This window comes from Scardinius erythrophthalmus (genome assembly GCF_964197995.2).
Source record: "Scardinius erythrophthalmus genome assembly, chromosome: 6".
In the NCBI taxonomy this organism is placed as follows: Eukaryota; Metazoa; Chordata; class Actinopteri; order Cypriniformes; family Leuciscidae; genus Scardinius; species Scardinius erythrophthalmus.
Window position 1 is genome coordinate 10,204,931 of NC_138226.1, and position 72,089 is coordinate 10,277,019.

A 72,089-nucleotide genomic window follows, 5' to 3' on the forward strand; every position below is an offset into this window, starting at 1 on the left:
GATTTTTTTTTTGTTATGCTGGTTAAAAGCCTCTTCACATCCTGATAGCAATCACAAGGTTAACTGGTCTAATTGTATATATATATATATATATATATATATATATATATATATATATATGTATATATATATATATGTAGTTATTCTACGGGGCTGTTGAATGCTTGACTCTGATTGGTTGACGAACATTCTATGGTGTGCAATTATTTTCAGGGAAACGCACGGCTAAAGTTCCAGGCAGGTTGTGACCGCAGTACAGTTCCATATCACTTCGCCAAATGATTTCATCTATTTCAAAGTTCTTCAAAGTTCAAAGCCCACAGAACTAAAACCCACAACGACAAGCAGTCACCATTAACACAGTGAAGACAGGAAAGGTGAAGATGTCTTTCCTAACATTCTGTACAGCTCTCACTAATTGACCCTGCCTAGTGTCTGTGATTTCATCATGCGGCCAATGCTAGCCCATAATGCACTGCCTCTAGCCTTGAATTGGTGGCTGGAGATAAGAGAGTGGCAGCTGCAAGAATCTTCTGTACTGTTATGGCATAGACGCCATGTCTGGGGTCACACAGGCTAATTGGTTTATGCACAATGGGAACAGATCATTAACCATGTCATCCTCGAGAGAACACTGCTCTCTCAGCTCCCATTAATGGGAATTTTCTCTACTATGAAGACAGCTTTAAGTAGACAGAGGGGCTTTTTAAGCTAATACCCATATTTTTTTGTTATCTATGAAGGGTCCGTAACACCTGAATATGATTCCCTGCATTCCAAGAATGCTCAATGTCATTTTGAAAGCAATTTTGCTATTTAGTGCATTTTAATTATGTACTTGGCAATGAGTAGTCCTCTCATGTCAGTGTTTTGAAGGTTATTGTGAACTGCTTCTTCAGTACTTCTACAAATATCTATCTATCTATCTATCTATCTATCTATCTATCTATCTATCTATCTATCTATCTATCTATCTATCTATCTATCTATCTATCTATCTATCTATCTATCTATCTATCTATCTATCTATCTATCTATCTATCTGTCTGTCTGTCTGTCTGTCTGTCTGTCTGTCTGTCTATCTAACATTCTTTCAATCTGTTGGTATCTAATATCTATTTTTCATTTTCTATCTATGTCTGTCTATCTGTCTATTAAGCTGTCTGTTGGTATTCAATATCTATTTTTCATCTTCTATCTATATCTCTCTATCTGTCAATCAGACTGCCTACCTTTGAAAACCATTTTTAAACTTTCAGGCTTGGCTTTTTCACACCATTAAAGGTTGACAAACTTCCCTTTTCTGGTTTATTATAAGCACGTCTCTACGTATTTCACCATTTAATTAATGGTTTTGAAATTAAACTGCAGTAAATTAAAGAACCGTAAATGATCATTTGGTTAAATCAGTTCAGTCAGAGGTCAAACCAGATGCGGATAATTGAACGTAGGGCAGACTATTATATTAGTCTTCTTTTCCTCATCATCATTCTAAGCAAGCAGGTTATCAGTGCTGGAGCTTTTCATTTAGGGAGTATGGGGCAAGATAAATTCCACATAATTTCAATCTAATGATGTTGCGTCTAATTCCGAAGTATCCACCATAGGAATTTATGAGTGTGAGGCTTCGTTAGATCCGGAGGGTTAAAGTTTGTGCGATTATCCATAGAACAGGATGTAATCTTGTCAACTCGCCTAGTGAGTGTGTTGCTGATCCTGAGTTGATAATGACTAGCTGGCTATTTTTTCTTAAAAGTAGAGAATAGACTGTAGTCGTAGACATGATTTTTTTTTTTTTTTTTCTTATCTTAGCTCTAAATCTGTCACCACAGATTGAGCATTTCATTAGTTTCATTCACACAATCCTTGCCTGCAGCATCTCTACAAAGGGCAGAAGATTTTCAGACAAAACACCCAAGGCATTTTGTCAATGTTTTGGCACCTGTATCAGCTCAATTACTTAGCAGCCTCATCCGTGCATGGGATTGGAATGTGTTCCATGGCAGATTCCCATTTTGCTCCTCATCACGGTGTAATTAGAGGGAGATGGTGGAGATTGAATTTGCAAGGCGCTCTGCGTGGCACCGTCTACAGATCCCTCGCTGAGGGGAACAGTATCTGGTAATTGAGAGGTGAACTGGGAAAGAAGTGGAGGTTGATGGAACAGCTGTATAAGACTGTTCAGAATCACTTAATGTGGAGGGCTGACAGCGTTGAGGAAGGCAGGGACTGGAAACAGCAGCATGCTACAACAGCATTCATCAATTAGAGGTGCTTTTGCTCCTGTGGCTTCTTCCTGTGGATGTGTCCCCTTTTAATATTTCCCCTTTGAACATTGACACTGGCAAAGATCTCAACTAGCTCATAACAGCTCAGTAGCTAAATAGCTTTGAACAGCAAAACCCCAGTCAGTCACGTTCAGAACACTGGCAATGTGAGTAAAATATGATGAACGGAATTATCGATAGAAGGTTTTTCCAATTACTGCATCTTTAAATTTATGTGTACAAGGAGGAGGTGACATAATAACATTTGGTCATTAATTGATTGGTTAGTTTATGACTATGAATCTTCAAATACTGTAGCATACATATCTTATTACATTCTTATACTGCAAATGAACATTGTGAGCAAATTGAATTAAAATGAGTTTTTTTTTTTTTTTTTTTCATAATAGCTTTGAGTCCAACATTTCAAATTGACTGTAAATTAAGATTATATGCACATTTAAAAAGAGCAGTCTTTCTCTATTTTAGAATAGTGTGAAAGTGTGAAAAGTTTCAAACCGCAAATCTTCCCCAGGGTTTTTTAATGGGCAATCAAGCAGTTCTAGTATACCAGGTTACAAGAGAGATTATTCATTATTTACTCTTTATGACCAATAATTATACGTTATTTTCTTCCTGACAAATAGCAATTTCTTAGCAATTTCTACCTAAAAAATAAAAAACGTTGTTGGGAACAAATTAAAATAAGTATATGATGTATTTTTACAATACATCTTGATTTTTAGCTGTTTCAGATTAAGATTATAACCCCCCCCCCCCCCCCCCCCAAAAAAAAAAAAACCCAGCAATAAAGCTTTAATCTTGTTGGCCCCTTGGTGCAAAGGCTCCCCTAGTTGGGAACCTGTTTTTGCTAATATGCACATTAAAAGGGCAGTCTTTATCTTTAAAAGCACATGCCTCTCACTGGCAATAGCAAGAAGTTCTGCCATCTAGTGTATGAAATTATAGGATAAATTTGACCTTAATAAAACTGGCTAATTTAGTGCCATAATAGTGGTCCCTATAGGCTCCAGGCTTCCAATGCCTGTGAACATGTTCTGGGATAATGATCATCAGAAGGATCACAACAGGTGCAGCCGGAGATTTGGAGTTCTAAATGGATTACTGTCAATATTTTTAGTGAGCTGACATTTAATTAAAGAAAAGCCAGGGATTCCTTGTTCATTTCAGTTATGCACTTTGCGTTCACAAGACAGGTAGTTCTCTGTGCAGTACAACACCGGCTGACATTTTCAACATGAATATGGAAGAGCAAACATTCTGTATCTCTTGCTGTCTTTCCCTCTCTCTCCCTCCGCATCTGTAATGGTTTTATCAGTGTAATACCATCACACACTATCCTGGTGTTTTAAACGGATTCCTCGCTCCTGTACATTTTGTTTGGTCGAATAAGTTGACATAATTGCCAACTTACTTACATTCAGTAACTTTGCAAGTACATGTTAGCCATCAAATTACAGTGTTACAGATATTAAGCAGACCGTCTTCTAATACTCCACTGACTTGTAGTTGCAAAGTTACTTCTAGTCAGTAGAATGTCTAAAGTGGACTATCGAAACGTGTTACCCTCATTACAATGATTAATGTCAAAGTATTACTGAATGACCATTTGATTGCATCACTACCATGGTACAAAGGGTGTGATTGTATTGATTATTTATATTGAAGGCTGTGATTTTTTTTGGTAACACTTTATTTTACAGTGTCATTGTTACACATGTTGCATGTAGTTACTACAGTAATAACTATAAATTATACATAATAACATACAACTAACCCTAAACCAAACCCTAATCCTAACCTAACCCTATAGTAAGTACATGTATTTACTTAAAGGAACACTCCACCGTTTTTTGAAATAGGGCTTATTCACCTCCTTTCCTACATTTAGATAGGTGGGCAAATGCATTTTTCTCTCAGTGCATGCATTGTTTTAGTTTGACAGGGTCGGCGCTAGCTTAGCTTAGCATAATGAATGGAATCCTTTGTTGCCAGCTAGCATGTCCTGAGTAAAAGTAATATAAAAAAAAACCCCACCTAATTACTTCTTGTTGCCTGCGTATTCACAACGAGTACAAATAGCGATGCAGATTAACACTAGGCGATTTCCTAGGCAGATATTGACTTATATATTAAGGACTATATTAGGGGGAAGCACAGGCGAAGCACTGCTACTTGGGCGTGATATCTCTGCGCCCAAGTAGCAGTGCTTCGCCTGTGCTTCCCCCTAATATAGTCCCAAGTCAATATCTGCCTAGGAAATCATGTTAATCTGCATCGCTATTTGTACCTGTTGTGAATACGCAGGCCACAAGAAGTAATTAGGTATTTTTTGTTTTGTTTTTTATATTACTTTTACTCAGGACATGCTAGCTGGCAACAAAGGATTCCATTCATTATGCTAAGCTAAGCTAGCGCCGACCCTGTCAAACTAAAACAATGCATGCACTGAGACAAAAATGCATTTGCCCACCTATCTAAATGTAGGAAAGAAGGTGAATAAGCCCTATTTCAAAAAACGGTGGAGTGTTCCTTTAATATTACTCAGTACTTAAATGTATAATTACAGCGTAACAACGACACCCTAAAATAAAGGGTTACACTTTAAGGTGTCACTGTTACAGTGTAATTATATATTTAAGTACTGAGTAATATTAATTAACTACATGTAGTTAGTTGCATGTAATTATGCATACATTACTGTTATTACTATGGTAAGTATATGTAACATATGTAACAAGGACACTGTAAAATAAAGTGTTACCAAATAAAGTGTAACCGATTTTTTTTTTTTTTTTTTTTTTTTTTTTTTACATGGTACCGTGGTAAAACCTTGTTATTCTTTGAAATACTTGAAAGTACCATATAATGATCATGACACATTCTTCTGATATAATGGTAGTACAGAATATAGTGTGTATGTGAGAGATCCTGCAGTAGATCTGAGTCACTTCTGTTGATGGTGTTTTGGTGTGTTCAGATCAGTGAGATGATGTTTTGAGACCTGGTGGATGTATAATTGGAACAGTAGAATTCTCAGTGGTGACTGATTGCCTGTTTTTGCTGTTCCTCAGCGCGGTCGTCCCCACTTGGGCTCATGCTTGGTTTCCTCTGACTTCCTGGAAAAACGTAAAGGTCAGAATAGCTGAAGTCTTGAGTGATTATGTGAGTGAAAAGCTTTGTGTTTTATTTATGGGCACTTTGGTTGATATTTATTAAAACTAACAGCTTTGAATTTTTTATAATAAGGTCACATTTAAATGGTCTTTCCACTGTTTAAACTGTCTTCCATGCCTTGTTATTATTATTACTATTTTGTTTAACAGTATTATCTAAATGTTATTTGGACCTGTAGTTAAAGAAACACACATTCAATCTATAATGTTTGTCTTGATTAGTCTGTTTAAGTTGAAGGAAGGCCCCTATTCTATAACCCACTGAACCTCTTAAGTTCCTTTTACGTGACATTTCAACCAGTTGTGGTTGTTTACCATTACTGCCATTTCCATTTAACCTCAAGCTAAAGCATCTTGAAGAGACGACAGAATTTCAGCTATGATACTTTAAGGACACTTTTAAACATCTGACTTTCCAGGTGGATTAATCTATTGATTAAAAGGAAAGTGTAAGGATTGGGATCTGAACTGGAATAAGGTTCTACTCAGCTTTTGCTAAATAGTTTTACATTTAAAAGGATTTGCTTGAGCAAGTTGAAAGTAAATAGGAAGGCATTCTTGTCTTTGAAATTTTCAAAAGGTCTGCAACTGAACAATTTTGGCCACGGTGTTTGAAAGGAAAATTATCTCTGAGTAGTTCTTGTTTTTTTCATGATTCACATTTTCAGAATTTAATTTCAATTTGCACACTCTAAAGGGATATTGTAGCCAAACATTAAAATTCTGTCATCCTTTACTCACCTTCATGTGCTTCCAAACCTGTATAATTGTATTTATTTCATGGATCAACAAATGAGAAGTTTCACAGAATGTCTGAGCTGCCCTTTCCATACAATGAAAGTGAATGGAGACCACAGCTGTCATGCTCCAAAAGGGCACAAATGCAGCATACATTTTTTCATAAAAGTAGTCTGTTCAACTGCTGCACAATGTCCAAAGTCCCCTGATTCCATTATGATGCTTTTGTGCATTGAATTAGGTATTTTTTAGAAAATTTAGCTTGACAGCCATGGTCGCCGTTCACTTTCATTGTATGTAGAAGAGCAGCTGCTTTTGTTAAACTGAAGAAAAAGTGACATGATGGTGAGGAAATTTGACAAAAAATGGGCTAGAACTATTAGTTCAGGATTGAGTATGATCCACATTTTTAATCATTTGTAATTTCTTGACCTCTTTAAATGCCAGATACAGACAGTGGGAGATAGAAAAACATGCCAAACGATCTAAAAACTGACAAGAAAGGTTAGAGGTCAACGGGTGCTTCTGTTGTTGACAATACTACAACAACTTAGTTTTTGCAAGAGTAGAAGGTCACAGGCATTTACACACAGATATTTTATTCATCCTAATAAGCACGAAAATGCCTCAGCCCTTTACATCATAAGCATTAATGCTGCTAATGAAGCAACAAAGCCAAACCGTAATTGTCGAAGAAACCTTGCACATTGTATCTACACGGTCACTAAGAACATGTTAAGACATGTTCCTGGATCAACATATTTTAACAAGATTTCTGTCCTAAAATTTAGTCCCCACCCGTAAACATAACCCCATAACTTATCCCTAAAATCAAATGATAGGTGAATAACACTGATGTAGAAGCACCTATCCCTGGTTGTAAGCCTAAACTTGTCATAAACTGTTAATTTGTCCCTCAAATCTGATTGTTGCTTGGAATGTTGTTCCAAGATTAACAAAGATGTTGATCCAAAAACATGTTGCTCCTGGTGCAATCACATTCACTGTATGCACACACTGAGACGGCACAAAACTGAAGTTGCGATAGTCTTTTCTTTCCTATTGTGACAAACTGTTGATTTTGATGCCATGGTGACTTTAAAGCGGTAATGCAACATTTGGATGCACAAATTTGAAATATTGTGTTAGAGTGGAAAGCAAGGTCGTTTCAATTTGATGGAATATTATTTTCTAAAAGAATTATATTTTATTATGTAAATATGTTTTTTTTAATAGTATACACCTGAAATTATTCTTACTTTTGTATATCTATATGTATGTATGTATGTATGTATGTATGTATCTATCTATCTATCTATCTATCTATCTATCTATCTATCTATCTATCTATCTATCTAGATAGATAGATAGATAGATAGATAGATAGATAGATAGATAGATAGATAGATAGATAGATAGATAGATAGATAGATAGATAGATAGATACATAGATAGATAGATAGATAGATAGATACATAGATACATAGATACATAGATAGATAGATAGATAGATAGATAGATAGATCTATCTATCTATTTTAATACTAAATGTATTTTCTATATACAGTGGGGTTCAAAAGTCTATTTTCAAAAGTACAATACATGAAAAATCAGCATTAATTTCACAATTTATTAGTATTTTTACATCTCCCTTTTGCTGTTATGACAGGTTAATTGCCAGGTGTGTGTATTGTTCAAATTAATGCAGAATCTAAAATCATATTTTTCTGTCATGTTTTTTTTCTTTAAGTCCCTGTTAAAATCTTTCTTTCGCAGGGTTTACACATATATATGCCCGTGTGTGCGTGTGTGTGTGTACATATACATTCATACATACATACATTCTTTATTTATACACACACTCACTGTCATGGTTTTAAGTTTAAGTATATATATATATATATATATATATATATATATAGAAGAACTTTTCAATACATATATATATATGTATATATATGTGTGTGTCTGTGTGTATGTATATGTATGTGTGTGTGTATGTATATATATATAGTGAATTGTCTTTGTGCATTCATTACTGACGCAGCAGTGATTTTGTAGATGTACACATGCCAGTAAGTTATTTTTGTTTTCCAAAACCAGTTACTGTAGTTGTGTTATGACTTCAGTAATTTGCCTAATTGCCTTTTTTCCAAGGATGAGTCAAGAGTCTATTTATGAGTGGAAGTGGTTTGTCAAGATAAGTGTACAGTGAAGTGAGTATTTGATAGTCATATCTCACCTGGCTGATGGCTAATGACACCCACACAGTACTGGAAGTTTACAGGTGCTAACACACTACAAACCCTAGGAGAGTTTCTTCACGGCCCACTTTACATTCCCATGTATGGGTTTAACACATGTTCTCGAACAGGAGGGGGTGAGATAGTAGAGCTGCAATGGGGGCTGAGAATGAACATTGTGGTCTGGGGTGTTCAAGGTGAGAACACGGGAGCAGCGTCACTTTCAAGAATGTGAATTTGTCATAGATCTTGAAAGATTGGCTATAGCAGTGCTATAGTCTACTAAATTTATCTTGAGAACTGATATTGATATGGCAATGCCTGTCTGTTCTGTTGTTTTGACCTCAGAAGAACTTTCATCAAGTGTTCGAAATGCGCTTCAAAGCCAGTATAGCCTTGCAGGGTTCACAGAGGTACCGCATGCAGCACTTACTCACACGGTGTTGTCGTACTTACAGATGTCAACACTTTGGATGAGTTGTTAATGTAAGTCTCACAGTAGTTTCACTGAAAATTGAAAGTAACACATTTTAGAGTTCATAACAGTGATCATTAGCGAAAATGATGCTATAACCCATAGGAATGCTTCATTGCTCAGAGGTTGCTCTTTGGTAGCTCAGGGCACTCTGTTATGTTTCATCTAAGTGTCAACTTGATGTTTCTAAAATAATTCAAGACATTTTTGACATATGATACAGTATGTATTATGAAATGAATGTTGGTAGCAGCTAAGATTTGCCTTGATTTGGAATGAGAAATGAGTTTATGTTGACATCTTGCAGACTTTGGCTTCTTGGCAAATCTGAGCACAGCTCGAGACGTTATTGAGATCTCTTCTGAAACTGTCTTTTTGATGGCATAAAAATCTACTTTTGCTCTTCATTTAATCTCATTGACAAGAAACAGTTGATATATATAGAGCTCTCGTATTATTTAAGGTAAAACATTTCTGTCAGGTTTTAAAACATTTGCTATATCTTGTCATTGATTTCATGATCCATTTTCAACGTTGAAGGCATTTGGATCACTTTGTAAATTTTCATCACATGCAGTCATTTGAATCCAAATAATGATTTGGAATGAGAAATGATTGAGTTCATATTAAAATCTTGCAGATTTTAAAACGTTCGTCATTGATTTAATGACCCATTTTTAATATTTAAGGTAATTTAAGGTAATATTTAATTTTAGACCACTTTTTAAATGCTCATCACAGTAATTTCAATCTGAGTAACATAATGTAGCTTTTGTTATTAACTTTCCAAATTTGTGTATATCTGCAAACAAGCAACAGTTAAGAACTTCTGAGAATTTCAATACGTGAAACATTTATGTCAATTCACAATTAAAAACCAATGAAGCATTTTGCTTCTCGCTTATACTGATAGTGTAACCGTTATCCTCTCTACCATGAATGGATAGAACAGCATCTTGATCTGTGGCTAACTGAAAGGAGGATCGTGACTCAGTACTGGACTAGCACTGTCAAAACCAAGCGATGAGCCAAACTGATGAGTTTATTGAGGCCGATTGCTTTTAACACAAAGAAACCCACCTCTATGAACACAATAGGATTTCTGTGAATAGTCTTACAATGAATGCACCAGCTTTCAGGGATTCCTGTAAACCTTTAGCACTCATTAGTGGCCAAATTGAACGTTGGAAAGTCCATCTGTAGTGTAATATGTAAGTGTGTGTGTGTGTGTGTGTGTGTGTGTGTGTGTGTGTGTGTGTGTGTGTGTGTGTGTGTGTGTGTGTGTGTGTGTGTGTGTGTGTGTGTGTGTTTTCCACGACTAAGACAGTAAAAAAATGATGTGTTTGAAGTCTAAAGGCATGATGGAGTCAGTTCGCAGAATAGACTGTGACCACTATGATTCATTATGTTTCACATTACTGAAATTAGCTGTAATATGTGCAATTTCAGTCCTTTCCACATTTTCCTCTGCCCATGGGAGACAAAGATTCACATATAAAAAAGAAATAAAAAAAAAGAAACCTTTACCAGGTTTCCATTCATTTTACCTTCAATACAAATTTGTGATTTGCGATTCAGTCAATGAACAAAGGGGGCGGGTGACAAAGACAAAGACAAAAAAAAAAAAAAAAAAAAAAACTTTTTATCTCATCAACACCAGTTTCCTGCATGAAGCTGTGTGTCACAGCTGGACCTGCATTTCATTACTGACTGTAATATCACAAAAAATATGAGTGTCAAGTCTTTCCTTTGGGGTGTGAGACCTTTAGCCTCAATAAATGTACTGACATGGCGCAGAAAGCTTATAATGCTGTTAGTAGGATTAAAATATCATAGCCTCTGCTCTGTACCACCATAGCTGTACGGCACATTTAAGTAACTTAACATGCTCTCTTGAACTCACTTTAGGAGATTTTACAGAGAAAGGGAGCACTCATCTGGAAGAAATTGCCAGTATACAAAAAAGGAAGAGTGTTGACCTTGAGAAAAGCTGCCCGTGTTTTAAAGATTGTGCCAGTTTACTGAGCACATGTATTTCCCAATAACCCTGAAGGGTGATAATGATGTCATGATTTCAATCACCTTTCGATGCTTTTAATGTTTTAATCATTACCACACACTTAAAGAAATGGTTCAGCCAATAAATGAAAGTGGCCCGTGTGACTTGTGTGCTGAATTCCAAGTCTTCTGAAGCCATATGGTTGAAGGTTAAGTAATTATTCACTAACAGTCATAACTAGTCCCTCAAGTGAGCTGTTAACCACTGTGACTGATTCAATGAGTCAGTGAGATGAACTTTCTCAGAGAACCAGATCTGTTTAGTGAACAAGAATCAGACATTGCTGATTGTTTGCAGTCAGTTTCTCATACAACATTTTGAAGGAATTGTTTTGTAGATGGACCATCTTTTACCATTTTTGTCACAAGTGCATTTAAAGATCTGTACTCTATACAAAGTTATTATTTTTAAATGTTTGTATTGATTGTATTGTCTGTTGAATGTTGAATCCTTATCTGCCATGTAAAAGCCTGTGAAGCTGATACATTTAAATAGAACCAGCACACAAATCTATCATATGGCTTCACAAATTTTAGACTATAGTCAAATGGTAGAAGTAATATCTGATACCTTGCTTCTTTTTAGCGCAATTTTCCACCGGACAAAATTGCGATTGTTAACTCATGATTTCTGTTCTGTCTGTGCGCACCAAACTTGTACTTCTATCTACTCCTCAACCAGACCACCTAGAGACTTCGGGTTTTCGGCATTATGTTAAGGAAGGTCTAATCTCGGGAACGCACAAAAAAAAATCCAGGAAAAGATTTACTATCTCTTACGCCGCCTTCACACTGGCAGTTGAAATCAGCTCCGTAATACGCAATACGCCCCCAGCGGACGTCGTACACAACGGTGAAAAGCGTCGGAAGCACTGATCTATATAGAATGACATTTTATATATATATATATATATATATATATATATATATATATATATATATATATATATATATGTGTGTGTGTGTGTGTCATTATATAGATCAGTGGTCGGAAGCCTCGGAAGCGAGTATATTTAAGTATTGAATTATTTAATTGTATTAACTGCCCTAATAACGTTAAAACATCATGAAAATAAAAAAATGACATGACAACTAATCGTTATAAAATCATTATTTATTTTATTAAAAGTTAAGAATCCAGGTTTGTTTATCAGTACCATAGCAACGCTAACTTCCCTTGGGATTTTCGGATAGAAACCGTCCGTAGCCTTTCGCAAGAGTTAAATTTTTTGAACGCATCCGGATGGCCAACGGACACGATTTTTTTTCGCACCGCACTCGTTTGCACCTCGTTCGGACCAAGCGGGAAGGAAGTCGACCGGAAGTTGAAGCCGGCCGCGTGTCACCATCTTGTAGCAGAACTTCACCTGCTGTTAGCATCCCATTGACTCCCATTCATTTTGGCTTCACTTTGACAGCGAATAACTTTACATCTGAGGCGTTTGAAGACTCCATTTGTCCATTATTTATTTCTAAAGAAACACGACAATGTATAAAATGCTCCATTACCTTGTAGCTTGTGTTATGGCCCCGTAGAAGCAGTTTTTGTAAAAGTAGGCTAACGATTGCGTCATAACCATGCGACTCTCTGTCGCACAGTAGAGAGATTACCGTATGGACAGGAGGAGAAGCTCGCGGGCAATCGGGGGGACGTGGAGGCAAAATGACAAAATAATTAATCAGAATACCTAGCAAAAGTTGCTCCTGCTCGAAGCTCATGGACACCTCCTACTCACACTCTCCGTCGCTGCAAGATTCGGAAGCGAATGATTCAGATTTCTCTTGGCACAGTTACTAGAAGACAGATGGGTTGCTCACGTCACATCTACGTCGTCAAGCTCGGTTTGAGTCTGCGCGTCAGGAAAGGAAGTGCTAAGAAATCGCTAAAAATGGGCTTCACTTGTCTCAATTGAGATCCAATGAGATGGCTCTGTCCACTTCTTATACTGTCTATGGTTCGGACCCATTCACATGCGGTCTGCGAATCTCCATAGGAAATTAATGACTTCCGGTCGTTTCGCTGCCGTATCGGAGCTGATTTCAACTGCCAGTGTGAAGGCGGCGTTAGTGTTGTGATCCCATGACGTCAGAAAATTGCGCTAAAACACTCACTGAGTTTTTATTACTTGTTTGACATTTCAGTACCCATTCATTGTGATTAAATGCTTCAGAATTTTTTAATTTGTATTTCATGAAGAAAGTCATACGCCTATGGGTTTTTAATTACATGAGAGTAAATAATAGCCTTTCTAAGAATGGTAAGGAACGGTTCCAGTTGTTTCCACTTGAGACTACGATTACAAACCGTTCTCGGCCCGGAATTCTCGGCACAGTTGGCGAACCGTGCTGGTAGAATGCGTGTAGTAACGTTGCAACTCAGGATTGGTCATCATTTGTATGTTGCCTGGCTAGTACCAGTTTCTCTGTAGCTGGCTAAGTGAGCTATTTCAGTAACGTAAACCCTTATAATTAAATTAATAATTAAATTAAAGCAGGGCTATGCAGTTTCGGGAATTTCTTCGCTGTATTCTCGCTTTTTGCTCACAGGTTTCTCTATAGAGCTCCCCCTACAGCTTCGGAATAGATATTTGACAACACTGTTGAAAAACTCGTTGGTGACTCTCAGATACCAGAGGCTATAGATCAACGACATCAAAGCAGATGGGACATTCTTTAAAACGTCTTCTTCATTCGGGTTCGAACAGCGTGAGGGAGCGCAATAATGACAGAATTTTAGCAGATTTTTTTTTCCGTAAAGCAATTCGTTACATCGCGAGACCTGATATCACGTGATACATCCTGACGCTGAGGCCGGCGGCACGCCGGCCCAAAGTTGCAAGGGTGGTTTTTCGGCTCACAGGCGCTTGGGGGGTGCGAGACAACCACCATTCAACCCGAAAAAAGTCATATAACTATTCCAATGACTCCGAAGCTGTTCGGTTAAGGTAAAAAAGTTACTTAGTTCACCTTTAAAAGAAATATCCGATCATCTCAAATCACCTGTAAATGTTTGTGTTACCAAGGCAAAGACTGACACATTTGTATTACATTCCAAATAGCTCCATTATCATCCCTGCAGTGAAAAATAAAACCATATCCATGCCGGCTGGCCCTGATCGGTACGGAATGGAGCGGTTAAGCGAAGAGAATGGTTTGAACCGACGTTGGAAAAGCGGCAAATTTTTGTGTGAACTATTCCTGTAAAATATCGTCACTATTGGGAAACAACTAGTCACATCATATGCAAACCTAAATGCAATCTTAGTATATATTTTGTCTGTTGATCATTGTTTATTGCCATTAAATGAGTGGTCTAATTTCGTGTCATCCATCCTGATGTTGTTTAGTGAGCAGGAAATGATCTTGGTGTAGGTCTCAGGGGCTTTGCTCTAAATGTGGTGTTGATAAAGTCAGCAGGCGATGGTAATCATTTTTGTGGTCCCAATGACTCAGTGCAGTGCCTGTGGGTCAACTCATGATTTCTACGTATGATCTAATAGAAGTGTAGGTAACCCACTTTAGGCTCATGCTGTGGCAAATGGTTGACTTCATTTTCTCAATAGAATAGTGAAAAGAATGGTTTATAATTTTGACACCTTTTATGCAATCAACTCTTGTAATAGTAGACCCACGCTCAGAACGGCTCACACCATTTTGGGCTCATTTACAGTGGGAAGAAGTAGTGATGCTGCTAATGCTGTTTTCAAAATAGTATAGCTTTTCCCTTAAAAAGCTGCTTTATCCAATGAGTAGTGATGGAATGTTGCAAAAAAAAACAAAAAAAAAAAAAACGCTGCTACAACATAGTTTTTGGTCGTATTGTGTTTCATGCACGTCTTTACAGAAGAGTGAACTGATTTTATAAGCAAACAAGCTCTCTTAAATGGTCTTTTCTTGCTTGTGTAGTGTTGGATTACAGACTTTGTTTGACAAATTCATGTAAATGAACCAATTAAAAATGATTCGCTGCACATAAGTCTTTGCCCAGCATTTTTTGTTTTGTATATATATATATATATATATATATATATATATATATATATATATATATATATATATATATATAGCTGAAATCTCTACAGCCATCAAATCTTCAGTGTCATATGATCCATCAGAAATCTGTTGAAATGTTGAAAACTATGCAGCTTAATATTTTTTCTAAAAACATTTTTTTTAGGATTCTTTGTTGAATAGAACATTTTAAAAGAACAGCATTTATTTGAAATAGAAATCTTTTGTAAAAATGTGAATTTCTTTGCTGTCTCTTTTGATCAATTTAGAGCATCCTTGCTGAATAAAAGTATTAAAAAAAATTTTTTTTAATACTGCCCCCAAACTCATACTTCTTCCCGACACTGCTCATTTTAATGGCTTGCACAGAGCACTGCTCAAAAAAAAAAAAAAAACGGTATACTTACATTAATAACCCTGTCATTACCCTGGTCCTCCTGACCATTACAATCAATGAAGTTACATTTGCATAAGTTAAAAGTCAAAAATATTGGCAGCTGCATGTATTTGATATTTTGTAACATCCTGTAAATATGTTTTCGCTTCCTTTTGCACACATTGTGTTCAGCCTGTTATCTGTGTCTGCAAGTTGTTGACTGTAGAATCCATCCAGATTGTTGTGTCACTTACATGCCTTCTGGCATAATGCCAGCCATGATATGAGATATGATTTGGGGGGTTTCAAACCAACTTTCTTCTTCTTCCCACACTTAAATAGGCCAGGGTGGGGGGAGGGGGAGGGGGAAGGAGGTTCGCTTCGGTTGAAATCGCGTGCGCATTCTTTTCTGTGTTTTGTTTTATTATATGATTTTCAGATACATTCAGCTTTTCCAATCACAGGCATATGAATCTTGGGATGGAGGAGGCTGCTGGGAAATACAGATCAATAAGGCAGCTATGAGAATGTGCATGTCAGGACACATGGCAGTCATGAGCAAATATCACTGTGAATTACAGTGCAATCCCTATTGCTCCCTAAATTAAATAAAAATATATATTTTTTGTGCTTTTTGATACCTGGATTTTGCTTTAAATTGTGAAACGATGATGGGAAAAGTGTTTACTTCATCAGCATGTGTTGGATCTATAGTTCTCTGCCTCGGGCAAAATGACAGATAAGATTAATCTAACATAAAATTGAGCAAGGTTTGTGCTATATTTAAAAAATTGAGAGTTATGTTTAATATTAATGTTAATGTTTTTTGTTTTTTTTATCATATCTATGGTTCAGTTGTGTTTTAAGAGGAGAAAGAGGGTCAATTAATTAAGTTATTTATCTGATGAAATCTTTAAGATGTGAGGAGATTGAGTTTGGAAAACAGGCTTATTGCTAAACATGATGTGTGAATATTGAATTTTGTTCAGCTGGAAGATCTGGAAGACCAATAGTGCCATCTAGTAGCTACCAAAAGCTACATATCCTTGTCCTAATGGAAGTGACAGTGGATATAAAGAGTCTACACACCCCTGTTAAAACAGTTAGGTTATTTTAAGTTTTTATTTTTATTTATTTTTTTCTCTGAAATGTGTCACTTTAGTTTTCAGTGGCATTGCATAGGTTGTAATTTTACATAAAAAAGCAAATGTGGTTATATTATTTATCTTTGTTTAATTGTTTTACATCACAAAAAAGCTGTTTGGTTAATATGTGAATTTTAGATATATAGACATATTTTAGACACAGTGTAAATGTATAGCTGCCTCAAATTCTCAAGATTTTCAATGCTTTAGCTATTTTTCCTACAGTCACGTTCTATTTTGTGAAGCTAAGCAATCTTTTGCTGCACATCAGAACTATATTCTTTAGTTTTATTCATTGTGATGGATGACTAAGGGAATTTGTGTTTCCTCATATTTACTCCTGTGAGAAGTCATAGCTAGACAATTTCATGTTCCTAGTCACCCTGGTGTGCTAAAAAAAATAAAAAATATTAATGGGAGTATAGATATTTTACTCATAAAAAAATTCTAGGGGTGCCAATAATTGTGGCAAACGTGTTCGTTTTTTGAATAAAACATCAAAAGGATAAACAATTCAGATTTATTTTTACAGCCATCTTTGATCATATTTACCAGGGGTGCCAATAGTTCTGACCACAAGTAAGACGCCTCTCAATTCAATGTATTGTGGGACTAACTGGAGTTCTCAATGAGTTGGCAAAAACCGGCATCATATTGGATCATATACTCAGGGATACTGGCTCATTTCGAGAAGGAATGACTGTCAGGCACGTCTGAATGTGAGTTTAGATAACTTGCATGTAGATCAGTGCTGACTCAAGCCACGAACTGAATTAGATGTTTCAGTCCGATTTGGTGAATTGTTTCAACCAGTTCACTAAAAATAACCAGTTGTTAAAAATGATTTGTTCGCAAACTAGAGAAATCAAGTACAAAAATATGCTGGAGAAAAGAATGCTTCCAACCACAAGAACATTATTGCTGCATCTGAAATCGAATACTTCCCTATATAGCATGCAAAAACACTACGCCAAAAGAGTAGTATGTCCGAATACATAGTATTTAGAAAACAGTAGGCGAAAAGTCCTACTACTTCCGAGATACTGAATTGCGCATTCGATGGACACTTTACTATCCCATGAGGCCACGGGAGAGGATTTATGACTGGAAGTGAAGCGTTACAAGTGACGCTGGTGGGTCAAGAGACAGTAAGAACATGGCTTTCATACTACACACATTCATTCTATGTAGAGTGTACATTTTTAACAATCGCAAATTAAATTCAAGTTTAAATGTACTACCTACTCATGATTTAGGATGCAGAATATGACTCTTTAAGTACAATTTATGTTCCAACAGGGCAATGACCTTATACAGCAAAAACCACACTGGAAAGGCTTAAAACCAAAAAGCTTAATGTTCTGCAGTCACTCAGTCAAAAGCCTTGTACACAATTCAACTAAACATCTGTGGTAATTGTTTTTGAAATGGCTTCTTAGGAATAGGGACTCACCCAAAGTAATAGAACTCGCCAATGGTACTATGAGAGGGTCTATGGATGTATTTGACTCAAGATATTTAATTTAAAATCAGTTCGAAAAATGTCTGGATTTTATAACCTCTAACAACCTTGAACCTGCTTGAATGAGAAGCATTAATGGCAGTTGCTGACTAAAGTCATTCCACAGATGCTAAATCTGAGAGCTTTGACTGAGCCACTCCAGGACAGACATATATTGTATATTGTTGGTCACTGTCCCATTGGATGATGACTCATCCTCTAAATCCCAGTGACTTGAGGATTTCAGCAGGATTTTAGTTGTCTTTCAGTATTTTTCTGTGCTCTCATTCATTCTTTCTTCCATCTTTATGACTTTTCCAGGCCCCTTCTGAAGAGAAACACTCCTAAAGAATAATGATCAGCAGCACAACTGTTTTTAACATTGATAACAAATAAGAAATGTTTTTCAGAACCAAAACGGCATATAAGAATGATTTCTGAAGGATCATGTATCATCAAACTGAAGACTGGAGTAATGACTGCTGAAAATTCATCTTTGCCTTCACAGGAATAAGCTGCATTTTGTCTTTTTGAACAAATAAACACTGCCTTAGTGAACATAAGAGACTTCTTTCAAAAAATAAAATAAATAAATCTTACCGACCCTAAACTTTTGAATGGTAATGTATGTATTACTCAATGTATAACATAAGAAATAGTGTAGGCATTTTGTTTACATGTTGTCACTTGGCAGTGAAATCCTATGTGAAACATATGCTTAAGATGCCTCATTTAGTCAAAAGCAGGAAATGGCTTTCTCCTGTGAAAGACCTTGGGTTGTTTCCAGTGATGGGTATGAAGATGTTTCCTGTTTTAAAGTGCATCAGTCGCTGTGAGAGAAGCCAATGTGCAAAAGCCCTGCACACATGCTCTCAAACATTTTCACATCTCTGGCCATCCATCCTCAGTGCAGGGCTGTGCAGAATTACAAACTTATATGTGATCTCAGTGTGGGTGTCTGAAACTTGAGCCTATCTGAGGTTGCTTTGGTTCTCTTTCTGTGTGTAGAGAGCATAAGTCTGGTGACACACGTATCTGTGGTGAATTAATACATGTTGATTATGTGTGTGTGCTTGCTAAATTTTGGACATTTTCAATAATATAAAACATCTATTTTTTAATTGTAGAAATACAAACAAAAAATATTTAAGGGGTAATGTAGTGTATATGTGTGCTTGTGTATACATAGATGTGCGTGAGTCCATGAGACTCACGCCTCATTGACAAAAAACTAATTTTGGACCTTTTTTAATTATATAAAACATCTATTTTTTTATTATAGAAATACAAACATAAAATCTTTAAGGGGTAGTGTATGTGTTCAGTATTTGTGCTTGTGTATACATAGATGTGCGTGAGTCCATCAGAACAAGAAACTGGGGCAAAAGAGTAGCTATCAAATATAAAGATCAGAAATATTGTGCAAAACATTAGAAAGAGTGTGCTGACTGTTGTTGTATGTGTTCGTGCATGTCAGTATGTCTTCTTTTTTTATGTGTGTGCACTTTGGGGTACAAAGGGGTGAAACTGGGGGAGGTTAATGCAAAAAAAAAAAAAAAAAAAAGAGAGCAAAAAGATAAACATTTTCTTTTAGATTATGAGGAAAATGAGGCCTGTGGTTTAGGCTGTTTTTCTAATCAGTGGTTTTGTAAGCTTGAATATGTGTTGCATGTTATACGTGAGTGCACCAGCTATGCCAGATGAAGATGAAACAAATTCCTTCGTTTCGGTTTAGAGGTAATGAGACTCGCTTCTCTTCTCGACTGAAACCAAGACACGTTTTTGCAACCATGATTGTCAAAACTCAGTCATATGATCCACACTTTGCCAGATTTTCATATTTTACAGACTTAGTTCCGGTGTATAGTATCCTCCTCAATTTTTTCAAATAGAGAATAATTAAATGCTTTTAGAATCATAAGGAGTCATACCCAAATAATCATTCTGAGTATAAAAAAACAGTAGACATTTATATGGAAATCGCTCACCATAACTCTGCTGTAGAGCACCATTGAACAGAGGAATCATACATTGGTGAGATTATTTTGAATCATGTTGAATTTATAGGAGACGATTGTTCTGGTGAAATAGCTCATCCCATATATTTATGCTCTATATTTTCTTTATAAAATACTTATCATGTCTTCTTACCCTGATTGACAGAGACATTATTGATAACAAGTTATATTTTTATAACTTGAGTTTAATTGAGTAAAATAAAGGGTACCCAAGAGTAACAGTACTGAAAGAAGTGAGATGAACTACAAAGCGTAAAATCTTCCCACAAAGATGGCAATATCTGAAACCATTGTCCTTGTGGGGGCATTTTTTGGTCCCCATGAGGAAACAGCTTATGAATCATACTAAGTGATGTTTTTTTGAAAATGTAAAAATGCAGAATGTATTCTGTGATGGGTATAGGTTTAGGGGATATAATATACAATTTCTACAGTATAAAAGACATTATATGGAAAGTCCTCATAAAACATGAAAGTGTGTGTGTGAGTGTGTGAAAACACTAATATGCAACAGCATTTTCCTAAATGCCTGCTGTTGCTATTTGCAAAAAAAAAAAAAAAAAAAATGAATCCATTGGAGTGAAAGAACAAAATATAAATGTGGTCATTTGATCTACATTTATGTGGAAAATTACAATCCGTGAAATGATGACATATATTTTCAGACATTGCACTTAATGATTCTCAGTTTTCAGTGAATAAATCAAAAACAATTTCCGGTACCTGCATGGTGAATTATTGAAAGCATTTGAGCACCCAGACCCTACCATTAAAAAAAAAATTTATTCATAACAAACTTTTCAGAAAAATCAATATAGATCTTCATACAATTTGGGACCAAAAACATGCACATTTTCTTTATGGAAGCCTTTTAGCCCAATTCTACCCAAATGAATGTAAAAACATGCAATGTTTCTTAACATCTCACAAATACAGAATATGATGAAAAGGTGGAAATTCAGACCATGTAATTATAGGACATTATTTGAGGTTCTGCAGAACATTTACAACACTTTAGTTCAGATGAACCTTTTTACCCATGATTAAAAAAGCACAGGATGTACAATGAACTTCATGCTTCAGTAAGCAGATGCGCTTTCTATTGTCAAAAGTGTATGTACCCTTGCTACTGACTGAGTGTATTTCATGTCATCCATCAAATCTGTTTGAATCTTGTTTTCATATTGCAAGCTTAATTTATTCATTTATTTGACTTAGATTCTTTTTATGTTTTATTAGGTGACATTTGTTTTCTGGCTTCAGTGTCCATTGGCTAACTTTACAAGGCAAAGTTAACTTGTTTCTGACAACAATTTTGATGGAGTTGTTCATGTGTAACTAAACAATTTGTCAAAATCTCTCCATCATGACCATGGTGAGCCTATGAATCAAATCCGTTAAATTTAATTTAAGTCATCTACTGAGACATTTTGAGTCCAGTTATAGCCTAATCTGTTTGCTGAAATGAAATTATGCTGACACTCACCTGAGAATCCTTGTTTAGGACTTAAATCTACATCTGGGAGACTGTCCTTTTACTGGCACTACATTTATTAAGATCATGTAAGGACTGTGGAAACCATCACATAATGAATGAGGTAATTCATGGATGGTTGAAACCTTAAAAAGGGGAGGAAAGTAGACAGTAATGTAAAAAATAAATAAAAGAAATACATAAAAGAAAGATAGGGGAAAGGGTGGCAGAGGGGGGGCGTCTAACGGTTTCCCCTCTACTTCAAACAGTGCTCTTTAAACCATGGAAAGTTAACCAGCAGCCTCTGAACAAAAGCAACTGATTTTTATCTGAGGAGACTTCTACAAATCAGAGAGTTGATGGCAGAGTAAACAAACAATGCGGCCTCACACAACACAGTTGAACATGCAAACGGTGACCTTATTAAATTGTTCAAAGAAAATCAACTTTTGTTTATTTTCCACAAGTTTGTTTATTTCTTTGTTTTTATTGTATCACTTTTATATAAAAAAAAGATAAATGAAATAAATGATAAATAAATGATTCATTGATCAAATGATTGATTAAACGTGTTTTGTAATGGATCAGGTCACTAACTACAATTTGTTCATGTAATCTGGAATCCGTGATGGACTACTACCCAACACTGTGTGTGTGTGTGTGTGTGTGTGTGTGTGTGTGTCTGTGTGTATATATATATTGTCACAGTGGTGTTTGGTTTAGTTTGTTTTCATTTGGACTTGTCTGTCCGTCATCACATGTCACGTGTCATCTTTACTGTCGTTATAAGTTCAGCCGTATCACCTGTGTCATCGTCATCTGTATCACCTGTGTTTTGTTAATTGTCATTTGTGTTTGTATTTAAGTTCCGTCTGTTCAGTCAGTCTTTGTCTGATCTCAGTTGTAGTTAGTGTGTTGCTGTCCTGTATTTTGATCATTAAACCTTCGTATTGAAAAGAAACCTCCTTCTGTCTTCCTGCAACCACCTGTGACATATAATATAGACCATTAATAAAATATTAAATATTACTTACAAATTAAAGTCCATTACTGATTCCAAGTTACATGACACAAATTGTAGTTAGTAACGTGATCCACTGCATGTTTTTTTAGTAATATAATCTGACTACTTTTAGAATACTAAGAGAAAGAAAATATGTTCTATTCTTTGTTATCAACAACATGAAGTGCATTAAACAGTACAAGGCTTCCCAAACTGGGGTTTGTGAAGGAATGTAGTTATTTTTTTTTTAAATGTATTTAAACAATATCCTATGACAAAGAAGAATTAGGGAGTATCAATAAATTATAAATATGTTTTGCCATTGTGTAAATAATTTGTAATCATGTAATCAATAAAAAAAGTAACTGTTGTCTGAAAATGAGTTTTAAAACTTAAAATAAACTAATTACAAGTACTTACTGTAAGTTTTGGATTTTGACTATGCAATCCAGATTAAACGGATTTCTTAAACTATTCTAAACCTTTATTAAAGTTATTTTTTTAGATTTATCCAGGTGTTGAACAGGCAGGTTTCAGTTCACATTGTCAATCTAATTGTCAAGGAAAGAGTGCTTAGTGAAATTGAAAAGCTGTTATCCTGGGTTTTTTTTTTTTGTTATGTAACCCTCTTAAAGCACCTCACTTACAGTAATACTTCAATATCCGGATTGTCAATTTACTGTAAAAAAGAAACAATGAAAAAATGCAAATGCACAACCTTTCATGACTAACATGACCTGCTTCAGTTCCTCATTCATCTCAGTGTAACATCTCAGTAACACTTATTCTTATTCAAAACCTTGACAGCTTATTCAGTCTCCAAGGATGATAAAGAAATGGCAAGATCATTAATGGCTGGTTTCTCTGATTGTAATAGTTATTAGCAGGTTTTTTTATTTATTAACATTGTTTTGAATTAACATTGTATTGTATCTGATATGTATAGTAGGGCCTACTGTAATAATATTAATTAACAGGTTGCGATTTCCTCATCATTTGCAAAAAGGACTTTTGTTTCACTGACATCACCACCAGCTCTCCACAGTTCTGACAGGATTCCAACTAGGTCAGTGGTGTATTTCTCTCGTCGACCAGTAGAGGGGGTCCAAGAGAAATATGACTGATGCCCAACCTGAATATTTTTCTTTCTTTTCTTTTTTTTAATACATAAAATCATTTATCCTATTATAATTGATTAATTCGCTCTTTCTTCCTCCACATTATAAATGTGATTGAAAATATAAATATATATTTAAAACGAAAATTGTAGCCTTTAGCCTAAGATAGGCTATACCATTCATAAGGATGTGTAAGGACCACAGCCCAACAGTGGTCATTACTAGAATTATAATTAATTGATATTCGTAACAAAGGCTTATAATAGTAATAATTATATTAATCAGTTAAAATATAGGGTGTGAATGTATTATAACACGCCACAGGGTTTAGAATAGCAGCTTTAATTCAAGTTTCTCCTCCCTGTGTTCTTATAGATACCTAAATATAGCCTGCTGGAGATCACGCCGAACGCATTTTAAATGCAGTGATAACGAGTCTAATCGATTACCGAGCGCCACTGATAGATCCGTTTCTCTGAGTCAGACGGTTGCTGAAGATGGAGGAAGCAGGGGAAGGGAATCACTATTGCTGCGTGTGTATCGCACTGCAGTGGATACATAGTATTTAGACGCTGTCTGTAACTCCATATCAGATGAGATGGAAGTGTGTCACTTCGTGCATCGCTAAAGGTAAGCTAAAATGTCCGTTTCGAATGTTAAGGTTTTCCTTTCTTTGTTTATCGGCTTAATGCATCTGTATGTTCTGTGTTTTGACAGGTTCAGGAAGCGTCTGGATCAGGGTGCGAATTATGGGGGAGTTTGACCCCACCTACCCCTAAAACAGGTCAAAGAAAAAGGTGTGGGTCTCAAAGTTTAGTTATGTTAATGTACTTGCTTTTCGTCAGCGTTTTCGAACAACGTTTCAGTAACTAATAAAGTTATATTACAAGTTAGTCCGAGTGTGCTTAACGGATCGCTCGCGAACATAATTCGAGGTAACCATAGCAACAGGTGTCTGTTTGCTCGCATAAAACTATACTCTGATTGTTTATCACTTCTTATAGAATTCGTACAATGGCCTTGGTCACTTTTTGTGATTGTGAAATTATTAGCCCCTAACAGGGTGCGAATTGGTAAAGGAATTTAAAAGGAATCAACTTTTTTTTCTTTTTCAAAAAATGTCTGCAGGGCGCAATCGGGTGAGATTGTTTTGGCGCCCCTAGCGCGCGCATAACTAATGATAAACTTTATATTTTAAAGACGTTTTAAACACAACTAACGTTTGATATTTTTCTGATAAATTACGCCAGTAGGCCTACGAATGTTTTGTTAGCAATACAGCTCCTCAGGCAAAAGCAATTCGCAAGCGTTATTTAGCGCACTCTTGTAATCTAACTAACGTTAGTTAACAAAACGTTTGAAAATGTATTTTAAACGTATAGCCTAACTTACTTGTATGAAAACAATAATATACTTTTAAGACCCCCTCCCCCAGCCTTGTCATGTTGCACCCCCATAACCCGCACTCTTATCAATATTTATGACTCGTGTTTGTAAATGTTCGTATTTATTGCGCATCATGACGCGTCTGCAAAGAGCCTGCATTTAAATGCATGTGAATTAGCCTACTGTCAGCGTATGTGTCACATGAATACTGAGCTGCACATGAAGCATATAGAAAACACGCACACACTCATCCCACAACCTTTGATGGACTGTCAGACAGGTGGAATTATTGGGCTCTAAGCCTGTTGTAGGCAGTTCCCATCATTTCCTTATTTATGGCTTAATTCCCTTGGAACCGGTGGATCCAGTTGAGTATTCGCCTCAGCCTGACACCGATTGACCCAGGTGTTGAACAGGCACAGGTTTCACTTCACTATGTCAAAGCAGTTTCAGATCAGAGGAAGAAATCTAATAGTCGGGGGGAAAGCGCTTAGACGCGTGTGAAATGGAAAAGCTGACGGGCTTGTTCGGCGCGAAGGAAGTCACCAAACGATAGAAACCCAAGAAGCAGCTTGCTTCCTAATTTTTTTTTCTTCTTCTTTTTTTTTTTTTTTTCATTTGGGGCAAGATCGTCCCCTGTTTGTGACCAATATGAACTCCACTTGAACATGACAGTCATCAGAGGACTTCATCATCACAGTAGACTCTGAAAAGCCTCGATCTGTCATTGGAAATAATTTCACGCGTTTCTTTTTCTTTTTTTTACGCAAGGATTTCTTTGGACACTTACTTGCGTTTTCACAGGGGGGAGACCAAACAAAAAGGTAAAAGTTTCATGCAATCATCTTTAATGGTTATCATTTCGTAGAGAGTCTTGTAGTTCAATTAAAGTCCGGAAAGACTTCTTTCTATATTATAATGTTGGTAGGCTATTTATATATACTTTTTTGCCATTATGTATTCATTCTGCTACATACCTCAAGTGGCATAGCCCAAATACAGTATAATATCATTATATGGTAACGCTCATTTTTGTCCGGATCTAATAACTTGAGTATATATATATATATATATATATATATATATATATATATATATATATATATATATATATATATATGTATGTATGTATGTATGTGTGTGTGTGTGTGTGTATATATATATGTATGTATATATATATATAATTGTGGGGCTTAAAGTAAAAAAAAAAAAAGAAGACATTGTAACTGTCCGAAGATTGTAAATATGTATAGAAATCATTAAGGTTTACGTTCTTGAAAACGTTGGTGCAATTAGTTTGATACAAACTATAGTATCTAAAAAAAAAAAAAAAAAAATATTTAAAAAAATAAATCAATTTTGATATATTATTAATAAAAATGTGTAATATTATTAATGTTTTAAAAAACAATTAAGTCAGGTTGCCATAAGCATGCAGGAAGCCATTTTGTTTTCATGCCTTAAAACAGAGACCCCTGTAGACCCTCATTACTGTCATGAATGTATTCTGACTTTTTTATTAAAATATTTTTGTTCAGGTCAAATAGTTACCCTAAGAAATCTTTTTTGATATTCATAAATCAAAAATAATTTACAAATAATTTGTAAATGTTAACTTGAAAATGTGTTTAAAAACCCCCAATGATGATGAGGATGATGATATGGTGTAGGTCCTTGAAAACTATTTTAGTACTTTTTACGTGAGGGTTACACCACATACACCACATTTTTGTTTTCCTGTTTAAATGTTACCCCCCCTCAGGGCCGGTTCTAGACATTTGGAGGCCCTAGGCAAAATTCATGTTGGAGGCCCCCCACCCCCAATAAAAAACACTTGAAACAAATATGATTCCTAACTTTTTTATTTATACAACATTTCATTTTAAATTTAGTATATTTTTACTTACACAGTACATAAGTTTGGACAAATTACTATTTTTAATGTTTTTGAAAGAAGTCTCTTATGCTCATCAAGCCTGGATTTTATTTGATCAAAAATACAGAAAAATAATATAGTGAAATATTATTACAATTTAAAATAATGGTTTTCTATTTTACTATACTTTAAAATATATTTCTGTGATGCAAAGCTGAATTTAGTGTCACGTGATCCTTCAGAAAACTTTATAATATTCTGATTTATTATCAAATGTTAGAAATGGTGCTTAATATTTATTTTATAACATGTGATACTTTTTTTCAGGATTTTTTGATTATTAAAAAGTTGTTTTAAAAAAGTCTTCACTATCACTTTTATATATTTAACACATCCTCGCTGAATATTCCTGTTTTTTTTTTTTCTGTATTTTTGATCAAATAAATGCAGGCTTGTAGAGCATAATAAGAAACTTCTTTCAAAAACAATAAAAATAGTAATGGGTCCAGACTTTTTACTGGTAGCCTACTACATCAAACTTTATCTAAAGTAATCTCTTTTTTGTTTAATGAAGATGTTATTGTTCTTGTTGTTATTTTGCTGGTGTATTCAGTTTATTCACAGTTCCAGAATACCACTTCAGTAGATGAACATAAACGTGCTTTTATAATTGTTTTCATAGCTGCGTTATGGGCAGATATTGCATTGCTACCTTAAATATGCTATACACAAATCAAGTGGAAGAGAAAGATACGATCGCTACTGAGCAGGGAAAAAAATCTAAACTAATATTCGTATAGGCTATGATGTCAGGGTATTATCTAATCATCAGCAGAATATAGAAGATAGACCCATAGATATGAGATCCTTTATTTGAAACATTTAAAAATGTTGCAGTGTGTTGGTTTTTTAACTTTGAATACAAACGTCTTATCTTTTACTTTTGTAGCTTTTTTACTAGTCAGCTCCCAACGCGATGTTATTCATTGTACGCGCAAATTCAAAGCGTCGCGTCTGGGCACGTTAATGACGCTCGCACTCTTTTAAACTCGTAGACTAACAAAGCGGTGAATGATTTTTCCAGAAATGACGCTGATCTACAGTAGCCCACACGTTTATATTTAAAATACATTGCAATCACTCCAAAATCGATGACCTGCATTACGAGCTGTGCTTCTTTGCGTGCCTATGTAGACTTTTGTACAGTCATGGGCTGGCGTTAATGTGACGTAATGTAACAGTCTATGGTTAAGATAAACATCGTCACTATTTTTAGTTAATTAATAAATTTTGAAATAAATTGTAGATAGGACATTTGTACATTTATTTATTTATTTTTTATTTTTTATTTTTTTGTCCCTCTGTCTGGGCCCCATCCCGCCAATCGGGCCCTAGGCACGTGCCTAGTTTGCCTTTGCGTTAATCCGGCTCTGCCCCCCCTCCAAACATGAACCCAATGACTACATTTCTAAGAACATGTTACATGTGTTTTGCATTCAATTTTTAACAGTTGTCTTTTTTTTTTTTTCGGACATCCTTATTCATCGTTGACCGCTATAATGCATGTAACATCTATTGTAAAGGGTTTTAATTAGATGAAAGTAGTATACTGATATTCAAGAATTGATCGGGGACGGTAGTGTTTTGTTGTTGTGCTGGATGGTTAAGGTTGTGCACACGCGTGCCGTGATCGGTGTGTATGTTAGGGCCCCTAGAGAAGCGCAACGCCATACACCATACATAGGGCCAACTTCACTCCTATTGCTTTGCATGCCATTTCATCACGCTATCATTGTTTAGTGCTTTTAATTTGAGGTATCATTTCTTGTACTAATTTGGTTGTATTTCCATATCAAGGAGCTGTAATTTGTGTCTTGTTTATTTCAGAAACTTTGATCAGGGTCAGAGTATCCAGGTGCACTCTTGTGTAATGTCAGAGTATTCCTCATAATCTATGGGATTTCAGGAAAGATGGTTCATGATATTGTGTAGTTACTGATTTGATGAGGGCTTAAAAGTTGACTTTATGATTTATTATTGTTTAATGTACTGTATGTGTGCACATTATAGTTAATTAATGTTTTAAGGACCGTGCATTGCACGAAGAGCAGAAGAGTAGAGAGATCAAATCAAAAAATTTCATACTCTATTAATAAAACAGTTATTTTCTTTCTAGTGCATTTAGCATCTGCGATTTATTAAAGCATAAGAGTGTGTATTTATTAAGCTGCTTAATTGGTTTACGTGATACTTAATGGGTTTAGAAATACTCATAAATCGTAAAACTAGTAATTAAACATTTTAAAGTTGAAAAAGAAAACATATCACATTTCTCTTTCCAAACCTGACCCAGTGCTTGTACATGCCCTAATATCTGTCATACGTGAGGTTCTATAAGGATAATTTGGGACCAAGTCAAGAGAATATATTTTCACACATGTACATGGAGCCATTTTTGTACTTTCCGTCCGGGAAAACATAAACAGCATACAGTAGCTTATTTGTGGTATTTCATAAACGTCAGAGAATAGCTAATTTTATCTGTCATCACAAGTGAAAATTACGTTCCTCCCAGTCCGTTCTAGAATATTAAACAAGTAAAAGCATATTGATGCTGTGCTCGTTTTTCTGTGTAAAATTTTGTGATGATTTCATCTGATTGCACTAACATAAGCCTTAGATTTATTGTTTTAGTTTAAATGAATTAGCCTAAACCTGTATAGCTTATAGAATCAGTTAGCCTATATCGTGGCTAAACGTGTTTCTATCCATCAATGAGGCCAGCTTTATATGATCTGATGGACGATATGCTGTTCATCAGAAAAGCATCTTTGATTTTTACAGCTCACTTGCTCTGTCCAAACATTTAATTTTAGACTTGTTTTAGAAGGACCTGAAACTCAGTGAAAACATGTCAATTTTCACACTTTGCATGTACCTTTTTTTTGCCTAGCCAGGAAGTCGTCACTTTATATGTTACTTCCCTAATACTTCACAAGACAATTTAGATGCTTAAATAAAACATGTTTTATTTTTAAGATTATACATGGCAGTGTTATAGACAGTTGCATTCAGTTCAGAAGAGCTAAAAACTGTGATAGAAAAGTTCAACATTGAGAAATCGTACATTAGTGTCTTTTTTTCACAGCAGCTCATTTATGTGCCAGATGTACTGATTTTTAATTGAAATATTTATTACAAATGAACTATCGACATTGAATGTCTAGTGGTGTTGCATAATTTGGAGGAAAAACAGAACATTATTATATAATTCCATGGTTAACAATTTTTTACAGACTAAAAAAATACTGCAAATATTTAAAGAAACCTGTGCCAGTAATGTTTCATTATAGAATAATGCAAAATCCAACATCTAATTTATAACTCCTCTTCATTTCACAGCTCTGCCCCCTGAATATGGACATGGAGGCGTCGAATGGCTATATTGCGAGTAAGTAAAGTATTTGCATACATCTCAATGGCCACTTTAAAAAAAATAAAAAAATATGAGCATCCTTTATTTAGCACATAAAAGCATGTTAAATATGTCTGCCAGGTTCATTCAAAAATGTTTTTAACCTTTATAGTGAATTATTGAATGCATTTAAAGTAGGCAACTGTATAATTCTGTTCTACTAGACGAAAGCTAATTGGAGACAATGAAATATTAATATGAAAATAATAGCACATTAATAGTTCTACTGTAATCAATCAGAACACATACAGGCCTAAAATAGCCAAGCGGTTCCGTCAACACAATGTTTTTATCATGTCACCTGCTTCTCTGTTTCTCTCATGCTGCGTGTGTATGTGGCACACACTTCATTAGGTTTAGACCTAAGCCCATTGATAAGTGTTTTTTCCCCTGACGTCTTAAAATGAGCAACACATATTTGGAACAAGGGTTTATCAAGGAATGCTTTCTTTAAATAAAATTGGAAGACCTGGGGAAAAAATGCTTATCTATTACTTTTCATCTTTTTTTTTTGCATTGTAAAAATATTTTGCTGCTTTTTTATTTTATTTTTATTTTTTACTTGTGTTGATTTATGTTAGATATGCTATCTAATTCCGTGAGCACAGTGGGAGTTTGTCTGCAGCTGTTAAGCCAGTTCTGCTTTATGAATATGTGCAGTAGTCAAGCACACTAGCTGCCCCCAAGAACCAGTTGAAAAGCATCGACTCTTGGCTCCCCTCGAGATTTGTTATCTGGACGGGGCTTCAGTACCAGGTGCACAGTGGTACCTTCAAGCCCGTTAACTCCCCCGGCAGATTCCCTCAGATAGAACATGCTGATAAAACGTCCCTCATCTAAAAATTCTTGCAGGTGTCTTGGAAAATGAAAAGTTTACAGTTTAACTTGGTTCCATAGACTCTTGAAGGCATTTTTCCTTTCTTAAAGGGCTCGTTACATTTTAAAAGCATGAATGAATGTTGAACAACACCTGGTTTTTGAATAGCTTTATCACGTTTCAGAAAACGTAACTCTTTATAGTTCAAGAGAATGAAGTTGTTAATGACTTGAAGCTGTGATGTGTCTAGATGTGTCTTCACAGCAATATTTTGCGTTTTTCACATCATTTACACATCTTTTTTTTCTTTTCTGGTTTAAAACCACTTGCTGATAGTTTCCCTCAAAACTAGGAATAGTCAAACAGCTTGCTTTCCTAAAAAGACAGTCTTAAGTTTGTCCATCTCAGATCACAGGCTAAACCTTTTTTACAGTAAACTGCTATTGATATGCTAATAAGACCTCGTCCCCTTCAGTGTGTCCTTTTAAAGAGCAGTTCAGCGTTGGCAGGTGGCAAGGAGCGTGAGTGGGAATGTGTTTTGTGTTTGATGTGGAAGGATGGTTTGGAGGTGTGTGGACGGACAGGATAAACCTGATCCACGCTCGAACTTTAGCGTCTACGACATGCCACAACCAATCACTCTCTTTCCTGGGAGAACCGATCCTGTTAAAAACTTTTCTTTTTCTTGTCTAGTATCGCCACTCTGGCACAGAACCTGCCTTCAGGCTCCACCCCCACTGATGTAATATAGCCGACGGCAGCCATGCTGTCCAAATCACTTCAACGTTCTATAAGTCATGGAGTTTAGTGAAAATAATTGCGCACAAACACAGTCCTTTATTGTAACCACAGTGATTTCAAAGTCAACATGAAATCCAGATTGGCCAATGTATCATTTATCAAATGGTTCATGTTTTTTCAGAAAAAAAACAACAAAAAAAAACTTTTTTCAGTATTTAACATCCACTTTTTATGATTCAATCAATACCTCATGAATAAAAATAATTTTTTCCTTCACCGAATATCCCATTTTTCTCTGAAAACATATTACAGAAGTCATAGGTGTTGCTATTTACGTTGATTTTAACCCGTGGGCCACTATTAAAAACACCCCCAATTAGTTTCCTCATCGATCCACTAAAAAAGTGTATGGAACAGTCCATTCTGTAGGTTGCTGTTTGATTTGTATACACAGTCTCAGCGAATGAGTGAATTGGGATCTGATTCTGACTCAGCACTGTCATAGGCCAGACCTGTAGTCACTCCAGTAGTCTCCAAAGGGCCTACGGATTTTCAGCATGCATCACTGCATGGGGGCAGATGGTAGCCTTATTAATATGAACCGTATGCTGTAGGCCGTCATTACAATAGAGCTCTAGGGCCATCAACAATCATATGTGTGGGAATGTCAATGTGATTTATAGAACAAATTAAACAACGTGGAATCATTCTAAAACTGAGAAAACCACATATTAAAGTGCGTCAGAGATCGTTCAAATGATAACAAAGCCAAGTGCACACTGCAAGACTGCATAGTTGGGAAGAAAGACCTATAAAGGAAACGAATAGAAAGAATTTTAGCATAATTTATAATATGCCAACATTCAAAAGTTTAGGGTCAGCAAGATATTTTGTTTTATTTTATGTTTTTTAAATTAATTTAATACTTTTATTCAGCAAGGATGTGTTGATCAAAAGTGACAGTGAAGACATTTATAGTGTAACAATCTATTATACTATTTATAATATATAAATAATATATACATTTCTATATAAATCCTGATCTTTTGAATTTTCTAGAATCCGAAAATAAATGTATCATGGTTTCCACACCTCAACCATTTTCAACATTGCAAATAATAATGTTTCTTGAGCAGCAAATCAGCATATCAGAATTATTTCTGAAGGATCATGTGACACTGAAGACGGGAGTAATGATGCTGAAAATTCAGCTTTGTCATCTGAGGAATAAATTACATTTTAAAATATATTAAACAGAAAACAGATATTTTAAACTGTAATAATATTTCACTGTATATTACTGTTTTTACTGTATTTTTGATCAAGTAAGTGCAACATTGGTGAACATGAGAGACTTCTTTCAAAAACATTAAAACATCTTACCCTAAACTTTTGAACGGTGTGTGTGTGTATGGGGAAGAGAAACATCTAATTGACTTTAAAGTCAAGCTGTGAGTCTTTAAATGTGCACATGTTGATAAGCTTCGGTCTTGTTGTATGCGCTTGGCATTAGATATATTTATCGCGGTTCTGTTTAGATGTGGGATAAGAGAACTCTTTCAGCCGCTACCGTACAAGAGTTTAGTTTGCTCTCACAGATCTTTTTTCCTGAGAACCTCTCTCATGCCGGGAGGCCATCAGACACAGCACTCTGTTATGGAAAATCCTCCCCTCGGCTGTCACTCAAATCGAAGTGGCTGCTTATTTCCCGTTGCCAAGGGACTGCCGGTTACCTGAGATTTCCCTCAACCCCGGCACCGTAACCGGAGACGGGCTTTGGGATTGTGTCATTGGCTTCGTCTCCCCGAGTTGCTCTCCCTGTCAGAATGACAGTGTCTGTCTGCCAGCTTGACAGCACAGATATCTGTCGCCTGATATACCTCAAAGGCCCTCATTTACTGATTCATTTACTTATCACAAATGTAATGTTTAAAATCTTTTTAAAACCTTTATAGTTCATGAAGGGTGATGTTTGTTGTAGTAAAGTAGTTTAAGGATTGAACAAGGAACTGTTGATTCACAAGAAGAACACAGACAAATGAATCATTAAAAATGCCACGAATACTGTTTTAGAGCCCTTTGGCAGACTCACTCTGCTACCTAACAAACCTGTTTAAAGGAGGGACTAGATTTAGTGCATTGGATAGAGATATAACAGCCAGCTTAACGGTGACATCCAAGGTACTTTCCAGTCATAAACGTGGAGTTCAAGGAATGATCTAAGCCGTAATACTGCCCTTGGAGGTTGTGTGTATGCATAATGCAAGCATTAAGAGCTGTCTAATGTTGTTGCCGTTGTATTGAGTGTTTGGCTCTGAAGGGGTCAGTGGGTAACGGGATCAGGGAGCAGGAATCGCTCCCCCAGAGTGGACACGTTGAAGCCATATTATTTCCCAAAGCCAGTGCGCGGAGAGATGAGGAAATCCAATCTGAATCTTAAGGATGTGGCTGAAAGCTTAACAACCCCTCCACAAATGAGTTGATGGCTCACCGTCTCTGTAAACTGAAGTGTTGAGATGGTCATTGACCCTAGAGAAATTTCAGCTCTGGTAACAGAGACGGCCGGGTGGTATTAAAAGCAGTGTGTACAGTACCTGTAAACCATGGGATATGTTGCTCTCCTTTACCAAGGTATCAGCAAGTATTATAGAGCATCTTAGTACATTTTAGATGGACATCTGTTGGAGTATTAAACAGTAGGGTTCAGTACTGTGCAAAGTGAATACAAGCAGTTGTTGTGGAATCTAATCAGTCAGATTAATTCAGTCATTTTATTATATAAATATATATATATATATATATATATACTGTATGCGTGTGTGTGTGTGTGTGTGTGTGTGTGTGTGTGTGTGTGTGTGTGTGTGTGTGTGTGTGTGTGTAAATATTATATAATGTAAATATACATAACATATAATAAAAAATTTTTAAATCATTCAGTTCAATTAATCAGTTAATTTAGACCACATTTTTTGGACACCTGACAAAACATTATTACATTGTAGGGAGTATATTTGACTTTAAAACTGTATGATTAAGTATAGAAAATAAAGAATATTAAGAACATTAGGAAGTAGATTTGAGATTTAAACAGAAGGCTACATTATTTTATTAAGCAAGTTCATCTTTGTTCTAGACTAGAATATAGTCCCTGTTGTGTAAGAAATAACATTATGTTATGAGTCATAAACAGTATTTAGTAAATGTTTTACTTCATATCTGTTTCTATAGTGTGTTTATCATGGCTAGAACACTGTATTAACCATTCAGCATCTCAGACCTGAACTGTTTTAAACAGTAGATTGCAGTAAAAAAGTTTAAAGAACAGTATTCAGTACAAAGCATTAAATAGTAGAGCACGGGAGAAAGTATATTAGAGTAGAAATGACAGTAAGAAATGAATCTTTTGTTGCAGTTATCCTTGATTCTGTTTTATCTTTGAGTGATAATCAAAAAGCGTGGCTTTTATAAGAGAGTTGTTCCTTGAACTGTCTGCTCGTATAGATCTGAGTTCGGAGCTGCATTTAGCCACAATAGCTGTGCTGCCTGGAGCAAGGCAATGTCCTCAGTGCACTTGTTTCTGTCTGTCTCCTAGGTAACGGCGACTGCTCTCCCAGGAAGGAGAACTCGAGAATGCTGGTGGACCTGTCGACCAGCACACCCAATGGCCAGCATTCCCAAAGTCCTGATTCCCCTGCTGGTAAGTAGGCCTGTCTTCTATCAAGTCCACTCCCCTCAACGCCTGTTCCCATTTTACTTTCTTAGATGTGGTGCATTGATCAGCTTAAAGGGATAATTCAGCCAACAATGAAATTTCTATCATCATGTACTCACCCTCATATTGTTCCAAACCTGCATTTATTTCATTCTTAGAATGGAAGAAGAGACATTTTAAAAAATAATGGGTAAAACTTTGGTCTGAAAGTCCACTTTAGATATTCTACTGACTGTAAGTAACTTTGCAGACCTGCCAACCTGTACGCATTTTGCGTAGCGGATACGCATTTTGACTTCAAAGTACGCTGGTACGATTTGTCACTCTAAACTACGCAAAAACCTGGTGACGCCTCTGTGCACGCGCAGTCCTCAAATCAAGCGACAGCAAAAGAAGAAGAGTTCGACCAATCATAGCGCTGGGTTCATTCCCCAAATAGCAAGCGGGATGATTGACATATTCCCGCTCGATCCCCCTTCCACTACCGCGGCCGCCGTCTGACTGATTTCATAAGCGAGGACAGTAAGACACGGTACTTCTGACTCTTGAAGGTAAACGGCCTGGGGTCGATGTGGAAAGTAGATTGTTGAGTTAACTTAATCTTATGGATTCAAAGATCACACAGATCGCATGGATTATCTTAAAATACTCCGTTAAGTTATTCATGGTCACTCAGAAAAGAGGAAGACATCATTCAGTCATGCAAATAATAAAATGCTCAAGTAATGCTTAACTATAAATCTTGAAATCGCCATGGCTTAGTGATTATGAAAGTGCTGTGATACAGTATGTGGATTAGCCTACTGATAAGCGCGAGTCTAGAGAAACAGGCGTTTATTTATTCATTCATTCTCAGTGTTGATAAACGTATGTGTTACATTATTGTGTTAATTATGTTACATATATATTTTGTATGAAAAATAGCGTGTTAGTTACTTATGGATTAAAAAGTACCGTTGTATCAGTGCTGCGCGAGCTCTCTCACAAACCCGACGCGCGCACACAGAGAGAGAAGATCATTGTAAAATTAAAATTGACGGGCTAAGTTTAAATTTTGTTCTTGCTTGATTTTTTGTTGTTGTCAAAAAGCATTTTGTATTATCCATCCCTGCTTTTAAAATTCCTTAAATGACGGACGTTTTACTGTTAACACAGCCCTCATTATGTCGGATTCGGAACTTATACTTTATATTATTTTTAGAATAAGTGATTCGTTAAGGCCTCATTATACTTCTGCGTCGAACTCACGCCGTAGCTACGTCGTAGGCTGTGTGTAGCGCGCGTACCCTGCGGCGTACCCTGACGTGCACCTCTCCAAAAATGTAACAACGCGTCAACTCTACGCGGACGCAAGTGCTGTGATTGGTCTGCTAGGACCGCTCCCTCGGGTTTCACACGCTCCCTCTGCGCGCGTCAATGCGGACAACGACGCAGAAGTATAAATGAAAACCAACGCGTTGCCTACAGCGTAGAGGCTACGGCGTGAGTTCGACGCAGAAGTATAATGAGGCTTTTATGCTATTATTGGACTCCTGTCTATTCATTGTCAACTGTTTTCTATAAATATGTTTGTTTTGGCTAACATTTATTCAACTAATGCGTGTCCTGTTTAAAATGTGCAGTGTTTAAATGCAAAGACATCACGTCACAAATAGAAGCCCTTTTCCCTGTGGGATCTAGTATCATATTTGGATATTGGAAAATAAATGAATTAGCCTACACAATGTTCCATTTTTAGAAAACCATACATTATTACAAGGAAAAATATTAACACATGAGGGAAATCATTGTTGTGTCCATGAAGATGTGAAAAAATAGCCGTAAATCTAGCTTACACATTTACCCAAATTTTTATACGCCTGTTTAACCGAAGCTAATTTGGGTGGGTTTCTCCATCCCCATACAATGTCACTTCCCTGTGTTTTACGGCCCTGACGAGAACGTCGGTCTCCTCGGCTGTGAACCGCTCCTGGTGTGCGCCTGGCAAATCCGCCGTTATAATAGCAATCCGCCATGGAACAAGCGCGCCTGCTCTTAAAGGGAATGTGAGATGTCGCTCTGATTGGTTTATTTCACGTTACGCCCAAACCACACCTATGAATAATGAAGCAACTTCAGACCAACCCATTTTAGATTTGCGTCGGGCGCAAGAGTCATTTATCCCGCCGGTATAATAGCAGCAGCGCCCAAGACCCGCCCACAAAGTTACTTGCGTTTCAGATCATTAAAATAGGGCCCATAGTGTTAATTAGGCCAAATAAAATAGATTGAATAATACACAAGGAATTGCCGCTTTTCATATTTTGAAAAATATGTTACAATATATTTACTAATATATCATAACTTATGTAATTTTATATTCAGTAATACACTTTATAATATATAGATGAACATGTGATAAGATATGGTACTGTATATGTATAAATATATTGAACATATATTTACTCATGCAGTATAAACACATACACTGTATAGAGATATACAATGTAGTATATTTCTTATATTTGATAATTATTTACATTATAAATGTTTCATATGTTCAAGCTAGTTGACAAGCACAAGCACACTTGTATGTACTAAAATATTTAGAAAATGGACTATCACTGTGCTGAGGAGTGCACAGCCATTACTTTTTTAAATATAGTAACATATAGTCTTAATGGTGCTCGGCCAATCGTCAGTCTAACCACAGGCTCTACTCTTCAGCATAATGGTAACCCCAAAAACTCAGCATGCTGCATGCTGGAAACTATATATTCATGTGTTAGTCATTCTGTGTGTGTGTGTGTGGGTGTGTGTGTGTGGGTGTGTGTGTGTGTGTGTGTGTGGGTGTGTGTGTGTGGGTGTGTGTGTGTGTGTGTGTGTGTGTGTGTGTGTGTGTGTGTGTGTGTGTGTGTGTGTGTGTGTGTGTGTGTGTGTGTGTGTGTGTGTGTGTGTGTGTGCAAACATTCACATTTATAGGGGTACATGGATGTGCAATATATGTACACAATAAAGGATAAAACTTTATGAATATTGCGAATATTGCATGTAATGCTATTTTTGTCTTCATTTCTAAATACTTTATATGTAACTATACAGCCATACATGTTCAATGCATATATTGCAATATATAGAAAAATATAATCACTAGTTTCCCATATATGGAAATGTATTATGTAATATATATCATTATATTTTGCAGTATATTACCATATATATTTGTTCCAAAAGGATGATGTCTAAATTATACTATCAAAATAAAGTGTAACCAAATAATGTGCTGGTCAGTCTTTTTCATAACTAGAGCTTTCAAGCTTCAAAAAGGATCCAAAAGCACCATCAGACTGTAATAAATGTGGTTCATATGACTGTATCTAAAGTCTTAAGGCCTGACAAAGACCTTGATTGGTCAAAACGATGTAATTTAGTGTTATATAAAAGTTTTATGGGAGCAGATAACACAGTGTGTTGGCTTTTTTTGAAAAAATTGGTTGGGAAATTTTGGGAAATTTTGGATTGGTATATAAATCCTTCCAAAATTATATAGTATCCTTATATGATGAAAAGATCACAATTTCAGTCGCTATTCAATGAAAACATCTCTCACAAATGTGCCAATGAGAGCTTGGGTAGAAGTATCAATGTCTGGTTCACAAGTCATTCTTTGAGTCAGATTTTTAAATTAATCTCTTGATTTGGTTCTTAAAACGTGTTTTAAATGATTTTTTTCATTTGAATCAACTCACTGACTAAATGATTACATTGCAGCAGCAACAGTTGTCACGTTAAAATCTTACTGGAGAGGAAGATTAGATTAATAATGAATTGATCTGTTTTTCACACAAAGCTCTCACATGGCTTCAGAACATTAGCACATGCATCGTATTTACAGTATTACTAATTTTACAATATTTTACTGTACTTTGTTTCCTTTTCTAAGCTTGAAAGAGTTTTAAAGCTTGAAACAAGGGTGAGTAAATGATGATAGAATTGTTATTTTTGGGTGAACTATCCCTTTAACATGAGAAAATGAAATACAGTCTCTCACTTTCCAATGCAAAATATATGAAAAAGGAGAAATTAGTGAGCATCAGCTCGCAAGGGACAGAGGAAGGACCTTTATCTCGCAGTAGAAAAAAAAATAGAAGTTACAGTTTTATCTGCGATCTGACGGGATAGGCCCACTCTGTGACATCTCCCTTCCTCAAAATCAACTACTGGTTACGATGCTGGGCTTGTCAGTTGTCAGCATGAGTGTGCATGAGAAAAGGGAAGCGTTCGCCGCCGAAGGATGGAGGCACAGACCATGATCCCAGATTGAGATTGTTCTTCTAGATAATTTATTGGTCATGTTGCACAGGATGTTGAGAAACATGTTACTGGGTAAAGAGAAGTCTGACCTACAAATATACAGTTTAGTTAACCCCATGCTTGTATGCAGAGATGGAGGGATGCACAGATGCACATGCATACAGTACAGAATGTATCTACTGTATCATTCTGTATAGAACTTATTCAAAGGAGACGTCAGTGCAAGCCATAATTTAATATTCAAGGGTTAGCCATTTTGCAAAGGTGAAATTTTAATAGAAAGAGACCTTGGAGTTAGACTGGCACATCATTTATGCATCCGACTATGTTGGTTTACTCTGCTTTTGTACTGTGCCTAGTTGATGACTCGGGTGTATGGATCCCCAGCACTGAGTGCGTTTTGTTCTCATTCATCTCCTTTGATCAGGATTCTGTATGTTGTCCCGGCAACCATTTCAAGTTCACTCAGCTGCAGCCATCATAGATACTCCATAACGTGTACGGTATAGATAGTTATTGCTATAGAACCGCAAGCAGCTTTTTTCTGATGTCATGATTGACAGAATGGACAGAAAAATAGGAAGAAACATACAGTACGTCTCGACACATTGAGGTAATGCTGTTCGACTATGATGTGTTGACAGGATTGCACCTTGTTTTCTTTGGGTACAATTTTGTAATCACCGAAGCTTGCGATTATTCTTGCGAGTCATAAGTGTTTCTTTGAAAGTGAAGATCTCTTGTGCAACATTAAGCAAGTACGCCTGTAATACTTCATTGGAAGTGCCAGTGAGTGAAGTGAGGTTATCTTGTGGCACTGCCACACAGCACTTAACTTTCAAAAGCTCTGCAAATCTGCATGTCACCGTGTGTAAACAGTCTCTTAATCAAAATGGGACGTTTTTAAAGACGTTTTTAACTTACTTATGCTAATCTGTGTTTCTGTATGTATAGCACTATTTAGAGGGGATCTTCTAAACGACTATACTGAAATAACATCCTACTGTAGTTGTTTTAAAATAAAACCATTTTAATTACCTTTTTATTATTTACCATTTTTAAATGGCAATTATTATCCATAAATATATATATATATATATTCTATATAAAATAGATTGAATAATACATAAGGAATTGCCGTTTTTCATATATTGAAAGATATGTGACAATATATTTACTAATATATCATAATTTATGTAATTTTCTATTCAGTAATACACTTTATAATATATAGATGTACGTATGTGATAAGATGTGGTACAGCATATGTATAAATATATTGAACATATATTTACTCATGCAGTATAAACACATACACTATCTAGAGATATACAATATAGTATATTTCTTATATTTTATAATTATTTACATTATAAATGTTTCATATATATATATATATATATATATATATATATATATATATATATATATATATATATATATATATATATATATATATATAAATACACCTGAACAAGCTAATAAAGGTCTTCAAAGTTCCTAGAGAATTGCAGATAGGTGAAACGGTGGGTAGTTTGATTCAGAGTTCCCTATCAAGGGAAAGCATACCTGGAACAAACAGTCACTAGCTTCTGTGTCTTCAGCAAGTGCTCTGTGTGAAACTGTCTCTGTTTTTTGTTGTTTGTCCACAAGCATAAAATATCTAGACAGGAGTATGGCGAGCAAACAGCTTTGAACAGTGTGTTTGTCCCTACCCTCGCTTCATTACGAGTGGGGACACACGCGATTCATGTGTTGTTTGTTTTGGAGTAGAGCATGCAGGGTCAGCTCTAGTAAAAGGGGGCTGACAGTGTTCATTCATAAATTCCCGAAGTGTAACATGAGCACTATCCAGAGTTTTAGCTCTGCTCCTGTTGACTTTCTTCTCGAGGGAAGAAAGTCAATAAAGATTGACTCGATTCTGTGACTCGATCTCGGATCTTGCGTGTGCCGAGGCAGCGTGTAGATTACGGGACTGCATAAGAGTCTAGTTGCTCGGATCTCGCGTTTGCCGAGGCAGCGCGTAGATTACGGGTTTGCAATAAGAATCTAGTGGCTCAGATCTCGCGTTTGCCGAGGCAGCGCGTAGATTATGGGTCTGCATATCTGCAATAATAATCTAGTGGCTCATCTCGCGTTTGCCGAGGCAACGTGTAGATAATGGGTCCGCAATGTATAATATGCACAGGGAACACAGCAGACTGGAATTTCCCTGTCTCTCGTTCTCTTATGATTGTGTGCAAACTAATTATGTATGTTTTATTGTTTGAGATTATAATATGAAGTCTATATTAATACACTGTATTCAGCCGTTCACCTAGACCATTTCTACTTCTCTGGTTGATATTTGGCTGCATTTAATTTAAGAAAATTAAATATGTACTCATCTGATCTTTGAGGAGTTAAATGTCTGTATTAATATACTATTCAGCTTTTTCATCCAGACTGTGTTTACTTCTCTGGTTGATATTTGGCTGCATTTAATTTTTTGAGAAAATTAAATATGTACTCATCTTTGAGGAGTCATTTAGTTCTGAGGAAATAAATGGTGAATTCCCGGGGGGAATTGGATAACATCTCATTATATGGTTTCCACCTCCCTTCGGTGCCCTCCAGCGAGTTCTGGTCTAGTAGGTTTTGGAGCAAGAAGTACAGACTCTTCTGCGAAAGGAGGCTATAGAAAGGTTCCTCCTCCCAGCAGGGAGTCAGGCGTTTACAGCCGTTACTTCATTGTTCCAAAGAAGGATGGAGGCTTACATTCAAACAGATTGTGTCATAGATTCAGTCCAAGGACTGGTTTGTCACGATAGATTTGAAGGACGCGTCCTTCCATGTAGCCAACCATCCTCATTAGAGGAAGTCCCTGAGGTTAGCTTTCGGGGGCGAAGTGTGCCAATATTGGGTTCTTTCCTTCGGCCTAGGTAAAACTAGGCTAGTCACTCACTGTGAAACAGTTTCAGATACTGGTGGGTCTCATGGCAGCTGCATCCAACGTAATAACTTTTGGCCTCCTGTACATGAGTCCCTTGCAGTGGTGGCGCAGAACTAAGGGGTTTTCTCAGAGGGGAAATATGTTTCGCATGATCAAGGTCATGCGCGATGCCTACGTGCCTTAGTCATGTAGAAGAAACCTTGGTTCCTCGCCCAAGGCCCAGTGTTGGGGGCTTCTTGTCGTTGTGTAATGCTGACGACAGATGCTTCCTTCACAGGTTGGGGGGCGATCATGAGTGGTCACTCGGCGCAAGGTCTATGGCAGGACCATCTACTTTCTTAGCACATAAATCGGCTAGAAATGATTGTGGTGTTTCGAGCTCTCAAACACTTCCTTCCAGACCTGAGGGGCCATCATGTGCTTGTCCGCTCTTACATCAACCATCAGGGGGCGTCACGTCTGTACGCATTTCCCCCGATCTCTTTGCTCCCGGGAGTTCTGGAGAGAGTTCGCCGGGACGGGGCCCGTCTTCTGTTAACCCTCTGGGGTCTGAGCTGTTTTCTGGGCCCTGGAGGTGTTCTGACATGCTCTGACATTTCTGGTTATTTCTGTTACTTGTGACATTTTCATGGCTAAAGTCTAATTACACTGTATTCAGCACAAACTCTGCTACAACAATATATCAGCAGCATGTATGTAAAAGTTTGTAGTTTTGAGATAATGACATTTATGCGTGGTTTGTGAAAATACAAAAAAAAATTCTCACTGAAATAAGGCCATGAAACCCATACTGATTATTTCTTCACAACACTTTTGAAAATTGTATGGCGTAGCCTAGAATATTTGCTCCAAAACAATGTGAAAATCACCCTGACTGCTCATTCAGATAAGACAATATATTGATTTAAAAATTTTATGACGTGTTTTGTGTTAGAAAGCCTTATTCGGCAGCTCATTAATATGTAAGCTTTTCTCACCTGAGAAAGACAAAGAACCTCCCCAACGGCCCTATTAGGAGCTATCCTAATATAGCTCCTAATAGCCCTGTCATTCTGAGCAACCTTGCACAATACTGTAAATGAGGAGATTTAAAAAAGAATGGCTTTTAAATTGTTTGGATTTATTTACAACACAACATAATCCAAAGATACACAACAAATGCCAAAAAAAACACTTCAAAGACAGAGACCTTTGTGCCATTCCTAAAAACATTGTACATACCTTTAATTTCCAAGGTGTTTGATTTTCACTTTACCATGTTCATGTTCCAGAGACTCATGTGAATGTTGAAGTCGGCAGGACTCAGTGGCATCTGGGCCCTGAAAAAAAAGTGAACATACTGATATCAAGAGAAAGGCCTGCACGATTTTGCAAATAAATATTAGATTTTTCTGGTTAAAATTGCTTTTTAAAATTCACAAAATACACACACACACACACACACAAATGTTTCCAACAATATATAATATAATGAACACGAGGTTTGTTGTGCCTTGTAGGCATAAGCTATGCGCAGTGCTGGGTAAAATAATAATAACAATAGATAGCAGTATAAATCTTCCAAAATATTTCAGTAACAACCAAGCTAGAGAAAAATATATTGATTATCATGTTACTTCAAATGTTTCCATTCGTTATGATGATATGAAATGAGATAATAGTAAAAACATGAAGCCGTTTGGTGTGTTTTGCTTTTCAAATTTTCAAATGATACATTCAAACGCGATCGCGCTCAAATATAAAACATTATGGTTAGCATACATATCTACGTTTGATCAGATATCCACAAACACAGTAGGCTTAACAGTAAACACGGGTCTAAATATTATAATATTCCCCATATATCTAGCAACAGTTCAACTGCAATGAGACATTTATGCAACAATAACAAACTAATATGTAAAAATTTCTTACCTTAAATCTTTCTTGTCTTCAAATCGCGTTCTTCTTCTTCTGAGGTAGCCTAAATCCAATGTAAGCTCTGCCGCGTCTTTCAAACACAGTAAGGAGTAAGTTACGAAGTCTCTGCTTCTTTGTTTTGAGGTGATGAGGGCGTTTACAGGTCTGCGTTTCTCCGCATGGATCATTTGCATGTCAATCGCTCGTGCGCTCGTAGGCGTGTTCAAATTAAATTTAATGAGGACGCGTTTGAGAAACTGTACATGCCGCTGCTTTCGTATGGATTACTTAAAAATAGAATATTTGTTTTTTATATTATTTACATACTTTAAAAATAGAGATTCCAAGCGTTGTATAGACATGCGTTTCAAGTCTGTGTGACAAACATTCGCTGAGTTACAGGTCATTTTCTGTCGCGTTTCAGAATGAGTTTCACATTGAGAGAGACGGCAGAACGCGCATCATGTTTTATTTTCTTTGTTTTACGAAAAACACAACATTTTATTTTTATTATGAGTGTACACAAATAAAAGAAGACATTTAACAGTTTTGAATGATGTACAATACAAGTATGTAAAATCAAAATCAACAGAGTATTTTGAACTGATATAAAAAAAAACGAGCAGATCGCGCCGGCGTGATTGTCGACCTCAGGGGGTTAATAGCCCCGTTTTGGCGGGCCCGAGTACGGTTCTCGGACCTAGAGTCTCTCCTCGACGGCTCTCCTCTGGAGATTCCACTCAGGGGGGACTTTTTCTCCCAGGCGAGAGCGGGTTGAGCCTTCACCCCCGCCAAGAATTGTGGAAACTTTGGGCTTGGCCTCCGAGGGGGCCCAGCTCATAAGTTCAGGTCTCTCAACTGAGGTTGTTGAGACCATCCTCCACTCCAGAGCTCCCTCCATGAGGAAACTCTACACCTTGAAGTGGATATTGTTCACTTCTTGGTGCGGAGAGCACCAGCTGGACCCACTTATCTGACCTGTGGTTGAAGTGCTGGAGTTCCTGCAGGAGCGTTTCTCCGCAGGTCTATCCTCCTCCTCACTAAAGGTGTACATGGCGGCCTTAGCTGCTTACCACGTCCTTTTAAGTGATGTATCCTTGGGGAGACACCCTCTAGTAACGTTTCCTTCATGGCACTGTGAGGTTTCAGACCAAGAGACTAGGAGTATGGCTGCTTCTAAAACATTATTGTCAGGAGTTTGCCTCCAATATGTTTGTGATGTGGCGGGATGTTGCCTAGCCGCACACATGAGGTTTTATGACCTTGACCTCGGCTCCACTCCAGAAGTGCAGGTGCTTTCGTCTTAGTGTGCACAGAGATTTCACACGGACAGGCACTTGTTACTATGGCGTCGTGGGTATATTGTTCCCACTTCGCCTTGAAAGGGAACGTCTCAGGTTACGTATGTAACCCTGGTTCTCTGAAGAGGGAACGAGATGCTGCGTCGACCTGCCATACTCCCTGGATGCCTGTGAGCGACTTGCTCAGAAGCTAGTGACTGTTTGTTCTAGGTATGCTTTATAGTTTCCTGGTCGATGACGTCACATGACGTTCCGTCACGCCATTGGACTGATTTCATACGTGTTTCATGATGCAATCACACAGAGGGGTTCCCACCGCGTCTTGACGCAGCGTCTCGTTCCCTCTTCAGGGAACCAGGGTTACATACATAACCTGAGACATTTTTACCAAGATTGCGTGAGGAGAAAATACAAGTTCGATAAGATTAAAATCACAAATTATGTTTGTGAAATACACATTTACCTCCTCAGGGAAAACTAGTCCCTTTCGAGTAGTGTTTATGAGTGACATCGCACTGGTTTTAGAGTCCGCAAACAGTACTGAGCTTTTTTTTAGGGGGATTAGAAAGATTTTAGTCATACTTTCAGACTGTGACTCAAATCTAGCGAAACAGCAGAGAGGTTTGCCTAAGGGACAACACTCATACTGTACGGATGGGAAAGACGGAGGTGACTCAAAGCTTAGTCTCAAGCTCTCGCCCAGAGATTAAACTCACAGTAAAATTACAAACAGGTTTGTCTGGATGGCATAGAGAGCTGCCTGCTCTTTTTCCATCTGTCGTGAAACCTGGAGAGTGTGCGTGGTTGAGACGGAAAACTTGCGGGCCGGGCTGTCGCGTGTTTACGTGTCGCTTTGTGTTTATACGTCCCTTTGCATGTCTATTTTTGTCACGCTCTGTGTGTCTCTGCATGTGGGGGTGGCCTCCCTGGAGGTGCTCGACAGCCTGCGCACGGAGATAATGGAGAGACCCGCTCAGTCCAGACCAAAGCACTGGCCCGCCTCCTCTTTGTCTCCCACTGTCAGTCATGTAGAACTCCACCTGCCCACCGTTTGCCTCCCTTCTCTAGAGACTACAGCTGCTTCTGCCTTTTTTTTTTTCCTGTTTGTTGACATCCCAATGCTGTTTTCATGTTGGAGAACAGATTTCTTGGTCAATGTGCTGTCATAGTAACGAGTGACTTCAAAAGAGTCTTGTCTTAACTCACACGTTAGTGCTTGATCATGTGTATGGAAACTACTGTAGTGTGCAGTGGGTGATGTTTGGCTTTTGTGTTTTGTTCTGTTTGAAAACTTGTTTAAAAGCTTGAGTTTTTTCTTACAGCACGCACAATCAAACAAGAGGAAGGTACTGAGGAAGAGACGGAGAGAAGGCCCAGTGGTCCAGATGAGGCGGGTCACAGCGGTGAGGAAGGTTCTGGATTGGAGGAGCACATGATTGACAGTCCAAACAACTTACAAGATGCTGGGCCAGGAACAGAAGTGCAGAGTGACACAGGAATAAGACTGCCAAATGGTAAATATAATGGTAAATATTAAGATTAGAAGTTTAAGATAAAAAAAAAAAAAAAAAAACTTTCAGGAAAAATATATACATTTATATATATATATTTTTTAAAGATAGTCTAGAAAATCTCAAAACCTCATAGAGAAGTCATGGAACCTTCTAAAGGAAATCTATGTCTTCTAGTTTTGCTCTGGTCTAAAAATTTCATCAGCTAGGTATTGTTCTTTGTGAGGGCTTGAGTAAAACGAGCTTGAGCTAGAATAAAACTTGCTTGTAAGTCAGCATACATTTGCATAAAAATGACAGAAAAGGTTATGGAAAAGTCAAAGAATTAAGTGTGGTAACCCTAAATAAAATGGAAATTTAAAAGATAAGATATTATAAAAGATACATTTAGGCTATGTGTACTTTATAATATAATTAGAAAAAAGAAAAAAAACATTTATTTTAATTATATCATGTCCATTTTATGCAAGGCATCATAATCCAGCAATTCAAAGTGCAAATGATTTGCCTAAATTTATTGTGACACATCTCAAGTAAGTTTCAACAGAGAACATTTCACTGACTTCCCATTAAAATAACAAAACACTTTCGTGACCAAAGCTTGTCACTCATGCGTTCTTCCTTTTTTCAGTGTTAAAAGGGTGTGGAGCTTGTAGCTGCTCTATAAGAAGACAATAGTTAAGACTAGGAGTTATTCTCAGGGAAAGCATCCCAGGAATCCTCCACAACCTGTTCCCAAGCCCTGGGCTGACGCTGATAGTGCCAGACAACACGCTAGCAGTAAAGAGTCATATTTCACTTTTCCAGGTTTTCATCTCTGCCCACAATGATAGAACGTTCACCTTATCAAGCCACGGCAGCACCCTGACGTTCAACGTGGGGTTTAATAAACGAATGATTTAAATTTCTGTTTGTCCATCAAATGTGTTTTAGAGTCACAGGCTAAATTTAAAGCAGGTGCTCACGCAGCAGATCTGATGTATGACTAATCCAATTAATTCAACATAATTGGGTTCCCAATCAACAAATTGTATCAAAGAGGCTTAGTGTAGTTATCATAGCTGTGAAAGTAATTTTTTGAGATGAAGACTCATTAATGGCAAAAATGGAAATGATTGAGGTCACATGGTATAATTTACGTGATACTATAGTTGTGTACCTAATGACGCGCTATACACTATGCACTTATAAAATAAGAATGTATGCACTATGTATTCAACTGTGTAGTGTATGAACTTTATAAGGTTATTTTGTCATTCAGCACCAGAGTCCTCCTCCGCTATGTAATTAATGCTGTGACAGTTGAGTACATGAAGTACTCAACATAATATAAAATATGAGGCCACACTGAGACTTCCACAAACATTTCAGATTATGCCACAAATGAGTCCTTTATATAGACTGATAGGCTGGCAAATATATTTTACAAATCCTACACCATTTTTTCTATTTATATCAAGGCTGCTATTCAAATGGCTTGTTGCTTTTATATTCAATATATCAGCCAACCATGAGTGGAAAAAGCAATCCCTGCATGTGCTGTGTGGTAAACAGTATATATAAAAACTGCTGCACCGAAAACACTGCAGTATTTATGTTTATTAACATTAGCTAAACCGGTGATAAGTATGTGTCTCTTGTTCGTGACTCTGTCCATCAGGTGAACGGCCGTTCCAGTGTAACCAGTGTGGGGTTTCATTCACTCAGAAGGGCAACCTGCTGAGGCACATCAAACTCCACACGGGAGAGAAGCCCTTCAAATGCCCGTTCTGCAGCTACGCCTGTCGACGTCGTGACGCCCTGACTGGACATCTGCGCACACACTCAGGTCAGATCACCACAACTCTGCACATGCTATATAGAAGACACGTATGGGCAGTAGTCTGGTATTAATGTGTGCCATAGCGTAAAGAATTATTGCTATTCTGTGGCCACAGCTAACATGTTCTGGAAAAACTGAGCAGATCTGTTCTGTCCTGAGGGACGTGTATAGACAACCTAGCAAACACTGCGGTTAGGCCACCTAGGACATGCTGTTGTGTTTGCCTGCAAGTCTTGCGCTCCACCAAAGGAAATGCTCTCTGTCAACCAAAGGGAAGTGTCGCTTTGGTGAAGCATCACACTCTAACCCACTTTCATATCAGCCCACCATCAGTTGTCTAGTCCTCATCATTGAAGATCCGGGTCATATGATACCATCAGCGCTCAGCTCGGGACTTCACAAGCTATCACTCAGGGACAGGCTTGTTGAAATGCACAGGGAGAGCAGGAGCGGCCTATCACTCTCATCGTGTTTTTCTGCCTCTCTTCGTCTTTTGTCATTTCCTGTTTTGCAGCTCTAATCACAGCGCAGGGATAGTGCAGTTTTATAGGCCAGGCAGCTGATGTCTGTGGTGTCCTGTTTTTGTGGGCTGAATTTATGAAATAATTCTTAAAGACATAGCTACATTTTGGTTTCACATATACGCTGATGGTCATGGTGGGAGAACTATTTTAGTCTTCAAAACAATATAATTTTATATTAAATACGCTACCATTTAAGAGTTTGGGGTCTTTATGATTTTTTTCTTTTGTTCTTGAGTCTCACCAAGGCTGCATTTATTTGATCAAAAACGCAGTAAAACGAAACAATTGTGAAATATATGTTTTCTATTTTTATATATTTTAAAATGTAATTTTATTTTTGTGATGGCAAAGCTGAATTTTCAGCAGTCATTACTCCAGTCTTTAGTGTCACATTATCCTTCAGAAATCATTCTAATATGCTGATTTGCTGCTCAAGAAACATTTCTTCTTATTAGCAATGTTAAAAACAGTTGTGTTGCTTAATATTTTTGTTTGTAATTCTTTTTTAGGAGTGTTTGATGATTAGACAGTTGAAAAAAACTATTTTTATCATTATAAATTTCACTTTTGAGCAATTTAATGCATCCTTAAATGCGTCCCTGATTAATAAAAGTATTAATTTCTTTAAAAAATATCTTGCCAACCCCAAACTTTTAAACTCTAGTGTAAATTGTCTATGCTTGAATTTCTTTTCAAAGATTACATTTCTATGGAAAAAGAGATGGTTGGCATTTTGTGTTCTGTAATCTGGACAAATGATAGCAACTTTGAAGGAGCTAAAATAGGCTACCAGTTTTATTTTATTTTATGTTATTATTATTTTATTTTATTTTTTTGTACCATTTTTTGGTCACTAATTACTTCCATTTGTCTTATTTCACAGTTTTGATGATTATACTCTTCTTCAAAAATGTCATGAATGGTCATGAGACAGTAGGAGTTGGTGTATCCATACTAGTAGTATAGATTCTCCATCATTTAATCAACAAACTATGCAAAATATGTGGTGTGTGTGTCTGTGTGTTGTGGTCTATCATATTGATATCAAATGTCAGTGCGAAAACTTTTACCACCAAAGCCTACGCACCCAACTAGCTCAGCGTATAAACGTTTGTGGCCAATGAGAGTCATTAAATAATTTGCATATCCATTTCTATAGGCATTATTTAGGAGATGCCTCAAGAAAGGTTTGTTCTACCACAGTGTGAGACGTGTAGTTGTTGCTAGAGACGTTTTAATGAGTAATTTGAGTACTGTCACCTGGGGTGGTCTCGCCCTTTTTGCCACAAGTCCTTCCCCACTCCCTTGGTGTCCCGTCCGCCTTCCCGGCAGCCACTTCAGCTGGAGCAGAATGCGAGGAACTCAGCAGGTTTGACGACTTCTTGTGCAACTAGCGCCACATGAAAGAACTCATCCTCTTTTGGCCCTTGGCAACAGGAGGATTGGTGGCAAACAGCCCAGGGAAGTTACGTTGAGAGGGAGTTAAAACATTCAAACACGTTTGCTATCCAGTCGTTGACAAACGGCTCTCGCTGAAATCCATATGCATGCACAGAGACCACAGACATTCTCTAAAAGATGAAACTGAAACAGCATATATTGTACCACAGTTTTAGGCGTGATTCATAATGTTGGTGACTTTTCTTTGGGTTGCTTTGGCTGTCTTTGGCAGCTTAGTAAAATAAGAAACGTGAGGTGAGGGGCTAACGCTTGATTCAGGGAAAGGATGCTTTGAGTCGGGTGAGTGTTTAACTACCAGTTGAGTAAGTTGAGCACTTTTGCTGATGCTCTACAATTGATAGGCATTTACTTGAAATGAAATGTCATCCTCATCTCACTGTTTCCTGTTTTCAACCCGAATGGATGCGGTTTAGAGGGCTTTAATGCATCACTATGTGCATGAATTTGCATTTGAATAAGTGCTTAGACAGGGATTTTTTCTAAATCGTCCAAACTCTGCTACAGGAACTCATAGGGTTTTGAATGGCTGGTATTAATCGATAAAACCATTGCATTTCTTTTGCCCCGAAACAGTTTGCATTTTTGTCTCCATCGCATATTAGCATGATTGCCTGTTCCAGACTTTGCAGCTTGCAGGTGTTTTGACAGTTCATTGAACCAAACAGTTCAGTTCTGTTTTTCCATTTATAGGCTATATTTGTCTGTGTGGATACACTGTATCCTCTTAAATGTCTGCGCAAACCATTTCTAATGTGCTGTCAGGCACACACCCATTTATTAGAAATATTGAAACTGTGACAAAAAATGTCACTTTCAGAGCTCTCTCATCAGGTGAAACTGTTTCCAATACAGTCACCCACTGACATATAAAGACCACAAAACTATTAACGTGTAAGAGTCTGCACTAGATCCCTTGATTACCTGACCTTTACAGAGTAAGACCAAGTTCATAAAAGACTATTTAAATATAATAATAATAATAATAATAAACAACTTTAGTAAATCTTCACAACTGTCATGATGTGACAGTTCACATAATCATATTATTTTATATTAATCAATATAAAGTATAATCCATCCTTATCCCACAGAAGTGACAGGGCCTCCGTTGTTTGACATTCGTTCTACATGTGAAAGGTCACCTCACAGTGTCACTGTTTGCTTCAGACGGAAAGCACTATGGTGCTTTGAAGAGGGTTACCGAAAAGTGTAGGGGGTATTTTTACAATTGGCACACTTACAGGTAATCCCACAGGCTTGCTAGTAACAGGTGTGAATTATCATTATTTTCTCACGTGCAGTAAGAGACTGGTTAACTGAGTTCATACAGTATGACTCAATTCGCTAGGCTGTTTTGTTTCACTGCCGCACACTTTATGAATAATTCTGAAAGTCCCTTATACCAAGGATTGACCACAGTGCTAACAGCAGCCCCTGTCTCAATTTTAATTATGTTTTTAGCTGACATAACAGAACAGCGCAAACATAATGGTGGGCTATGTTCCGAATTGATACCGATGAGTGAATGAGAAAAAACATGACAGATAAATGAATGACTCAACCAATTGATGAATGAAACTCGGAATGAATCAATGAACGAATTGTTCCCTTAGCTACTGGAAAACTCACATCTGTTTCTGGAGGCTTAGCATCGTCCTCCTCCTACTCTTCTCTGCCCACGACGGAAGGACAAGATGCTTGTTTCTATTACATCTTTTGGGAGGTTTTGTCCCGCATTATCGCCCTTGCACTGACCTAATCTTAGTGGAACTGACTGTGAATCACTTCACACCTTATCCGGCTGAGGAGAAACACTCACTCGGTTTCTGTTTATTGTTTAAAGAGACTTTCCAAGTCATCACTCGTGGCACCAATTACAGATCGATGACGATAAACTTACATCAAATATAACCACTATAGTACGTAATTCTATCCTATTCTGGAGCAAACCCCCTTACCGCGTTGTAGTGGTTGCATCATCACGAAATCTGATTTTGCCCACTTTCTCGCTTACTCAGTTGGAGACTGAAACTCAGTTGTGTGAGCGGTCTGAATGAGTTATTTTACGTCTTAATACTTATTTTACTACTCTTTGATGTATTTTAGTGGGCAAACCACACAAGTGCAACTACTGTGGGCGGAGCTACAAGCAGCGCACGTCATTGGAGGAGCACAAAGAACGGTGTCATAATTACTTGCAGAGCGTCGGAATGGACTCCGCCTCCAATCCTGGCCCATATCCAGGTGAGTGGCTCATGACTTAATTGAGATTGTAAGATGACGATTTTCCACATTAGTGATGAAGTGTTATTGTGCCTTATTGTGAAATCGTTTTGGTGTTGGATTACACAAAGGTGTTCCATGAGCTGGTATGTTTCATGGAAACAAAATAATAGCAGTTACTAACATAGATTTGCTACACTAAACATTTGTGGGGTACATTTTATTGACACCAAGGGTACACAGTTTTGCTGGTTAGCATGGTTAACCCCTGCTGGTAGATGTCCAAACTACAAGCCTTTGGAACATTATCATTCTAGCTAAAATCAGTGTTGTCTTGACATCATTGTTGTGTTTGTCCAGATAAATTAGTTGCATGGCATTTACGGTTCAAGGGCCTCGTTTACGTGCGATCGGATTTGATTCTAAATACCATGGATTTTATCCTCCATCAAAAGTGAGAAACAAATCAGGAGCTTTTTCTATGTTTTCAATACTGTTGAACTTTTTCAATGTTACATATACCAGTAATTGAATTAATTCAACATGTTTATGGAAATAAGTAAGCCATCACAGTAAGCATAAATATAATTTAATGCACAAATGAGCAACATTTAAACTGCCTTTTACTAATTAAATCACTGAAATTAATTTATATATATTAATGCTTCCCTGAAAATATTAATATATGCCTACACACTAGGGCTGTCACTTTTGTGAAAAAATCCTGTTCGATTTTTGAGACATAAGTGTTCATTGAATCGATTGTAAAATAGACGTTTCAGGCATTAGGACGAACATAAAGAGGGTGCTTGAGATGCGCACAAGTCAGCAATATTCCTGATGATTTATTGGCGTGAAGTTTCGTGCACAATGACAAACAGGAGTGCAACATTCTCGAAAAACAATATGCAGAGTGGACTGCCTTAACATCAATGAAAAACATTACTGCAGTCTTCAACATGCCTGTGTTTACGAAACAAATTTTGCCTACGTAGGCGATTGTAGACCGTAGCCCGAATCTGTATCTGTATGCATGAGACTGTCTGAGTCAGAATACCGACAGAATTCACATTTTTGTAGTTAAAAGAGAAACATTATGCAGAAGTTTAATTTTCTGTTATGTGTGTTTGTCAGAGCCTGCAGTTGCTGTGTGACGCGCGTTCGTTGCGAGCGTATCGTGACGAGCTGGACGCGCTCCGAGAATAGACCATTAAAATCGATTTCCTATTTTCATTTTCGAAACTTGTGTTGGTTGGTCCGATCGATTGTGCGATCGATTTTCGAACGTAAAGTGACAGCCCTACTACACACAGACGTTGTACAGAAACCAGGCCATGCCTATTGCGCATATGTATACTTGTATTTCCTTGCCATTGATAATGAGTGGCATACTTTTTCTAAACCATGAAGAGTTATTTGTGTGCATTCTGTAGATAAACCGCAATTTATAAAGAGAAATGCATTTAGGAAAGGTTTTATAAATCGTTTATAGAAACATTTTGGTAACTGTAGTTCATTCACATTTATAATCACGTCTTTATAAATGAGGACCCAGGTTATTGGCTCAAAACAACCTGGCTGCAAAACTTTGAGATGAATAGAAATGCTAATGAATAGTTTTCTTCATGTATTATGGACCAACTTGGTTGATGTGCTGAATCATTTTATTATTTTCCCAGGGGAGATTTCAAAGGAGCAGAGGTCGCTGGAGTCCGCTGGCATGGCGGCTTTTGACCGGCCTCCTGTAATTGAAAGACTGGGGAATGTGGGTAAACGGAAGAGCACCACGCCACAGAAGTTTGTGGGTAAGTGTCACCTCAGCAGTAAATGTGGTTGAATCTACAGTATGCAACACACTGCTCTTCAAAGTTCTAGCGGTGCTAATGAATGTAAGGCAGGTCACATGGCGGAATAAACATTTTCAACCTCACAAATACAGTCCCTGTTGCAAAATGCAAATTCTGTCTGCTCTGTTTTAAGTCAGGTACTGGTGCATACACTACCAAAAATATGTTTTCAGTCTTATTGAAAGTGAGCTTGTCTAGGACGCAGGTCAGAATCAGAATCAGAAAGAGCTTTATTGCCAAGTGTGCTTGCACACACAAGGAATTTTTCTGTGCACATATACAAATACAACAAGAAACATAGTAATGCAAATTCTAAGAATAAAAATATAAATATAAAAATATGAAAAAAGTATAAGGTCACAGTTGGGTTTTGTCAGAATAAACATTTTCAGATTATGAACATATTTACAGTATTTTGAATAGTATGAATAAATATAAATATTACCTGAGCTTAGAAGATATTGCACCAAACAGTGGGAGTTTTGTACTTACAGGCATATGCCTTGGGAGGTATGTTAACTGTTCAGAAGAGAAATGGCCTGTGGGAAGAAACTGTTCCTGTGCCTAGATGTTAAGTTCAAGATATATATATATACCTGATAAGAACTTTCCCATCATTTAATCATCATTTCATTAATTACTTCTACCATAATCATTACAAATTAACACAAAAATCTCTTTTTAATAATAGAAATGAGCACCTCCTACTTTCCGTAGAAGCAACAGCAAATAGAGCTGGGTGGATAAGGCACAAGCCATAATGTCTAATTTCAAAAGGTGCACACAAATAAAGACTTACTTATTTAAATACAGCACAGTGCTATTTCAGAGCATTTAGCGCCTGGTTAAACTGGATTGCGGGTGGTTAGTGAGTAATATGCAGGTTTTTGAGCTGAAATACCACATGCAACTGCTTAGTGAATGCTGAGTTTCCACATGAAGGAACAGAGAGCAGAACTCACTTTAAAAATATAAAGACATAAATACAATTAAATTGTAATGCAAGAGAGATAGAAAAATATTATTTGAAAGGAAACTCATTACTCGCCAAGTCAAGTCAAGTCATCTTCATTTATATAGTCAACTTGCCTACTTGCCTATTGACAATATATGCGGAAATCAAACTAAGTATTAAAGTGAAAGAGAGAGAGAAAAAAGGTTTTGAGTGGGAGTTGGTTTTTTTTTTTTCATTCTGTGGTTTTTGCACACCTGTAGCTTTGCCATTGCTTTTACTGACTACACCAGTGCAGTTTACCGCATCCATATTATGCAGGGGTTAAATTTTCTCACTTCAGTCTCCAAATGGGACTTTCCATCATTAATGCAATGAAAACATAGTAGCAGATTCTTTAAATGCATCTTTTACAGCAAATTGCAAGATTAGTATATTTTTGGATCATAATGGAAAGTACTTTGAGGCTATTGTTAATGCATCTTTTATTGCATTGTCTATTAAGGTGAGAAAATGGTTCGCTATTCGTACCCTGAAGTGAACTATGAGATGGGCCTGAAGTATGAAAAGGAAGCAGAGTTGATGCAGGCCCAAATGATGGACCATGCCATTAGCAATGCCATCAACTACCTGGGCTCTGACTCCTTAAGGCCTGTGGTCCATCACCCATCCCTCTCCATGGCCGAGGTGGTACCAATGGTGAACCCGCTATTCCATCCGGTTTACCCGCTCGGCCCGCGCATGGACAGGCCCAGCAGTCGCGAGGCTCCTCCAATGCCCCACCCAAACGCAGAGTTCCCGCACCCAACCAATGGCGCCATTTCCTTGGTCAGGCCCAAGAATCCTCAATTGGCCCGAGACGGGTCGCCGTGCAACAGTGGACAGGATTCGGCCGATTCGGCACGGAGCAGCCCTCGGGACAAGCTCAGCGCTGCCGGGCACAGGTCGCGATCCAGCCCGGGGTTTGGCCGGGCAGAGGAAGGCAGGGCGATCGACGCCAGCCGTGTCGCCGCGAGGGATGGCATCCGCGTCTTCAGCCGCGAGGGCCAGGAGCTGAGGGTGTTCCAGTGCGAGCACTGCCGCGTTCTGTTCCTGGACCACGTCATGTACACCATCCACATGGGTTGCCATGGTTACAGAGACCCGCTGGAGTGCAACATCTGCGGCCACCGCAGCAAAGATCGCTACGAGTTCTCCTCGCACATTGTTCGTGGAGAACACACCTTTCGTTAGCACTCTTGCAGTCGATTTTCTGCAGACGGCACGAGTTTACTGCCGAAGCATTACGTGAGCACCAATCGGCAGATATATGAAGGTTTGGGTCCAATAGAAATGTTTTCATTTTGGAGCTGTTTGAAGATTTTTGTTCTGGGTGAGGGGATGAGTAGTTTTTTTTGTGAATGTTTCGTTTGACTTTCTTTTTCCCAATGTTTTTTTTTTTTTTCAAAACACACATTTTATTGTTGTGTGTGTACTGAACCTTCCAGCAGAGCAGCTATGTGTTATCTAAAGTTGTGAAGTTCTTTCTCTTTTTTTGTCATCTTTATTACCTCGATGCATGCTGTCATTCCTGTTTCACGGACCTCGATCAATATTACAGGTAAACCGAGAAACCAGAGGACCACTGGAGAACTAAACCGTTTAGTTTTGTGAAAAAAAAAAAAAAAAAAAAAAAAAGACTAATTCATAGCTTCATGCTGCTGTGGCTTCTTAGTGCCTTGCTGATGTTTTGAACGGCACGATTTTGCCTTTTACAGAGTGGTTTGTATCTTTTTAGCGTCTTTTCTCATCACTCGCTCCATTTCGATGAAGTTCGGCGTGTGGGCTGAAGCTTTCGTGCTAATTTCCTGTTCCTCATGCCGGTTCTATGCTGGTTTCACAAAAGCAGTCCTGTAGTTGGCAGTCTTTCGGACACATTACAATGAAGTGTTGATGACAATCCCCTCGTGTCTCGCAGATTTTAAATGGGAGACTGAATTTTTTTTTTTTTTACATGCTAAGGACAGATGAGTGTTCCGTGCTGTTTTGCTTCTGTTGCACACTTACTATCATCTCTTGCGTTCTTATGCACTTCGCTGAAAACAGCACTGCGACATGCCTTGATAAACCTGTTTTTTGCACTATTAGCTTGAGGCCTTGGGCAAAAATATGCTATTTCCATGCTATTGATAAAGGGAACAAAGATCATTGTTTAGTGTAGCTAGTCAGTTTAGTGTAACAAGTCTGCAGCTATATTAACATGCTTTACCAACAGGGTTGCCATATTTTTGATTGAAATCTGTGAATTTCACTCTGCCTTTGAGACCGAATGCCTCATTATTAATGCCTTGTTAAATAAATCTCCTCTGACTGTCTTCAGTGTTACAGCACAAACTCTTTAGATCAGTAAAGAGTCTAGATTTTCTTTTTCAATCCTCAAAAGTTGTCTTTTTAGCCCACACATGGACCAATGTATTTGTTATTGAGCTTTCTAATATGCACCTACATGCGTGGCATATGCATTTTTCATTCGACTCTAGTTAGCTAATATATTTTATCATTGAGAGACAAATAGATAACCTATGCGCAGTTACAAATGAAAAAAGAAATCTGTCTGATACTGGAACAATGTAGATCTTATAAACCTAACAACAATTTCTGTTGATGCTAGAAGATTGCCGTCGAGATTTCATCGCTAACCCAGACTGCACGAGAGCTTTACAAGATAAAACGCGGTTTATTAATCAAACAATGTTTCACTCCCTCCAACTCTTTAGAATTTTCCCATGCTTGATGCAGAGACCTTCTCTCATTATTTTCAGGGCATTAAAATCAGTCGTGAAAATTTTGACTATTTGTTTTTATAATGTTCACAGTCGTTTATTTTCCCTTTTTACTTGCTCTTTCTTTCATACACTCTGTTTTTCTTTCTTCGATGTTGTTGAATATTTACATGAAGCGTTCTGTAGCACAACCATAAATCCAGCTTCAATCAACGCATACGTCTCAGCATGTACAACTGTTCAGAACCTCCCTTGCATATTTGTTGGACTTTTATGTCAGTGCTAAAAGAGCTTAACATCACTATCAGACTTTGTTGTACCTATTGTTTTAAAGCTTTGCTTTTGTCTTCTCTGCTTTGAGGAAAACTCCAAAAAAACTGTGAATATGCCCTTTAAACGTTATGAGGAAAAAGACTTAAAAGGCAACAGATAGAAATGCATTGTATTGTTCTTTAAAAAATAGCTTTCCTTTTTTTACACCTCCAAAAAATGACACAACGCGCACACATATCACCTCTTAAATCTTGAAACATTTTGAAGAATTTTATTTGTTCTTGTGAAGCATGAATATCTTAATGCATTTTAGATGCTTTATTTTTTATTAGATTTTTTTGGATTGGTGTCACAAGCAGGCATGAAATTGAATGTGCTCCACAGTTCCAGGGCATTTTATAAAATTGTTATCAAAGCTTATTGTATATTATACATTGTATTTGTTTAGTTTCAAAAAAGAAACAAGGTGAAGGAAACATTGATGTAAGACTATGTTTACAACTGAATGAACAAGAGCACATGAACAAAACGTGTTCTTATGATGAGTCTACACTTATGGGAGTGGAGAGTACTTGAACTTACAAGAAAGGCACTCTAGAGCCAGGTTTCACTTTTTACCTTAAAGTGTATGGGACTGCTATTTTCTCATCTGTGTAAATATTTTTTTTTTTGTGTGTGTGTGTGTGTGTGTGTGTGTGTGTGTGTGTGTGTGAGAGAGAAAGGTGTTTTTTTTTTTAAATGTTCTTCTTCACCTTGGACCTTACAAACAGTAAGACAAGGGTTTGCAGTGTATTTTTATACAAGTGAATAAATGTATGTATGAATTATACACAGTATATTTTGGTAAAAATGTTGAAAGGGGTTATCTTTTGCTGTGTGTCGGTTAACTTTTTTTGGGTTTTCTCAGGTACAGTGTTGTCAAAAATCAGCATTTTTATGGAACTGTAGGAGAGATTTGAATTATATTGAACAATATTGAATTGTTTAGCACTATTTGACAAAGTCAAATATTCAAATAAATATATATAAATATATATTTTTTTATTTTTAAAGATAGAAATCTTATAAGTAAGACCAAGGTTTACTGTTTCTAAGGTTGACTTTTGTAACCTTGGCATCTTTAAGGAAAGTTTGTCGTTCTATGTTGGTTTTTAAAGCATGGGCTTTTCTGCATTAAATACTGTCATATGAACCTGTTGCTGTCTGTTCCTTTCCTCCTCATTTTCACACTGGTTGTGTGGTGTTTATATTGTTGCTTGTGTGAATCTTTCGATCTTGTATACTGAGAATAGATGTGTGGTCTCATAGAACGAGGCAGCCCTTTTTTTCAGGGACTTGTGGTTTTAGTCAAAGGCCATCTCTTTTGTTTCCGCTGTCCTTTTCCGGTTTGCAAATATGCTCAGCAGCCTGAGAGAGTGTATGTCGAAGTCAGACCAACAAACACATGTAGTGTTACAGGAACAACAAGCCAGAGACTGATACTCTACTATTACTGGGTGATGAAGAGGGCACAAGAACAAGCAAATCAAGTGTTTTTTATTTTATTTTTAATGTGAGTTTTGTCAGTGTGTCATTAGTAATTTCTTTATTTCACATGAATAACTTTCATCTAATATACTGTACACTGCCATTCAAAACTTTGGGATCAGTAAGATTTAATGCAAGGATGCATTAAATGGATCAGTAAATATATTTACTATGCATGTTACAAAAGATTTATATTTCAGATAAAATGTTATTTTGAACTTGAATATTTTGAAAATGTATCATGGTTTACACAAAAATATTAAGCGGCACAACTGTTGTAAGCAGCAAATGAGTACGAGTGATTTGTGAAGGATCATGTGACACTGAAGACTCATGGCATTCAGTTGTGCCATCAGGGATAAATTGCATATTAAAATAGAAATTGTAATAATATTTCACAGTATCAGTGTTTTACTGTGTTTTTGATCAAATAAATGCAGGCTTGGTGAGCATAAGAGACTATTTAAAAAAAACAACCCCAAACTCTTGATTGGTAGTGTATATACAGTATGTATGTGTGTGTATTTCTATAGAATCATATGTTCAATTAAATAACATAATAATAAATAATTTAAGTAGAAGTCTGTAAGTTATTAATTTTACAATTTGTCTGCGATCCACTGTATACCCACCTGGTTTTTACAGTCCCTCGGCAGGGGACCAACCCTCCTCCTTTCTCATCCGGGCTTGGGACCGGCATTGGTCCCAAAAAGCAGACCTAAAAATAGCAAACTCTCAGTTTCACTGACAAGGCTTAAGCCTAGTCCCAGACTAAAATGCATATTTGAGCTGTTTTAACTGAAAGCAACTTTCACTGACATATCTTAAAATAATTCAGTGCCATTGTTTTGTCTCAAGATGCACACCAGAAATTTTTTTTTTTTCTAAAGCACTTTTATAAAAAGCTATTTAAATGTCCTAATGAACTAAGGCCTGATCCTGGCTCAATCTAAGCCCTGTCTGAAACCAGGCCAAATGTTCAAATGCGGTGCCTGCAGCGAATACTAGGTGCCACTCTGTGCGAGTGGTCTGTTTCGAAATAACACCATCAGACCGAGGTGCCAAAATCAACCAACAGTCGAAGTAATCCAAAATCGCTTGTTACAGTGGTTTGGCCAACTTTGCCAAATGAACGAACAACACCTATCTACAGATTCCGGTGGCAGCGGCCTGCGAAATGGAAGGTCCAACTAATGGTGCCTAAGATAACCTGGGCAAAACAGATCGAAGCTGACATAAAAAAAAAACCAAAGGCTTAGCCCAAAATTTCATAATTATATCATATAATTATTATTTCAGACAGATGTGTGATCAAATTTTGCAAGGTGTTTTAGATTGTGCTTTTATGTGTGGACAATTAGTGTTGTAGTCATTTTTACTGATTACTTTTTAAATCAATATTTAAAACTTATTATAAATCAGATTCTTCTGGTCCTGGATGCTGATTGGTCAATGCTTCAGTTATGCTAAAATGCACAATAGCAGAAGAATGCCAAATTTACTTAATAAAAATGTTTTTAAAGAAAATTTGTCCCTAATATTTCTATTATAGCAAAGCAACAAGGCCCTCAAGTCTGTTAATGTCTAACCATGTTCTTTAAAACTTGCTTTTCAACCTTATTGCTTCATTTTAATTACTGCCTTTAAATACGAACAATTTAAAATACACGTTTGACTGACAGATAAAAGCAGGTATTATCTGTCTGCAGGCGTCTGCTGGAGCGGGACGTTTAAATGTTTTATCTGGTCAGTGACATGCGATCCTGTTTATTTTACTCTGAATGTGTTCTGAGAAGCCCTCGAGGGACCTCTAACAGCACTGAACTCGCCGGGTCTCCACCAGCTCTGCAAAAAAAGCCTCTTCTTGTCACAGTCTGTGACCTTTGCTTTAGCTTGTGTGTTTCTTGGGTGATGCTCCAAATGCCAGGAGGTGGTGGGTACCTCCTTGTCTGTGGCTTTCTTTGCAGAAACACTGGCATCCCCTGTACCTCTCAAAGTCCACATGCATCAAAGTCCTGGCTCGATTTGTGCGCCCGCAATGTCAAAGCCCCTCTGAGATGCGTGCAGTTGCACAAAGATGACAGAGATAAGTTTGCGTTGAAGGGGCTGTGTTGGTTAAGACATGATTGCAACAGAATATCTCTAAACCTCTACTCAGCCCTCCCTATTGTTTGGGGTTTTGTCAGTTTGCTACTCTCTCTCTCTCTCTCTCTCTCTCTCTCTCTCTCTCTCTCTCTCTCTCGCTCTATCTCTCTCTCTTTGTGATAGGTTGTTGGCCTGATCTTGTCTGAACATGACTCATATCCTTAACGGTGGAGGTGAGCTTTATCTCTTCAACTGTCTTTTTTGCTTAGCTTTGATTTTAGGAGTGCTGCCAATGCACTGGCACATACAGGCCAATACTCTTTTAAAGATATACAGTAGCATGAGATAATCTCTGTGTGTTACTCTGGAAGGTATTCTATCAGAGTAATAATTTGCTTTTATAATGTATTTATATACTAGAAAAATACAAACTTCAATTCCGTGGACTGTTAAGTGCCAGTGTTAGGGAAGCTTCTACTTCACAAGCTAATCTTTTAGCTTGTTAGCTAGAAGCTACAAACAAAAAGTAGCTACCAACTTTGAAGCTACTTATGGGGCAATGTATTTTTAAATATATAAATGTCAGATTATATAATTGTATAGTTTAATCAGGGCAACATTTGTGGAAAAAATTAACAATTAAGGGAACAGCATTGAACAGATACATTTTACACTATAATACAACTAAAAAGGCTAGAATACACCTTCATTTAGATAACTGAATAAAAAACATAGTGACATAGTATACAATAAACATAGTATAAAACAGAAGATGCCAAGTAAATCGCTACATTTCAAAAATCATCCAAATGAATTAACTACGAAACAGATTTTACAACACTATATCGACCTTATTTAGCCCCGCCCCCTTTCAGCGCATACATCTTACGGATTTATGAACGGGTCATTTTAAAAACTTCCCAGTTTGCTGACATTTGACATCCGCTTCAAACATTACAATGCTCATGATAACTTGCGTTAACTCTACGATAAGTATATCCACTTCACCAGCAAATTACACTTCGACAGATGACTGCACACTTGTTTCTCTGGTGCGTCTATAAGAGACAACCCTGTTAGGGGAAAAAACAGCTAAAATTAAACTTTGTTGGCTGGTCTTTGTTACTCAGCCTCAGCAACTGAGCTAGTGTTCAGCTGGTCTGCCAGCCTAACCAGCTAAAGTAGGGGCTAGAACCCTTCTAAAAGTAGCTAGCTAAACCAGGCTGGAAGACCAGCTCAGGCTGGTGTTAGCTGTTTGATTCAGCAGGGGAAAAATAACAATTTATGGCCAAAAAGAACATTTGTTGAATGTCCCAGTGAAATAACCAAACAGGAACCATGCACTATTCTCAGAGGAGCATTTTCTGGGTATCATTGCAGTTCCCTCTCCACCCAGACGCAGGCTGTTGTGATACCTGTTCTGGTTACAGCTGGTTTAGCAGGCTGGTTTTAGTGGGGCTCTGACCACTTCTTCAACTGGTCAGGCTGGGAGACCAGTCGACAATCCAGCTGAACACCAGCTACGCACAGTTTAAAACAGCTTTTAAACCAGCAAGATAAGCCAATCATCATAGGCTGTTTTTAGCAGCATTAACTGTGCTATAAAATTACAAGTACAAACACAGTAAACCTACAGTACAATGTGACAAAATAGCAGTGTAGTATTTTGTGACATTAAATGGTTGGAAGAAGTAGATTGTTAGTAGAACACTGTGCTGTTTTTAAAATAGCTTGAGCTACTGCCTGCTGAAAATGTAGGTAAAGGTTCACCCAAAAATGAAAATTCTGTCATCATTTAGGCCTACTCACCCTCATGTTGACTTCGGTGAAACACAAAAGAAAATATTCTAGAGAATGTTGGAAACCAAATGTTTTTTGACACTTGACCATTGTTCCACAGAAAAGAGAAAGAAAGTCTCAGGTTTGGAACAACATAAAGATGAGTAAATGATGACAGCTCTTTCATTTTTGGCTGGACTAATTAGTGGCATTGGTTAATGCTGAAGGCTGTCAGTACATTGACTAGTGGGGACGTTCATGTCTCACATTTTATCTGTGTAAAATCTTAGGGAAGCTGCAGACCAGAATCCACCACAGTGTGAAGGTGGGCTAAAACTGACAAGCTACTTGTGCCATAAAATGCTTTTAGCCTTTAGCCCTCATGCTGTGGCAAATGTACAATGAGCCCTCAGATAGGTGTGAACTTACTCTGTGGCATTTTGTTGCTTCCTTATTTCAATATTCTCACACATCTTCAGCGTCAGAATGGAAAGAACTGTCTAACTTTCTTGTAAGTTGCAGTGTCAATTTGACATGCATAGATTTTGACGAGTTTTAATGTGTTTTGAATGAATTGTTCTAAATAAACCACCATTCAAAGGGGTTAGTAAGATTATTTTTTTTTTTTAAACAAAATTAATACTTTTATTCAGCAAGTATGCATTATAAAAATTAATGCGGATCTTTTGAACTTATCAAAAATCCTGGGATTTTTTTTATTATCTGTATCCGTATCACGGGTTCCACAAAAAAATTAAGCAAAATATATTAAACTAAAATATTAAACTGTTTTTTTTTTTTTATATTGTATTTTGATCAAATAAATGCAGCCTTGATGAGCACAAGAGACTGCTTTAAAAAAAAAAAAGATTACTTCTCATTTTTCAGTTTATAAATGGATGTCACTCATCACTTGAAAATTCCAGCGGAATTCATCAGAGCATGAATTATATTTTGGAACATTCAACCTCCTTTTATGCTTCCCTCTTCTCTCTAATGATCAGAACCAATCAGACGAATCAGCTTTTATGAGGGCTCCAGTGAAGCATGCTAATTTTTGGACGATTAGTGTTGTGTTGGTAGGTAAGAACTGATTACCGTGACCCAGAAAATGTCTTTAGGATTGTTTTGCAATCATCATAGGTGACTCCTATTCCAGTTTTTCCAGCCCGGCAGTGTGGGGGTTGTCTTAGCTGGCCTTTGTGCCATCCATTGCACTGGAGAACACACCCTATTAAAATGCACGCCTTTATTTACACCTCCACAGTTAGAGGTCAGGATTTAGCGTGTGCTGTGACAGAACATCCGAAAAATGTCCGGAGCTCAAATCTTAAGCGTCATGACTGTCACGGTGTCTATTAGCTATAAAGAGAGTTATGAAAATTATGTGGGAAAGAAAGAGCAATTGTCAAACTGTTTTTAGCTCTGGGAGTGTCAGGAGAATCCAGCTCCACTGGTGTGGGCGGTTTTGCTGCCACTGTCATGAAGTCCCAACAGCCAGTATCCTTTCTTACAAAGCCTCAGGAAAGCAAGGCCTGTATCTTACTTGCCTGAAGCTACTGCTGAAATCCTACACAGACTCATGAGAGGTGAATATCTGTGAGAGAGGAAAAATACAAGCTGTCAACATTGTGCCTGAAGCCACTTTCGTGAAAACTATAAAAAAAAAAAAAAAAAACCTTGGGTGTGATCTACTTAGTCTCAATTAAAAAATAGCTCACCAAGAAAATAAGCATTTTATCATTACTTTCATGTCCAATATTACTTGACACTGTTGGTTACCCAGCATGCTTTGTGGCCGGGAACAAATTAGACAGTTATTTGCTAAGGCTACAAAATTGTGTGATATGGTTTTAGGAGGTTATTCATAGCGTATTGTAGACTTACATTTCACTGAATATTACATGTTGTGAATGTGTGTTACCATTGTTGTGCTGTATAGTCCCAGTGTGCCAGTCTATCGGCTGATTGTTTTAACGGGATGATTCACCTAAAAATAAAGGTTCTCTCATCATTTATGTTGTCTCATGTGGTTCTTTCCTCAATGGAACACAAAAAAGGGTGTTTTTGAAGACCATCGGACCCTGTTGAATTGCATTGTGTAAATGAAAAACTAAAACACTAAGACTGATTTAAAAAAAAAAAAAAAAATACACACACACACACATATTTGTGTAATGTATTCCATAAATCATTGACATGGTTAACAACAAATGGCAATGGGTTTTGCATGTCATGTGACCACCAAAAATAAAGTTTAAAAATTGCGAGAGAAAACTACGCTTACGAAAAGGAAGTATACTTCAAGTTCATTTTATGAAGTATACTTAAGTAATGTTAAAGTATATTTTTTAAGTATACTTTATGTAGTAAGTATACTAATATCAATGTGTACTTGTAAAATTGTAAGTGTACTATTTCAATACTGCTTGGGACTAAATTGGCCTACTTTTAGTATATAAAACTAGTATACGTTTAAGTGTACTATAAGTGTAAGAGTAGTAAACTTTAAGTAGGCTACACAACTAGGTTTCTCATTTGTAATGCATCTGTACTACAAGTGAACTTATAAGTAAACTAGTAGTTTACTATTTTAATACAAAACATTGTACATTTTTTAGTTTATGAAAGTACACACTAGTGTACTCCCAGTAAACTACTATGAGTCCAACACCCCCAACACCCCCCAATCATAGTAGTTTTCTCTTCATGGGTTACGCTTCATTTAATTTGGTAATATTAAGCAGTTTTGATTTACACGCTGTTTAATGTTTGATGATCATGTTATTTTACATTTGAGTAAGCAATCTTCTATCACTTGTTTCAGCTTCTTCTTCTCCTGTGTTTTGATCCAGAGATTCATTCTGTACTAGAAGATGTGTCATAGTGCCCCATACCGTATAACAGTGAAAACACGGATAGCTGGAAAATTCAGTCAATGGTGGGGAAAAGTAGAATTAGAGTAAATTCCTATTCATTAGCCTACACAAAAATTCAGATACGCAGAATTAGAAACATATCTGTTTTATATTAATATTCTAATCAATATTTTCAAACAATGCAAGTTTCATAAGACTGTATATGAAACGCAATACTTGCGAAATAATGCAAAGTTTCTTGGTGGAACGCAATATTTTTGTGAGAGAATGATAAAGTTTTGAGAGTGAATGCAAAGTTTCTTGGGGTAATGCAGTTTGTGAGTAAGCGCAAAAGATTTGAGAGCAAATGTAAAGTTTCTCTGAGGAACGCAGTACTTTAAAAAATATATATATGTTTACCGATATTATGATAGGATATTATAGAGTGGACAAGAAGCGAGGTGGGAGAGAGAGAGAGGGGGAAAGGATCGGAAAAGGTCAGCGAGCCAAAACTCGAACTCGGTTCGACCAAAGCGCAACAGTGCTATGTGTCGGCATGCTGCCCACGAGGCTATTGGCGCCGACAAGGAACGTAATACTTCTGAAAGAAAATGCAAAAGCATTGAAATACATTTTTTTCTGCCTTCTAATTTCCTTCCCAATCATTGTGTCCCTTTTGGAGACTCCATATGGACCACTTTTATAAGGTTTTATGGTAATCTTCGAAGCTTGGCAGTTTAAATTACCATCCACTTTCTTTGTATAGAAAACAGGAGCTCAGACCTTCTGCATAAGATCTCCTTTTTGTGTCTCAACATCAGTGTTGCATGCAACATAATAAGGGTAGGTAAATGCTTCTCATTGTTCAGCCCAAAAGTTTACATATATGAGCACTGCAGAGAATACTGGGGCTGAATTCTCACAATTATCTGAATTAGTCTACTAGTGCTAGTGCCTGACCCTCTCTACCCAGCAATTTCACAATTTCGCCTAGCTACACAGGGATGCTACACCTCCATCTTGGTTTGTCTGAAGGGGCTGAGGAGTGCTATTTCCTGTGCTAAGCGTGAAAAAAAAGAAGAAGAAAAAAGAACAGAGAAAGAGGGAGAGAGAGAAAGAGACTGCTGCAAAGGCCTCTGGGTATTGGTTTGTGGTTATGCAGTCGGAGAGCTAGGGCAATCTGAAGCGAGAGGAGGAAGGAGGAGCGGGAGGGGGGCTTCCACTTTCCTTCCTACCGCTCACCAAATTCATACAGCCACTGCCAAGGGGGAAACTCCCAAAGCGGGACCCATTTAGGGCAAAACAGCCCGAAAATACACAAAAACATGATCGCCGAAGCCTAAAGCTTGCAAAGAACTTTGCACTCGCTCGAGGAGGGAACAAACTTTAACGACGCAGGCAGAAAACCGAGGGTTGTGTGTTTGCACCTGTGTGGAGCCCGGGTGAAAGGAGATGTGTGGAAAGAGACATCTGTGGAGAGGTGGAGGAAAGTGAGAGAAGGCTGGAGGGAGTTGTGTGTGTGGGGAGAGAGAGACAGATAACTGGAGGAAAACTGTGAAACAGTGGTTTGATAAAAATGGGTGCACAGATGTCAATAGCTGAAGTGAAAACAGGAAACAAATGAAGATGACATGCATCTCCCAACACACCTGACAACCCCATGATGACATTCAGAAGGTATATTAGGATACAAGAAGGAGGGAGAATTCTCTGCCGGATGTCGTGAAGCACAAGTTTTGACCTGTGTCCGATCACACAGACACCTGGGGCGCGGTATCATGTCATGCCCTCCTCGCGGGTATGAGGCACACATTAGGCCTCACAATCTGAGTGTTAGCAACTTGCTCGCTCTGTTCACACTCTCACATCCTGAGCAGGCGTTTGAGCGTTGCGGACTGAAAAGGTCAGTGGAACGTAACCACAGAGGAGCTGAAGGAGCCGGTCTAACACTGGTCTCACATCTCTGTATGGAGTGTGGTGTCACTTACTCAGCAAACCCTTATCGCAAAGATGCCCCTGACACTGTGGCAGCATTTCCAGATGCTTGTCAACATAACATAAAAACGAAACGAAAATTTTAGTTTAATTCATATTTTATTTAATATTGAGTTTAAAATAAAATATGAAATAAAATAAAAATAAACGTAATTAATTTTACAAAATAATTAATGAAAAATTATAGTTCAGAAGCATTTCCAGAAGCATGTCAACATAAGTTATATTTAATTTCATTTGATTCATATTTGACATTAAATTAAATACAACAGTGTAGATGCATTTCTATAAATTTAATTGAATTAAAACTAATGCCAGTGGCGACATAAAAGCTCAGATACAATACAGGTTTATCATGTGGCCACTTTTGCCTTTAAAACACTCCTCTTTCAAAGTAATTCATGAGATCATCCAGTGTTATTTTAATATCATTGAGTACTATTATAGTTTTTAATCATGTTTTGAACTCGCTTATATACATAATTTGCATTTCATTTTAATTTTAGTTAAAGTTTTATTCATTTTGTTACTTTTTATTTATTTTTTGTTATTTTTGTACATCAAGTTAAACTAAATGAAAATGGCAAATGTTTCTTTGGCAATAGCTAAAGTAAAAGTAATACGCCTTTTATGTTATTTTAACTATAATAATGTTGCATGGTCCATGCTTTTTCAACAGCACTGAAGTAAGTTCACATGTATGCTGAGCACTTATTGACTGCTGATCAGACCATGAGAAACATTTAGTCAAATTCCAACCTTTTGGTTCTGCAGCTCTTTGATTACATCACTTATACTGTCTAGCCCACATAAACGTATAGTGTGACAAATTTCACCTCTTTCATTTGGCATTGTGCCTTCTTCTCCAAAATGTCATAGCGACCACTGTTTCTCCACTGTACTGTAATGAGTAGGAAGACTCTTGGTTGTAACTGTGGATAAGGTGTGTGGGCTGGTATTGGTTGTCTGTGAATGGCGCGATCAGTGAGAGGTTAAGGCAGGTCAGACGTGAGACGCTTCTCACCTCGGCACACACAGGCTGGGTGGAGTATTCTTTAAAAGCTATTGTTTCTGCCCTGACAGGAGGATCCAGATCTCAGATCCAGATGTCAGCAGTGCATCATGGATACAAAAATCTGAGGTGAGACCCATGGGATTTTCCCTAAGGGCTGGCAAAAGATGGATATATGTGTTAATTGAGCCCAAGTAAAGATTAAATCATCAAATGTAAAGCAAATAATTTCTTACACTGCAAGGCGATCCTATATTTATTTACTATAATTCTGCAGAAATAATAGTAAAGATAGATGATAAAGATCTAATGATACTTGATCTGACTTGGTACTGGCAGATGGATGGAGCAACCAACACACACATAAAGCCTATACACAAACAAACTAGGCCTCATGGGGCCTTGCATTGTAGATGTTTGATTCGTGACTTAATTGTTCTTTTGAGCCAATTCATTTGAATGATTCTTGAACCAATTCACAAAACATATGTAAACTTGACTGTAAGGAAGTAAATCCATCAGGTGGGAACAATATTGGTAATAATTCATATGATTAATGTTAATAATTGAACACATTAAAGGTAGGGTAGGCAGTTTTTTTTTTATGAACACTCGCACAGACATCCCACGTCCTCAGTGTGTTCCCTAATGCAGAGTTGTAGACAAACAGTCACTTGGCGCCGTAAACAACCAACAGCCACCTTTTACAGTTCCTCCAGAACCAAAACAATGAGCGTATTTCACACCCTGTCATAAACGTAATTTAGAGATGGCAACCCCTTGATGTTCTACCTGGATGTGAAAGTGTTCTATGTCAACACTATCAACGCTGAAATGAAACCGCAGCAGTCAGGTGGTACAAGTAAGAGCTCTTTAAGTTGTTTACGTTGATTATTTTTAATGTAATGTCATGTGCTTTGAGACATGAGGTAATTTAACACCGTCTCTTGTGTTGTGATGCTTTGCAGACTCTGCTGTGTGCGTTCATTTTGTAGACGATCTGAAGGGAGGGTGGGATTTAATGCTTTCAAAGCTAGCTTGCTGCTAGCTAGTCTCTCTGAAATTGCCTACCATACCTTTAATTAATATCATTAATAAGGTTTTTTTTTTAACGTCTGACAACATCTCTATTTATATACATAGACTTGCAGTGCGCATATACAAGTGCTATAAAAAATATAGCAATAAACAGCAATATTTCTACTAAAAGAGATCCCATGTAGGACCGACTGCATGGGACGTCTTTTGTGTGATGACTCAAAATAATTGGTGAATCGTTTTTAACAGATTCATTGAAACGAACCTTCCAAACCGGTTCACAAAAATAATGTAGTAGGTCTACATACAGTATGTAAATAGATGTTAGTAAGAAGACCAATCACAATGTAGTTTGGGAATGGGA

The 72,089-nt window shown here is 37.2% G+C and overlaps 1 protein-coding gene across 14 annotated transcripts; it reads left to right on the forward strand.

The window, feature by feature from the left end:
* Window positions 1-5,221: 5,221 nt before the first annotated feature.
* ikzf2 (IKAROS family zinc finger 2) lies at window positions 5,222-58,048 on the forward strand. 14 transcript variants are annotated; one of them, XM_081368001.1, is made up of 11 exons: window positions 5,267-5,453; window positions 24,000-24,254; window positions 24,342-24,421; window positions 25,782-25,834; window positions 30,289-30,337; window positions 35,512-35,616; window positions 47,379-47,570; window positions 49,228-49,395; window positions 53,481-53,618; window positions 55,277-55,402; window positions 56,902-58,048. In XM_081368001.1, exons 5-11 carry the CDS (start codon window positions 30,304-30,306, stop codon window positions 57,627-57,629), a joined length of 1,491 nt encoding a protein of 496 aa, XP_081224127.1. In that variant the 5' UTR covers window positions 5,267-5,453; window positions 24,000-24,254; window positions 24,342-24,421; window positions 25,782-25,834; window positions 30,289-30,303; the 3' UTR covers window positions 57,630-58,048. The 14 variants fall into 14 exon arrangements, with proteins under 14 accessions (XP_081224125.1, XP_081224127.1, XP_081224128.1 ...); XM_081368002.1 differs by having other exon boundaries at window positions 5,267-5,423; XM_081368007.1 differs by having other exon boundaries at window positions 5,272-5,453; window positions 47,379-47,582.
* Window positions 58,049-72,089: the final 14,041 nt, after the last annotated feature.

What these genes read in the sequence shown, in the direction of transcription:
- ikzf2 (XM_081368006.1), top strand. Translation starts at nt 30,304, where the DNA reads ATGGACATGGAGGCGTCGAATGGCTATATTGCGA. An exon ending in AAGTCCTGATTCCCCTGCTG is followed by an intron (nt 35,617 to 47,378) that starts GTAAGTAGGCCT and finishes TTTTTCTTACAG; the next exon opens with CACGCACAATCAAACAAGAG. An exon ending in GCCAAATGGTAAATATAATG is followed by an intron (nt 47,583 to 49,227) that starts GTAAATATTAAG and finishes TCTGTCCATCAG; the next exon opens with GTGAACGGCCGTTCCAGTGT.